Genomic DNA, 72,089 nt, shown 5'->3' with positions numbered 1-72,089 from the left:
ATTACGGTTGGGTGATTCCTCCTTTTGTGACTCGATAGTGGTCTAGCACGGACTTGAGCTCCCATGTACCGTCGCATATATAGGGGAGACCCCACTAGGTTATCATCCTTTATCCACAGGAAGTCGTGTCTTCCACCTTACAAGCCGTAACGCACCGAACACAGCATTCGGGAAGATTGACTGCCGTACGGGAAGTCCTTGGTTTTCATATGATTGCCAAGGTGTATATGTAGTTTTACGGATTTGTTTGGTAAACCTTTTTTCCTAGTTCTCCAGAGTAGTCACTTTTGATCCTTTTCGGACTCCTTAAAAGAAAAGGCTCACTTGAGCACTTGTCACTTCGGGCTCACAAAACATTCGAAGCCAACTAGAGTCACCTTTTTGTCCTTTTCTCGACTCTTAAAACATGAAAAGGTCAAGTTGTGTCCTTGTGTCTTAAAATTTATTCAGCCGCATTCACATTTACCCGGTTAGATCTTGTTTGCGTTAGCTTGAGTAGGCTTCTTTTCGTTCTCAATGGCAACTTTTCTAGGGTTCACCAACCCAGGGACCCCCTCTGACGGGAACCCTGGTCATTTCGCTCCTTTTGGAAATGTTGGTGCTCCTTATATGGCGACGTTGTCCCTCCCAGGGTTAACTGTTGGGTTGCCGGTCTGGTTGTTCTCAACCTCTTTGGTCCCTGCCGTCTCACCGTCTAGTCAATCTGTCCCTCCACCTGAACAACATCATGTTGATTCTAAGGTGGATCTCTCCCCTTCTACGCCCACTTCTACGTCCTCATCTTCTACTTCACCTGGTGAAAGTCTAGATTCGAGTAACCAGGTGGCTAAGAAGAAGAAGAAGAAGACGAAGAAGAAGAAGGCTCCTAAGGGAGAGGTTACAAGTGCAGCTACCCCCTCGAGTACACCTGAAGTCGGGCCCCCTTCCGCTCCTCCGCGGAAGGTCAAGTTTCCTTGTCGATTATGCAAGGAGGACCATCTTCTTCGCGATTGTCCTGGCATCCCTAGGGTCTTAGAAGTATGGTCTCGTGATCCGGCCCGCCCCTCATCGTCCTTTGAAGCTCACGGCGATGCTACCTTATCAGTTGGGAATGGTAAGGGAAAAGGGAAGATTCGAATCCCCTGTAGACTTTGTGAAGGAAATCATCCCCTTCACCTTTGTCCACTCATGGATAAAGCCTCCGTTGTCTTGGAAAGTTTTACAGCTCCTTCACCCCAACTTCCCGTTGGTTATCAACGTCTCTCTGTAGCCGCAGATCGTTCCCTTGCTGACAAAGAGATTGATTCATATTCTTCTCTTGTCCAACCTCCTCTTCCCGAACCTGGCTGTGCCCAGCCTGTTCCAGACCAACCATTGGTCGGAAAGAGTGTCGACTCGAGTTCACCACCCGTCGATCACTCTGTTTCGGAAGAGCATCACGCCCATGTTCTTCTCGTCTCTTCAGATTCTGCTGATTCCCGAAATGACTCTCCTAACCCAGCTGCTCCCGATGGTTCTCCTTCGGTTCCTTTAGCACATGGGGGCAATCATACGATTCCCCCACCAAGTAGTCTGGTCGCTTCCTTTGATTGGGATCACCTGATCGCCGATCACCTTCCATCCGATATGCCTTTCCAGATCACAGTACATGCCTATGCTAAGGCAGTGCCTGGCACTATTTTGGATGAAGGGGCGTCTGTCAGTCTTATGCCTTACACTACTTGGCAAGCTTTAGGTTCCCCGCAGCTTGGGCCAGTCACTCAGAATCTGTTGGCCTTCAATGGAGGAGCCTGTCCATCTCTAGGAGTTCTCCCGAAGTTCCCTATTACTTTGGGAGGCAAAACCGTCTATATAGACGTCTTGGTTACCCAAGGTGTTTTAGACTTTAGTCTTCTCCTTGGTCGCGACTATGTTTATGCCATGGGGGCCCTCGTTTCTTCGCTTTTCCGTGTGGTTTGCTTTCCGCACGATGGAAGAATTGTGACTATCGATCAAGTGTCATTCATTAGTCCCCCGATGCCTCCTGCGCCATTGTCATCCCCTCCTAGTTTTCATCCACCAGTTGCATCTACCCCACCACAGATCAACTACGTGGCCACCTATCCCATGCCTGGATCCAGTGATGCCGCCATCGTGCATAGTGTCCTGGGGGCATTGGGCCCTGACTTCCAAGATGTTTCCCTTCCACCGGGAGTGGCAATCTTGGAAGCCCCGACTTTCTATTCATTATGATGAAGTTCGGGTGGAGCATAGTTCCTTTCCGGTGTCAAGCTCCTTAAAAAATGAAACTAGGTTTGGTGGAGCATAGTTCCTTTCTGGTGTCAAGCTCCTTAAAAAATGAAACTAGGCTTGGTCGGAGCATAGTTCCTTTCCTATGTCAAGCTCCTTAAAAAATGAAACTAGGCTTGGTCGAGCATAGTTCCTGATCTTGTGTCAAGCTCGTTAAAAAAATGAAACAAGGGTTATGAGGATAGTTCTTTCACTGTGTCAACCTCATCAAAAAATGAAACAACTCCCTTTTCAAATCGAGTCTTTGCTTAAGATCTCATAAAATCCAAGTCGAGTCTTTCCAAGAACTAGAAAGTGAACCTTCATTCCATCCACCTCGTTGAATGCAATGAAGCTTGGGGGGCATGTACCTCGATTTGCATCATTATGCTGGGGGCATGTGAACTTATACCAAGCATAGTTTTTCGTTTCAAGCTTGTGTAAACATGAAACCGAATCCAAGCAGAGTTCTCCATGGTTCAAGCTTGTGTAAAAATGAACCCATACCCGATTTACATCTCGTGATTGCCTTTTATATGCTAAATTCTGTTAGATGAGCCTTGGTTGTTTCATTCCATCGGCACCATCTCTTTGGCCGATCATATGCTCTCACTTGGTTGTTTATCCTTTCCTGAGGAACCGCAACGATGAGCGGTTTTATTAGCCAGCCTCTTGACCATTACATGTTTTGAGCAATTCCACCATTATCGGAATCAGTTGCTACCCGTTATACCACTCGTTCCTCTAGGACGAGTCTCCTTTAAGCTCTTTTCTGACTCGTAAAATATGAAAAGATTGCCGAGTATGTTTCCCTTTTTGACTCGTTAAAGAAAATAAAAATGGAGGTCTACTTTCAGCTCTTTTCCGACCGTCTAAATATGAAAAGATTGCCGAGTTAGTCCTCTTGACTCGTTAAACGTAAATAAGAGGCGGTTGTCTTTAAACTCTTTTCCAACCGTGTAAAAATGAAAATATCGTCGGACCCTTGTCGTTTCAGGTTCGTTAACGGTTACGAAGCGACGTGGCTTCGATGGCTTTTTTACTTTTTCAGGTCGAAATCACTACTCATGAAAAGTACTCCTCGATCGTAATGGTCGGGCGGTTCTTTCGAGCATTGTTTTATACTTTTTTGAGCTCAGGAGACACAAGTTTACGAAAAAGGACCCCCCTGGAGTTTTCTTTTCTGTTGTATTTTCAGACTCTCTAAACAGGAAAAGACGCCGAGTTCTTCCTTTGTCAGACTCGTTAAAAATTAATGACATCGGATTCTGTCGTAATGACACCTTACAAGCATATGCTATCCCCGTCAAGCTTGTTAAAAATAACTGGGGTACTCGCCAGAAATGGTGGGGAAAATGGACCCATAATTATTTTCATGTCGACAGTACGTCACTCTTGAACATGGCACTAGTCTGCATTCGTGTCTGGGTGGGGACATCTCATCTTGTTTTACACTAGCCTCCGTGGGTTTGGGTTATCCTATTTGGCCTCTCATCTGCTCATTGCCTTGTCACCATGACCTCTGCTCATTTGATGTCAAATACTGCTGAGTCCACTGTCGTGCCACCGATATGTTCAAGAGAAGTTGACCTCTGCAAGATTACAACCTCCCTCTGATACCTCGCATAATTTTGATTCACCACGGCATCGTTCCTCTGTCTCGTGTCAATGACGTGGGAAACATTATGGCCCACCGTTGATCAAGGTCACTTCCTGTCGACTTCAGCTCATTATCTAGGAAGTTGATCTAGTGCCTTGGAGCCTGCATGCCTCAATGGCAGGTTCTTCGTGTTCGACGAGAGGTTTTCATCATTGGCCTCCGATCGAATGATTCTACGGGTGTTCGATGCCAGCTCAATTATTCGCACGCCGTAGATTGTACCTATAGTACCTTGAGGGCCATTGTCATTATTGGTGGTACCTCTCGCGTCTGTTAACAGTTTTCATCATTAACTAGTAATCAGACGATGTTCATGCATGTTCGACTTCAACTCCTATATTCGCATGCTTGGACTTGTACACTGTTCGGGTCGAGATGGAGCGCAAGACCCTAGATTTTGTTTGTTGGAATCCAGGCTGCGATTTGTGGCTTATTATGATCATTACATGACTCATTCACTGGATGGCTGTGACCATGCATGAGTCTATTTATCGATCCTCTCTGGATGGCTGCGTCCATGCCTTGGATCAAGATTATTATGTACTCTGTTATGGATGGCTGCGCCCATACCACATATATCATGTACTTGAGATATCAGTTGTACTTCTTTACGCAGGTTCTCCGGCGGCCGTGTTTTCAGTCACGCATGTTCTTGTAAAGCATTTCACCCCTCTCTCTCTCGGGCCTCATGCTTTAGGGGGCATTTGTTACACAGCAATTTGTCACAGTTTCTCACCGTCCCTGTTACCCCTCACCCGCACACTGGAGGACTCATTCCGGGACCTGTGAGAAGTGACATGACCTGAAACCACTTGCATCACATTCCTCTAAGTATGAGCTTCATATGCCCTGAAGACATCTCCTGCAAAATATCCATGAAAACAACGCTTTTTTCATTAGCGCAAGTCCCCAGTTCACTGCCCGCACCAATGAGGGAAATCCTCTAAAGAGGGTGCACCATTTGCGCTCTGTGTCAGAGTCACACTCGCGCCAACCGAATTGAGTAAAGTTTTTAACCAACAAGCTCCCGAAGGTTCTCTTCAACCCATTCACCAACTGAATCTATGTTGAGCTAGGATGGTTTGGCTTCGAATCTCCATAGAAGGGAAAGTGTTTTGCCACCTTTCATGGAAGTTTCCAAGTGATAAATCCAATCCCATGAATAATGTGGTTGATCCTATCTCTTTCTTCTCTATCTATAAAAGCTTGCCTCTATGCCTTGAGCAAGCTAGTTAGAGTTACAGTAGTTCTAGTATAGTGATAGAGAGTTTGAAGCTGCAAGAGCCTTCTTTGCACCCATAAGGCCAAATCTAAGTAAGGAGATTCTTGTCACCCAAAGAGAGAGAGGCTTGTTCCTATCCCAACAAGCTTTGAAAGACTTGTGTAGCTGACTACCCAGCCAAAGGAGGATTTGACGTCAGAACAATGGTTGTATTCTTCTTTGTTATTTATTAATAATAGATGACTATCATTATGGTTCCACTCTCATTGTCTTATGTTTGATGTTGAGTTATATCTTTTCTGACTGATATATAATTGCATCTACTAGATTTTATGCTTGTTTTCATGTTGTTCTTTGCATGTGCAGGTGTCCAATCACGGAGATCATGGGGATCGTGACCGGCCAAGGCAAAGGAATGAGGGTGACATCTCTTCGATGAACACTAGCGTTGGAATACAAGTAGGTTCTCACCATCTACTTTTTATTTGCAATTAGGAACTTGCGTGATAGCATTTTGTGATTGTTGCTAGACCCAGTCTAGGCTAGTAGGGATCGTCTCTGTCCGCAGAGAGGATTTACCTCCACAACAGGGAAGGTAGCAGAGGAGGTGAAGGCGGAGACGAACCAATGGACTCAGAGCCGGAACCATCAGATTCTGAAAGAGAGGAGGAGGACGAAGAAGAAGAAGAGATGGCTGACCCAAATATGGAATGGATGACTGACATACCATTGGCTCTCTCGGCTGTTCTGCACAAGATTCCAAGTTAGTGGAGAGAATAAACATCAAGTTTAACCCTGACAGCACGGTGAAGGAAGAAGACCACTTAGACAACTTCTACCTGTATCTGCAAACCCTTGAGGTACAGTATGACGATGTAGCATGTAGCTTGTTTCCATGTACCTTAGATGGCAATGTATCCGCATGGTATCACAGCCTTCCACCGAACTCTATATAGAACTAGAGTGCATTCAAACACATTTTCCTTGAAAAGTTTGTTGATGACAAGATCCCAGCAATGCTACTCAAAGATTGGGAAGCCTAAAGATGGAGGGAAAAGAAAAAGTAAAAGACTTCAATTAGAGGTTTACACGCATATTGAACAAGTTTGCAGCGGACACTAAACCTCATGACTCCGTCATTGTTGCTTACTACACGTCCTCACTGCTAACCAGCGTTGTGCAATTCATCAAGTGAGCTGTGAAACCAACACTCTTAGAAAACTGTGAAGAGGCTATTGTTGTTGAGAAATACCTGCATGTAATTGGAGTCATCATGGATGATGAATCAACAAAAGACTCCAAAGATGTGAGAAGGAAGTCCCAAGTGATGGCGAGCAAGGGTAGAGACAAGGAAGCAACTGATATTGAGACCCTTACTCGCCTGGTCAAGAACTTGACTATGGAAGTGCCTGAGCTCAAACAACAGAAAACAAACACATTTGCAAGAAGCCATCCGCCCAGGCAGAGACAAGCAAGCAGCTCATCAAGCAGCGACTGGTACTCTCCAAAAAATGCACAAAGCTCTATCTTCCAAGTTGAACAGTGTGCAGATCCTAAATTTTGTTCATTCCATGAAGAACATCACCCCAAGAACTCTTGTTCAGACTGGAAGCGAGTCGTGAACTCTGTATGCAGTCATACTTTCGATGTGGAAAATAATGTGTAGGAGTAGTCCGAAGACACTGATGATGACCAAGAGGTTTCACTTGATGAACCATAAAGTTCTTTGCATGTGGTGAATGCATATCAGTGCCCACAAGCAAGGTCGAAGATGAAGACCGAGAAGCAGCCCAAAAAGCAAAATGACCGATACAATCTCAAGAGTAAAGGGGATCCCTTTACACTTGGGGAAGCACAAGAAAAGATGAGATTGTTGTTGAGGAAGGCTGATCCACCAACCACCCTAAAATAGAAAACAAAGAAAAAGTCTGGGAAGATAGTGACTGGAAAAAGCACATCCATGAGCAGTAATCTGTAAAACACTCTATTGGACGACACAAACGTCCATTCTACCCCATACACCTTGGTGAGTCTACCAACTCTGGAATACAACATTGTACATGACATGAAGAAAAATTGAGCGAACGTCAGTTTGTTCGAGTTAGCTAAGATCCATAGTTAGAGATACATCTTGCTGCATGCATTGGGATAAACAATGATGGACAGTGCAACCTCTACTAGCAAGGGAGAAAGCACACCTCCTGGATCACTTTCCACCGTGCTCAACATACTCCAGATGGAAGAAGTGAACTCAAGTTTCCCTCCATTCCTGCTATGATTTGAAATCTTTAATTTCAATGTTCACAACTGATTGGTTGATTCCGGAGCGGGAGCCAGCATCATGTCGCTTTCCATTATGAAAACGATCAATGCACAATGGAGTGAGACATCCGCGTGAATCATATAGCTTGATCAAACATCGGTACCAACCCATGGTGAACTACGAGACATGATCATCCGACTATCTCATGATGGTCGATTCCACCAATGCATCAACATAATTATTGTGGACATACCGGAAGCATATGGTCTACTACTCAGCAGAGACTGGTCAAGCAAGCTAGATGAATATTTTGCTATAGACTAGTCTTACATGTGGCTCCCATACAAGGGAAAATGTAACCAAATCCGGGTGTTATCTGAGAGGTATATGAAACATAATGTCACTCCCCTTAATGGCAAGAATGAACTGTTGGCCTTTGCAGAACTCATGTTTGGCAAATGCCTCCTTGAAACAACATCGGGGTGTTATCCTACATGGTCAGCTCCAACCCCACCAAACATGTAGTCGGGACTTTTTCCTTGCCCAATTGATGGTAATGAAACTTGCACATTACATTGTACAAGTAGTAGTGGTAGTAGCAGCAATAGTAGTAGTAGTAGTACTAGCACATTAAGCGGTCTGTGTACAGACAAGTTATGGACCATGTACTTTGATGGATCAAAGGCACAGGACGGCTTAGGAGCCGGATTTGTCTTGATCGACCCTTACAACATGAAGCATCTAGTTTGAATTCGCTTGGAGTTCAAGTGCATGAACAACGTTGTTGAGTATGAGGCACTCGTGTTAGGCTTGCATAAAGTCATCAGCCTCGATGTGGTTGTGCTCAAAGTGGTATGTGATTCATAGATAGTGGTACGGCAGGTACATACCACCATTCATTGTTTGTCATCGCATCTCAAAAGTTACCAGCAAGAGGTATGGCGAATAATCTCAAACTTCCAACCATTTAACATCATTGTTGTACCATGTACACGTAATGCAGCTGCCAATTCTTTGGCAAATGCATCTTCGAGAATGTCACCTATTAGGGATAGATTTATTATTGAAATTTTGTATAGACCATCTATCTCGAATAACATTACTAATTTATGTGTGTTTAATGATGATCAACAGATATTGCATTTCATGACCAATGCTAACATTGATCCAGGTGGATTTTGGTGGCCACCCACCTATCTCATTTGGACCCCCACAACTATCTCTTTCATCTTTTCCGTTTTCGTAATTGTAGCACAATTTACTATTTTTAGCAATTTTTCGGGTCCTGAACTTCGAGAGCCGTTTTGAGGCCCTAAACAACGTTTTTTTGGGAAATATGGGAGAAACATGGGTCCATGGACCGATGTTTCTCTTCCCAAAGTTATATTTCTCGAATATATCTTTCTAACGAGCTATTGTACGCATCAAACAGAGATCGAGTGCCAAAGTTACAACCCCGGGAAATTGATGTACCAATTTACCCAAACGAGGCCCACAATTTGGCATTTCATCTTCCAGGGTTAGGTTTTGGGATGTTAAGGGTCTTCCATTGTTTCTCAACAATAAATAGGCCTTCAAGCCTCATTGTAATAGAGTTCAGAGGATGTACCCGCAACATCTCTTCTCAGAGATACGCTATCATCGCCCTAGCTGGTCTATTTCCATTTATGTTTGTAAGCATATTTCAGTATTTTACATTAATGAAATGAAGTATTATTTCCGATGCATATCTGTATTTATGGTTATCTCTGTAATTTGTTGCATTCTTGTTTAAATCTGGATCAGTGGTATCAGAGCGGTCTACTTTTTCTCTGTTTTTCTTTGCATGTCCCCAACGAGGTTGGGATATAAGGAGTTAGGGCTTGAACTGGTCGAACCTTTGCAAGACCAGCCTCGCAAATCCCAACGGCCTCCCATGGCAGATGAAAATAAAGACGAGGGGGCAGGAGATCTTATCAAAATCTTGCTCGAAGAAGCCCTAGAGTGGTAAAGGAACGCGATGATGGATAGCTTTTTACAGATCCTTCAGTGGCTACCCAGAGGTAACGCATCAGCTTCCAACAGCTACTCTGGAAATGCCACACCATTTAAGGTACAAGTTAATTTTGAAATCCCCATCTTCGAGGGTCAGATAGATGCAGATGCCGTAGATAAATGGTTAAATCTGCTAGATGGATATTTTTCTATTCATGAATTTTTGAGTCGAGAAAAGATTGTTTTCACTCTTCTCAAAGTAGCCCCCCACGTCAAGGACTGGTGGGAAACCTACTGCGAGCAGAAGAATGAAAGTACGGGCTCACTATTTTCAGCCACACCCACTTGGGATTCATTCTGGGATGTCGTCAAGGAGCAGTATTACCCTGTCAAAAGCTATTAGGACAAATACATCAAATGGACCACACTGCGGTAGGGAAGGGACCAAGATGTGCCAGAGTTCACAAACATTTATCATACCTTTCGCACACATTTGGGTATCAAGGACTCTGAGCTACATTTGGTACTCAAATACCAGACTACCTACACAGATACATCTAGGAAGAGATGGAGCTCCTAGACATCTCCTCTCTCAGCACGACATACCAATACGCTGTCAAAATCGAGCAAAAGTTCAAATAGAAGAAGCGAGACTTTGGATCTGCAAATCTGAAGACTAAAGGAAAAATCCGAGGCGGGGTCACCCAAGACAACCCCTCAAAGCCGCAAGAAAAGAACAACACCACGAAGTCAAAGAAGGACACAGGAAAGTGGTGTGAGTTCCACAAGAGTCCCACTCATAACACAAGTAAGTGTCAGACCAAGCAGTCGCTGGTGGTCGAGTTGAAGGCTTCAGCATCAGATGCATGTTCTGACCCTAAGTCAGAACCTAACAAGGGGAATGGAAAAGGGAAGCAGATTATTGATGCGGAGCCCAGCGTCACTGTTGCCACTGCCAAGATCTAGAAGAATGAGCCCGAAGATCCAGAGGAGGGGGAGCATCTTTTCCACTCACAGATGTGGGTGAAGGGTTCGCCGCGACAATTCATTGTTGATAGTGAGAGACAAAAGAACCTCATTTCAGCAAAGGTCATGAAGCAGTTGGGCCTACCAACTACACCACCTCCACACCTGTTGTCGTGGCGGAAAAAGTCGTTTGTGCGGACACAACTGACCTCCCTAGGAGTCTAAACTCTCTAGCGACAAACAAGACAAAATGGAGTGATATTTCTCTAAATATACCTTTTAAAACATGAAAACTACAAGTGTTTAGGCTTACCTTATTCCAAAACGCGGTTGTTGTAGTCCGTCCTTGCCGATCCGAATGAGCTCCTCCTTCAAGTCAATTCCTGCAACCACAAACAATCAAACCATTACCAAGCACTTGCATTTCATATAATAAAACATATATCCAACATGCAGACCAAGGAACACATGAAATAACTCATTAACACAAGCTATTGAGAAAAATAAACCAGTTTGTATTAATAACGAAACAAAGAAACTCTTACAACCTGGCCTTGGTGTTGTGCAAGTTCCTCCCAGGGTCCATCAAGGGTTTTCCTCTACTTTGACAAAGCTCACCCACTTCCAAGTAGAATCAAGCAAAGACAATCTCTCCTCACAAGGTTCTAAATGGGAGTCCTAATTCCTGCAGCATTTACCCAAAGAAAATGTATAGCTCCAACCTCTCCTCCCTCTGGCTCAATGTCTTTATTTATAGTGCTGTAAAGAGGTTATTCAGGTCCACCATCAATGGGATAATCCCCCTCTTTGGGTGGGATAGCTCCCTTATTGATGGGATAAGTTCCTCCTTAATAGAGATACATGAACCAACTGGAGGCGCATCCAATTCATCAAACCGACCTCTAGAAAGTTCTAGAAGTAACCACAAGTAACTTTTTTAAGATGAAACTCGCGCATTTTGCCTTTTACAGAAGGACGCACCTGTCCCTTAACATACAGAGCGTCCAAGGATGCACCTTTTGTGAACATTGTGAGCGTCCCCGCAGGTAAGGCTAGAGAGAACCTGCGACCCCAGAGATAAACATATTTTTGACAAGACTTTCTCTCTTCTTTGAGTTTGAGATGGATAGCAGAGGCATAAGACTTGCCTAAGAGGGTAGCATGGCTGTTGATTTGAGCCATACTAACTGTAAGTGGTCATGGTGACATTTTTTAGTGTAACAGATTGCCCCCTAAAGTGCGAAGCCTGGAATAGATTTAGGGTTTTGTAATTCTAGGAAGGGTGAAGCGCTTTATCATTTCAAGGATTGTCTTGTGGATGACCTGGTTGGAACCTGCAATTTTCAACACAAAATACATGGATAAGATTATATCATCACTGAGGTAGGCATTCCCATACTCAGATTCAAAACTTTAACTAACGGACTAACTATTCTGATACAGGAATGATCTTGCAGTACATCATTTTTTTAGACTTTTGTAGACACAGTATGGACGCAGCCATCTGTTTATGATTAGTCTACATAGATAATGAATACAAAACTCCTCGCAGCCTGGATGGTAGAAACTAGATCCAGGGTCTTTACTTCTACTTCCCGAATTGGTACGATTCTAGCCATGTGATTAAATGATTCGGTGTCGAACATGTTAGAAACCACTTGATTACCAGTCGATGATGCAAACTGTTAACAAGCGTGAGAGAAACCACCAGTAATGTCAATGGTTCTCAAAGTACCAAGCACAACCCGTGAAATGTGAATAGATGTTTTGATGTCGAACACTTCATGGAATCCTTTGATCGAAAGTCAATGATGTAAACTGACGTCAAAGGCGAGAAACCTGCTATTGATGCATGCAGACTTCAAGGTGTTGTCGATTCCTAAATCATCTTTCTAGATAATGTGTCGATGTCGATAGAAAGCGACCCGTTGCATGCAAGCCCGCAACACGAAATCATTGTTCAAGTTGAAGAAATGTTGCTGTAAGGACTGACTCAGGGATGGTCAAATGGATGACAAGTATTTTGCAGATGAAAGTTTTTGCTTGCAGACCTCTTGAACACATAACGACACGACAGATGGCTTGGTGACGAATAACTCAAAGTTAATCCCCGGAACCCGGTTAAAGACTTTCAAAGTGGTTTGGTCAACTGTGAGGTAAAAGATTTCCCAACCCAGGTGAATGAAAAGTGTCGTGTTCAAGAGTGGTAATAAAGTTTCTTTTGAGACAAAAGGTAACAAACAGGTTCATTCTTCTCTCTTTTCCCCCACCATTTCTGGCAAGTACCTCTTTATTTTTAACAAGCTTGAGGAGGATAACATATGCTTGATTATAAGCTCATCCTTCGGACGAGTCCAACCTAGTTTAAATTCGAACCCTAGGAAGGAGTGGTTTGTTCCTGTTTGTAATTGAACAGGTCCTTTACTGTAAAAGTTTAACGAGCCCAGTATAGGAGAAACTCGGCGTTTTTCATTTTTAGAGAGTCTGAAAAAACAAAAGGAGACTCCACGTTGAACTTTTTCGTATATTTGTGTCCCTCAAGCCCGAAAAAGTATAAAATAATACCTGGGGGAACCGCTTGATCTTGCGACCAAGGAGTACTTTCATAATAGTGTCGTCGACCTGAAAAGTAAAAAGCGATCAAGGACACGTCGTTTTATTTCCTTATCGAGTTCGAAACGACAAAAACCCGGCAATCTTTTCCTGATTTTACGGTCAGAAAAGAGCTAAAAGGGGACCGTCTTTTAATTCCGTTTTAACGAGTGTAAAAGAAACGCTCGGCGATCTTTTCATGTTTTAGGAGTCAGAAAAGGGCTTAAAAGATGACTCTGATATTTTTGTTTGTGAAAAATTACAATTTCCCTCGAAACCCCTTTGTCCTGCACAAAAGCAACACATTACTCATACCTGTTTAAAATAGGCAAAAATACATCGAAAAACATCTTTTCATGGTAAAAAATGAACTAATTCATCCAAAAAACCTATAAAAAAACTTTTTACCATGTCATTTTTACCGTTTCACTGTTGAGGTTGAAAAAGGAGCTTTTGACAAGAAACTTCCCGTGGTCGCTGCGGAAAATCCGACCGTCGGAATCGAACGCCGTCTTATCCAGGTATTTTACACATCCTACTCTGCATTTCTATCCGTTTAGAATCAATTTTTAGGTCTTAGTTTCATTTTTTGGGGGGGTTTGGTTTTGGAATGCGCCTCTCGGCGGACGCGGGTGCCCTTCGGGTGACCCGCGTCCCCCGACTTTTTCTCATACGGGAAAATGGTCGGAAGATGCGGCCCGCCTTTAGGCCAGCTGCGTCCGGGCACCCTGTGCTACAAAGCCGGGGTGCGTCTTCCGAGAAGTGCGCATTTCAAAACCCCAACTCCCTCAAAAAACCACCAAAAATTCCCAAATCAATTTCTAATTGCTATTTTTGATGTGCAGGGTATTAACCATGTTAGATTGGAGAGAAAGAGAGCATGTAGAGGATGATGAAGTTGCAATAAATCATCAACCTTCCCTGGATGCCCTAAGAGCATGCGGATTATACAAATATTGGACCATACCGGGCATGAGGGGCCAGGTAAGATTCTTGGAATGGCTGGTTGAGCGATGGAACGTTCAAGAACAATGCTTTTACATAGGAGGGCACTAGCTCGAGATAGAGCCCTTGGATGTATACTTTCTTACTGGCTTGCCGAACAGAGGTGAGCAACTCAGTCTTGCGGGGACTAGGCCGGGTGGCCAATCCCTTGATAGTCTCCGTGACGAGTGGTGCACACCTGGGGCTCACCATTCAAAAGGCATAGAGATAAAACACATCACTTTGCCGGAACTCAAAGTCATAGCGTTCACGGTTACCAGAATTTGCGGCGCGGCCGCTTTACACATTGCTTCCGGATCCCAAATGCGGATGGCAATTGACTGTTACCAAGGCACCATTTTCAACTGGTGTGAAGCTGTGTCGGCTCATATGAAGAGCCAACTGACCAAGGCAAAGAACGGACGACTAAAGACTTTTGGATATGGGCCTCTAGTCGTGAGCTTTGCCTTGGAGAGAGTTCCAATGCTGATCCCTCAGCAACTCACTGTTGATATCTTGGGTCCTCGGGAGCCAAAGCTGATACGATGGGTTGCGGTGATGGCCCGGCATCCTGACGAGGGTGCGACAGTGGTTCGATTCTCAGATAGTTATTTTCACTGGTTAGAGGACCAGGTTTTTTCGATACAGGACTTTCCGTATGCCGGAGTGGATTTTAGAGGTGATCCGAACATGGTTCTTCCACCGGGAGAACAATGGGATGACAGAGGTACTTTTATTTTCACAAGTTCTCTAATTATGTATTTTTTATTTTTCATATATATCGTCTCAAAACTAACAGTAAAATTTTCAAAATGCAGATGTTGGTCCACAGCGTCCAGCCAACCTCCGGACTTTTGATAGACTACATCCAGCTGCACCGGTACCGGCCCCACAGGACGCGGCTGCGGAAGTACTAGCTGAGTTGGAGCATGATCTAGAGCGTCTCACGGCAGATATACCTGAGACTACTATGGATGACATTCCTACCCGGCTTCAGCGCTTCGTAGTCGCGGTCCCTGGACCGTTTAGGAGATTTTTGCGTAAGGTAGCCCGCGCAGTGGTGTCATACAGAGAGCACCACCAGTGATTGACTAGTCACTTTTGTAGTCACATGTGACATTTTGACTTTTTGTACTATCATTTTGCCGATCATAAGGTGTTTTCAACCTATGATCGAAGACGATGTATATATTTTTCGACACACTTCTATCTATATATATCACTATTACCAGCTTATCTTGTTTAACATATGTGATGAAATGTTTTTAAATTTACTTGCATGATTATCGTAAATGTCTGTCCAACATTCGAGAAGCAATTGCATCTGCTAATGTATTTAAAGACCTTGGAATATGTTGATATTCAATGTAATCAAATTCACGTTCCAAGAGACGCACTCTCAAAAACAACCTTAATAACACAGGATTCCTAATGGCATAAACTCTATTAAGCTATAATACAACAAGTTCAGAATCTAACCTCACTGTCAAACGTCGAATTCCAAATGAAATAGATTCGGATAATAATTCAATCACTGCACTGTATTATGCAATGTTGTTCGTTGTTTGACCGAGGCTTACCCCATGCATAGAAACTAACTCGTCAGAGGGCGAATAGATAACCCAAGCTGCGGAAGAGATGTTCCGTGTACTACGACAAGCACCATCAGCAAATCCAATATATGTTTGGAGAGGCGTCGACATCTGCAATATCAAGAGTAAAACCAAGATAAGCCAGAATAACGACAAAAAACCACACTCTCTAAGCTAAGCACACTCACTAAACTAACACACTTGCTAGCTAGAAAGAAAATCTAACCTATCTAAAAATTTCTCCATTCCCATCATTTAAGCATAATACCTCTTTAGGTAAAGTCCATTTCTGGGTTTACCCAAAGAGTCCCCATCAAAGTCAACTAGCTCATAAGCCCCTTTTGCTAGCTTTCGCTTTACAATGTAGGGCCCATGCCACATGGGAACGAATTTTCCGGCACCTAGCTTATCGTTAGCTTGATCATATAATAGTACTAGGTCTCCTTCCGAAAAACTTCGAGGGGTTACATTTCTATCATACTGAGCTTTCATTCGTTTCGCGTGAGTCTCGATTGCCAATGTAGCGTCACGTCGAGTCTCATCTAATTTAGCCAAGTACAATAAACGTGTCTCCTCTTCGGAAGTAGCTGGAAGTAATTCGACAGCCATTTGAAGTGATGGGATTTCGCATTCAATGGGTAACACAGCTTCTAAGCCATAAACTAGCTGGAAAGGAGTGAACCCTGTTGAATTTTTCACTGAGGTTCGGTATGCCCATAGCGCTGAAAATAACATGTTGTGCCAATTCGACCGATGAACACCAATGGTTCGTCGGATCATGGTAACTAGAACTTTGTTGATAGACTCAACCAAACCGTTGGCTTGCGGATAATAAGGAGTAGAGCTATCGTGGCGCAAACCAAGCTGGCTTGTAAGCTCAGTCATCATGACATTTCGAAAATGGCTCCCATGGTCAGTAATGATTGCTTGTGGGACACCAAACCTAGTTATGATATGATTGAATACGAAAACTGCAGCTGTTTTGCCGCTTGCGTCGAATGTAGGCATCGCCTCTGCCCACTTAGTAAAATAATCAACCGCAAGGATGATATACGCATGCCCCCCGGCCGAGTGAGGGTTACAAGTAATAAAGTCGATACCCCATTTGGCGAATGGACCAACGGCAATTATAGGGTGGAGAGGAGCAGGTGGAGCGCGCATCTTGCGATCAAACACTTGACAGTTGTGGCACTTCTTGACTGCAATGATACAATCTTTAAACATAGACGGCCAGAAATAACCAGCGCGCAACACCTTCTGAGCTGTGGCATACCCAGACATATGACCGCCACATGCTCCAGAGTGACAGTCATTCAAAACCCTCTCAGCCTCTTCGTGAGTTAAACAACGTTGAAAAACTAAGTCTTCCCCCCGGCAATAAAGTGTATCTCCAATAATTTTGTATGGCTGGGATTGAAACCGAATTTTTCGACGTTCCGCTTTGGAAGCTTCAGGCCGAAAGGTTTGGGTTTAGAGATAAATGATTATATCCCCGTACCACGGATCTACAGTACTGATAAGAAACAAAGATTCGTCCGCAATGGACTCCTCTGCCACAGTCTCTGTGTCAGCACTCGGGAAATCACACATCAATTCCGCAAAAACTAAGGATTTCTTAGACTTGGACTTCTCGAACTCCAAGTCGAACTCTTGCAGGATAACAATCCATTTAGAGTACTTGCCCCCTAGCAGTTGTTTTGTCAAAATATAAATCATAGGGTTGCAATCCGAAATAACTGTAGTTTTGCGGAGAAGAATGTAGTGACGGAAACGCTGGACAGCTTGAACGGCTGTCAGGGCCAATTTCTCCACATGCGAATATTTTAGCTCAGTTGGATTCAAGGTCCTACTAAGATAATATATCACATGCTCCGCTCCGAATTCATCTTCTTGAACTAACACCATTCCAATGGTGGAATGCGAAGCTGCGAGGTATAAGAAGTAGTCTTGGTTGTAGTTGGGAGGATGCAATAACGGTGCATGGGTCAATGCGTGTTTAAGTGCATCAAAAGATTGTTGGGCAATCTCGTCCCAAAAGAATTGTGCATTCTGTTTCAACAACCGTGTAAAACCTTTAGTGACCTCGGCGTAGTTTGGGATGAATCGGCGTAAAAAGTTCGCTTTCCCTTGCAAACTTTGGAGTTGGCGCAAACTCGAAGGAGGAGGCAATTTGATGATAGCCTCGACTTTCGAGGGATCGACGCGAATGCCGGCTTTTGAAACAACAAATCCCAGCAATCGACCTGTTTCTATACAAAAAACACACTTGTGGGGATTCAACCGAATTCGATAATGCCTACACCTCATAAAGATTGCTCGTAGGTGGACAAGGTGATCAGCTCGATGTAAAGAATGAGCAGGCAAATCATCGAGATAGGGTTGCACAATGTGCTTGATATCATGAAATGCATAAGACATCACCCGTTGAAAAGTGGCCCCGGCATTCTTAAGCCCAAAAGGTAACTTGCAATAAGCAAATGTCCCCCATGGACAAATGAATGCCGTTTTTGGTTGGTCGGCAGGTAGAATATTGATTTGATTATAGCCCGAAAAACCATCCATGAAGGAAAACATTTCACTTCCGGCACAATCATCAATAATTTGATCGATATAAGGCGTAGGATAGTTGTCTTTTGGACAAGCTCGATTTATATCCCTATAGTCGATACAGATTCTTATTGTTCCTTGTTTCTTGTTGACCGGAACAATATTCGATACCCAATCCGTTAACGGGATCGGATAAATGAAACCTGCTTTCAATAGCTTTTCGACTTCTGCTTTAATCGCAGCCGCTTTTCGAGGGTGAATTTGACGCAACCGTTTCCGGACGGGTTTAGCATCCGGGTAGGTCTTTATTTCATGAATAACAATGGCATGATCAATTCCCGGCATTTCCTCGTAAGACCAGGCAAACACGTCGCGGAATTCTTGGAATAGGGCCTTGTAAGTTTGGATTTCTTCTTCAGTACATGCGGCACCTATATGAATGTTTTCCTCGATTCCGGGCTTCACTGAAATATCAATGGGAATAGTACGAGAAATATTCCCTAAATTCAACTCTGAATCAGAATGTTTCGTTGGATCCCCAGCGGAGTCCCCAATTTGTCGTGGCGGAAAAAGTCGTTTGTGCGGACACAACTGACCTCCCTAGGAGTCTAAACTCTCTAGCGACAAACAAGACAAAATGGAGTGATCTTTCTCTAAATATACCTTTTAAAACATGAAAACTACAAGTGTTTAGGCTTACCTTATTCCAAAACGCGGTTGTTGTAGTCCGTCCTTGCCAATCCGGATGAGCTCCTCCTTCAAGTCAATTCCTGCAACCACAAACAATCAAACAATTACCAAGCACTTGCATTTCATATAATAAAACATATATCCAACATGCAGACCAAGGAACACATGAAATAACTCATCAACACAAGCTATTGAGAAAAATAAACCAGTTTGTATTAATAACGAAACAAAGAAACTCTTACAACCTGGCCTTGGTGTTGTGCAAGTTCCTCCCAGGGTCCATCAAGGGTTTTCCTCTACTTTGACAAAGCTCACCCACTTCCAAGTAGAATCAAGCAAAGACAATCTCTCCTCACAAGGTTCTAAATGGGAGTCCTAATTCCTGCAGCATTTACCAAAAGAAAATGTATAGCTCCAACCTCTCCTCCCTCTGGCTCAATGTCTTTATTTATAGTGTTGTAAAGAGGTTATTCAGGTCCACCATCAATGGGATAATCCCCCTCTTTGGGTGGGATAGCTCCCTTATTGATGGGATAAGTTCCTCCTTAATAGAGATACATGAACCAACTGGAGGCGCATCCAATTCATCAAACCGACCTCTAGAAAGTTCTAGAAGTAACCACAAGTAACTTTTTTAAGATGAAACTCGCGCATTTTGCCTTTTACAGAAGGACGCACCTGTCCCTTAACATACAGAGCATCCAAGGACGCACCTTTTGTGAAAATTGTGAGCGTCCCCGCAGGTAAGGCTAGAGAGAACCTGCGACCCCAGAGATAAACATATTTTTGACAAGACTTTCTCTCTTCTTTGAGTTTGAGATGGATAGCAGAGGCATAAGACTTGCCTAAGAGGGTAGCATGACTGTTGATTTGAGCCATACTAACTGTAAGTGGTCATGGTGACATTTTTTAGTGTAACACCTGTATAGTATTGGGTGGCTTCATGAAGGATGAGATCTCAAAGTTTTCCAGTAGTGCCACCTTCCCTACAGCATCAAGCCCTTCATAGACGAGGTAGTGTGTGATGTTACACCTCTGGAGGTTTGTGATGTATTATTAGGCCAGCTATACTTGTGGAGGTGACATGTTGTGTATGAGTCAAGGCCTCGCGTTGTCATTATTTCTTTGGATAATTCATTATACAGGATACCGGAGGTAGCCCCACCTACCGCCACCTCTTTGATCTCTACTAAGAAAGGCAGCAAGCTCATCTCTCATACTAGGAAATTCATTTCTGTCTGATTCACTCCCAAATTAAGGGGAATATCGTCACCACGTCCATGACCGCCACGAAGGGTTCCTCCACACAGAAGTAGCAAAAAAGGAATACGGTCATGACAGAACATAGGAACAACTTCTCCTCACCCACAGGGGTACCACATAAGCTTCAAGTGGGCAACAAAGTCTAGTTGCATCTGCAGAAAGAACGCCTTACAAGAGCCCATCAGAAGCTCTAACCACGCCGACATGGTCCTTACACCATTACTAAGGCTGTGGGAAATAATTCTTTGGAGCACATCATTCCTCCATTCCTTCGCCTACACCAAGTGTTCAATGTGCACCGCCCTCGTCCATGCTTCCCACCATTACTGGACACATCCGAGATTGTAGAACAGCTCACTAGGGACCAAGTTCATCAGATGGAGGACCTCAACACAATGGGGGCCATTGCTTCCTAAGGGGGGAGGAATGATCTAGGTGGATGTTGGTGGCCACCCACCTATCCCATTTGAACCCCACAACTATCTCTTTCAGCTTTTCAGTTTCCGTAATTGTAGCACAATTTACAATTTTTAGCAGTTTTTCGGGTCCTAAACTTTCAGAGCCATTTTGAGGCCCCAAATGACATTTTTTGGGAAATATGGGAGCAACATGGGTCCATGGATTGATGTTTCTCTTCCCAAAGTTATAGTTCTCAAATATATCTTTTTAACAAGCTATTGTACGCGTCAAACAGAGATCGGGTGCCAAAGTTACGACCCCGAGAAATTAATGTACCAATTTACCCAAACGGGGCCCACAATTTGGCGTTTTATCTTCTAGGGTTAGGTTTTGGGATGTTAAGGGTCTTCCATTGTTTCTCAACAATAAATAGGCCTTTGAGCCTCATTGTAACAGAGTTCAAAGGATGTAGCCGCCACATCTCTTCTCAGAGATACGCTACCATCGCCCTAGCTGGTCTATTTCCATTTCTGTTTGTAAGCATATTTCAATATTTTACATTAATGAAATGAAGTATTATTTCCGCTGCATATCTGTATTTATGGTTATCTCTATAATTTGCTACATTCTTGTTTAAATCTGGATCAAACATATTCAAAGATGCAGCGATCGATGATGACGAGCATGAGCGCTCTTTACAAGCAGAAACTGGTAACAGGAAAGGCCACCTTATCACAAAAGGCGTGGCAAAATTAGAAAATCTTTATGACTTACAAGAACGTTTTCAGGGGCCAAGGAACAAGAAGACCCACAGCTCCACCATGAGGCATGAACTGATAAACTTTGGAACAGAACAAGATCTGAAGTTTGTCAATCTTGGTACATGTTTTACACAGCAAGAGTGGAAAGCCTTTGTCTACTTGTTCAAACAGTACCGAGATGTGTTCGCGTGGACGTATGATGATCTGAAAACTGCTGACATGCGAATCATCCAACACATTATCCCTATCAAATAAGGGGTCAATCCATATAACCAAAAGCTGAGGAAACTACATCCATCGCTTGAACCCCTCATACAGAAAGATATCACTAAGTTTTTGGATGCACAGATCATATAAAAATTTCTTCATTCCACATGGGTTTCAAATCTTGTTCCTGTACATAAGAAGTTTGGGGAAATCCTCTTATGTTTCGATTTCTGGAACGTAAACCATGCCTCGTACAAAGACAACTACCCCGTTTCGTCTATGAACCACATTTTGCAAATAGTATCTGGGGCACATATGTTTTCTATTCTTAACGGTTTCTCATGATACAATCAGGTTCTGGTAGCAGAATCTGACACACTTAAAACTAATTTCCGTACTAAGTGGGGTATGTTTGCTTATAGACGAATACCGTTTGGGCTTGTAAACGCAGGTGCAACCTTTCAGTGCGGCATGGACATCACTTTTCATGAACTCATCGGACAGAGCGCAATGGTATACCTCGACGATGTCACTCTATACTCAAAAATATGAGAAGACCACATACTCCATCTAAAGAAAAAGTTTTAGCGATGTCAGAGATACAAGATTTCCTTGAATCGCAAAAAGAGCATAGTCGCAGTGTCTGAGGGGAACCTTCTCGGACACATTGTTTCCAAAAGCAGAATCAAGGTGGATCTGGACCAAGTCTAGACTATTACACAAATACCTCACCCAGCCAACAAGAAAGCCATTCAATCCTTCTTGGGCAAGATAAACTTCCTCTGGAAGTTCATCTCGGATTACAGGAAGATAGTTAGGCCCATGAAGGACATGATCAAGAAAGATGCAGTCTATATCTGGGGAAATAGGGAAAAGTATGCATTCTCCTAGATCGAGCAAGCCATTGCAAAAGCGCCTACACTCTATAGCCTGGACTTCAAGAAGGATTTCCTGCTATTTTGGTGAAGTAAAATTATAAGTGCGGACACGAACAAATTCCTCTAGCCCGATAATGGGTCTAGCCACAACAGATACATTCTATGGAATATTTCCTTAGGTTAGAATCAATCAAGAGGGCCTACCTCTTGGTCACTTATCCTACTTGATGATGTCCTCGCTTGCTCGCTCCAACAATCTCTCGCTTCCTTCTTCAAGCTCTTGAAACAAGTAAACGACAACAACATACAAACATAATAATAGACAAATTTCAATTCAACCTACTTAACAAGTCAAGAAGAATTAAGACACGAATATGTAATATTACAAAACATGTAGGAAATCAATCAATAGTTGCATATATTAATATTCAAAGAGAGATTACAACCATTCGTCTTGACGACGCAATCTTCCTCTGACAAGACTAGGTTCTCACACACTTCTGCTAGCACTTCATGATGGCTTCAAACAATAATAGTTTAAAGACTCTTCCCTTTAGGCTTCACTCCAAACCAAACACACTTCTCCCTCACACAACTAGATGGCTACAACTAGTAATAGCTTGCTTGTCTAAAATAGTATATTCACACTCAGCCAAAACTCTAACTCTAATTTTCACACTAGTTTGTGCTTGGGAAGAAGGGAGGTTTATATAGGAAAGATGGATGGGAGATGTATACTATTCTCATGGGAGAAACACTTATACCTTGGGGTAGTTCCATCATTATAGGGGAAAGGAGCCCAAACTCTCATCCTCGACCCCATCCGACCAAACCATTTACCAGACTTCCGTTACGGAGCTTCTAGAGATGGAAGCTTTAGCTCTAATTTAAAAAACTTTCCATAATAGGACCAGTGTGACTGGAACACATCTCAGTCACATCGATTGGCGCGATGAATAATGTTAATCTCTACACATCAGCACGGGGGAGACAAAGGTCATTAGCGTCGGCCTTGTAAGTTAGGAAAAACAGAAGTTTCAGGGGAAATGGTGCAAAAGGGAAATGATCTGCACATGAAGAGGACATAATGGGAGTTTCTCCATGAAGGCAAAGCATGTGGGGTTCACTCTAGAGGTCCTCCAGGATCAAGGAACGGGGAGCACAAGGACAATGAAAAAATGTTGTGTAACAGATTCCTCCTAAAGTGTGAAGGCCGAGCTGGAGTGAGGGATGAAATGCTTTATAAATCAGTGCGGGGAACCGGTTTGCCGTCGGAAAACCTTTAAGAAAGTACAGATACATATACATAAATTGAGATCTCTGTTAAATGATACATGAATTGTGGCATGGAAGTAGGCATCCAGAGAATGATCATGTAAATGGATCTAGGCATGGGCACAGTGATCCGTCAAAGAGGATCATAATGAAACCAAGGTACAGTTGCAACCATCTGATAATGAGAAGGATCACATATGACAACTCATGAACTAGTCACAGCAAGCCATCTGAAAGAGACATGCATATCATTATAACCATTTCACACCACTTCGCAACCTAGACTTTTTATAATCTGAGTCCAGGGTCTTTCTCTCCAACACGACCTAATCAAAGTACAAATTCTAGCATGCGAATAGATGTGTTGACATCGAACATGCTAGAAAGTCGTTTAATTACCAGTCAATGATGTAAACTGTTAAAAAGTGTGAGAGAAACCACCAATAATGACAAGGGTACTCAAGGTACTATTAGCACAATTCAAGGAATGTGAATACAGGAACTGAAGTTGAACACCCGTGAAATCACTCGATTGAAAGCCAATGATGTGAACTTGTCGTCGAGTGCAAAGAACTTGCCATTGAGGCATGCAAGCTCTAAGGTACTGGAAGGGAGTCTCTCGGTCAACTTCCCGGATAATGAGTTGAATTTGATGGAAAGCGACTATGTTGAAGGAGGGCCATAATGAAGCCCACATCATCGATGTGAGAAAAGAAAGTGTAAAATGATTTTGGATGATACAAAGAAACAAAGGTAAATGTAACTACAGAAGGACAACTCTTGATCATATTGGTGACACAATTGGAATTTTGGCAGCTTTTGGATCCATACGATCGGTGGTCATGGTGACATCGTAGATATCAAATGAAAGGAAGACTGAATGGCCCAAACCCAGGAAGATCAACAATACAAAGGGAGGATATCCCAACCCGACATGAAGCAAAGAGTGTCATGTTCAAGAGTGAGCTGCTGACAGGACTCGATAGATTTCAAAATTTTCCCCCACCATTTCTGCCGAGTATCCTAATTATTTTTTAATCGCAAGCTTGAAGGGGATAGCATATGCCTGCACTATAATTTCATCCTTCAAACGAATCCAACCTAGTAAGTTTAACGAGCCCTAGGAAGGAGAAGCTCATGTTTGTCATGGTGACGAATCCGATGTCATTTAATATTTTAACAAGTCCGACAAAGGTGTAACTCAATATCTTTTTCATGTTTAGAGAGTTTGAAAAAGACACATAAAAGAAAACTCCATAAGGTCCCTTTTCATAAGTTTGTCTCTCGAGCCCCAAAATGTAGAAAACAATAATTGAGATAACTGCTTGACCATTTCACTCAAGGAGTAACATTCTCGTAAATAGTGCCTCCCAGCCCGAAAAAGGGGTAAACTTATACTGGGCGCACGATGTTTCACATCCATTAACAAGTTCGAAATGACAAGGGCTCGGCCATCTTTTTGTTTTCAAAGGGTTGGAAAAGACCTAAAAGCGGACCCGCCAATTTTATTCTCTTTAATGAGTCAAAAAGGGAAAAAATACTTGGCAATCTTTTCATATGAGTTTAACGAGTCAAGAAAAGAGCTAAAATACGACTCATCGACATCGTTGAACATCCATCATCTGTTGCTGCACAAGTAAGGAAAAGTGTGTTATTGATTCCTTGAGGAAAAATAGGTAAAAAATATTTACAAAATCTGATATTTTCATGAAAAAATGAATAAAAAGGGGAAAAGTAAATATATTTTTACCATTTACCATTTTACCTTTGCAGTGAAGACTTTTTACCCACTTTTGCCCTAGTTTTTTCGGAGCAGATTGCGAGAGATCCGTGAGGTCAATTGATGAGTCATCAGTTCCAGGTAACAGCCGAAACCCTAAGTTCCATTTTCATGATATTCATTTCTGTTTTTAGCCATTTTTTGGATTTTTAGGGAGGTTTTTGAGAAACAATTTCTCCCTCGGTCGGCGCGATTCCCGGGCACAGGACCATGCCAACCAGTGGGACTGTTTCTAAAATAGGCATGCCGGCGTCGTGAAAGGGGAAAAATCAATTTTCCTCAAGAACTAACCGTTGAAATTTGGATTTTAGGTGCCAAAATCGATCACTAACTTAAATAAATGGCTTTTGCAGGAGATAAGTTGTCGAAAATGGTGGATTAGAAGGAAAGAGAACATGAAGACGTGGACACCTAGGCAATGAATGATCCAAATTGCCTAGAAGCTTTGAGGGCATGCGGGCTCCTCAAATTTTTCCTTACACAAGGGATGCAGGCAAAGCCTGAATTTCTTTGGTATTTGATAAGCCTTTGGGACATTAATAGTGAGATTTTTGTCATTCGGAACCAAGAGCAACGGTTGACAACTTCATACATCTACTTCATCACTAGGCTATCTCTCAGACGTGAGCTAGTGAATTTTTATGGGTCACGTCCGATCGGGGCAAGCATATCTTCCCTACTTGTCGAGCATTGTCCCGAGGCCCTGAAATCCAAAAGTGGGAAGATCAAGATTTCCAGTGTGCAAGATTTGACACTGAGGATGCTTTTGTTGATCATCAATAGAGTGGCAAGGTCCTAGGGGAAACATGAGACTAACAAGTCAAAGTTCCTTTACGTTATTGGCCGCAAATCTCTTATGATTTTCAACTCGGCAGAGGCCATGAAGATGAACATCAAGCACCATTTGTCCAAGGCCATGGCAGGAAATATGAAGCAATTTGGCTTCAAATTAGTACTTGTGACCTTTTTCCTGGAACGAGTGCCATTGTTCCAGTATCAGTTGACTGAGGTTGATCCTCCTGCGCCACATGATCCGCGGATGGCCCGCTGGAGTCATTTGATGCCCAGGATCACTGGGGGTCAGCAGATGTCCTACTGACCAACATTCTTTTCATGGCTATGATGATAGAAAATCATCATGGAGGATTGGTCGTATAACGACACTGATTTCCGTGGAGACTCGGATATGCCCTTGCTAGATGGGGAGGACTTTGATGACAAAGGTAAAAACCAAATCAAATTTTTGATTTTGATGTTTTTTAAATTGTTTTTGGTATATGCATGCTTATAACATTTCTCTTGTGTATGCAGATGTTGGACCAGAGCGGCCAGTCGGGATGTCCCCGATAGCCAGGCGCTATCCCTGTCCTATTGATGTTGTTGCCCCTTATCAGGAAGGGAGTGATAACGAGGAGGAGATTGTGAGGAACCTCGAGGGGTTGACTCATGGTATCTCTAAGTATGCTCGGATAGGAGACATGCCTCGGTGGTACCAGAGGCACACAGTGGGAGTCTCAGATCAAATTCGTCGATTGCTGAGTCGTGTCATACGAGCTGTCTCGTGCTATCATGAACACCATGCTGAGTAGTTCCTAGGTCTAGTACTTACATATTTTTTGAGGCCTGCGTGCCAAAAAAGTACAAGGTCTACGAGTCGCTGATGTTATTATGGACATACATATTATTTTTTGGCGTTTTGATGTATCAAACATTCTCACACACACACACACACACACACACACACAGATATATATATATATATATATATATATATATATATATATATATATATGTTGTGTTTTCCTGTTTATTATGGTACAAATGGTTTGTCTTATATTTTACATGTTTCGAAAATGTCTATCCAACATGTAATTAGCTAATGCATATGTTAATGTATTCATGCGTCTAGTAATATGACGATATGTAATATAATCAAAATATCTTTCCAATAGATGGATACAGAGATACATTTCTAAGATTTGAGGGTTCCTGATGGAATATTGCACGTTGAGTTGAAGGATGACAAGCTGTGAATCTAGGTTGACAATCAATTCTCTGATGCCTAGAGCAATGGCTTCTGACAACAGTTCGATGACCACACTGTATTTAGCGTTGTTGTTGGTTGTACGACCCAGGAAGATACCTTGAAATTCAATCAACTCACCGTTAGGGTTGTAGATAGCCCATGCTACAGATGATAGGTTCTGGGTACTTCGGCAAGCACCATCAGCAAAACCAACGTGAGGAGCTATAGACATATGCAAAGCAAGAAAAGCATAGTAAATAGGAAGGTTGTTTGAAAACTTTCACACAAAACCATGCTATACAGAAATGAATCACACACTAATGTACGTAAGTAACCATGCAAGATGACCTAAGCATAGTACTTTTTGAGGTAAATCCCATTGCGGGGCTTATCAGAGGATTTCCTTCATAATAAATAATTTCATAGGCTCCTTTCTACAAAATACATTTTACAATATAGGGTCTGTGCCACATAGGTTCGAATTTTCCTGCCCCCAACTTATCATTAGCTTGATCATATAGCAGAACCAAATCACCCTTAGAGAAAGCGCGAGGGGAGACCGACTAGTCGAAATGGGATTTGACCCATTTCTTTTGTGCTTCGATGACTAAGACAGTGAGACGGTGAGTCTCGTCCAGTCGTTCTAAATATAAGAGGCGTTCCTCTTGAGGTGATTTTTTGGGGAGGAGTTCAACGACTAACTTAAGTGAAGGAATCTCACATTCGATGGGCAATGTTGCTTCCAGACCATAGACCAGCTGGAATGGTGTGAAACCAGTGGCGTCTTTGGTTGAAGTTCGGTGTTACACAGTAATTTGTCACTGCCTTCCTGTCAGTCACCCTGTTGTGCCCAGAATTCACAATCACTAAGTTCCTGCTTCCTGAACTGGTTAAAAACCCATTTTTCCAAAGTTTTATTCATCAGCGCGTCTGTTCCTAAAATAACCGCGATGACAGGCGCCCTGTAGTGTATTCTGTGCGCTGCCAGCGCGGAAGAACATCACTTTTCCGCGATGGCCCACAGCGCGCCTTTCCCGTGTGCTTCCGCGCTGACATGACTGTCCCAGTTATTGAGATGCGACGACAGCGCGACAGTTTCCTAATAATCCGCGCTGATCCAGTTTGGGCGAATTTGTTCAAACAGCCAGCCTTCCAGATAATTCCAGGCTTGGTTGTTAGCTTTGTGAATATCGACTCCCTTCTATGGCATGTCTGTTCGACCCTTTGCAACAACTCCCCTTGAAGATAAGCTCATCCTTCCACCCTTTTAGGAGACTCCTTCTCCTATATAAACTCTCACCATTACCATGAGCAGCTAGTTAGACATAGCTTGGAATAGCTTGGATTGTACAGAGCTTATAGTGTTTAGATTGCTGCTGTAGGTTTGGTGTGCTAGGTGTGGAAGTGATTGATTGCTTAGGGAAGGTTGTTTTGTGCTACTTGTGTGAGAGAGAGAGTTGTTTGTCTTGGGAGAATCATCCTCAAAGGTGAATTCTTGAGATACATGCTGACTGGCCCCTCCTGAGAAGGTTACCGACGTCAGAACATTTGGTTGTACTCTTCTCTATTCTGATTAATAATGGATGACTGCTATTATTGTTCCATTCTCATTTGTCTATGCGATGGTTAAATGTGAATTACATCTTTTCTGACTGATGTATGGTTGCTTTTACTAGATTTCACGCTTGTGTTTGTTTTCTCTTCGTGTGTGCAGGTATCTATTCGCGGAGATCACGGAGGATTGTGACCAGCCGAAACGAAGGAGCGAGGGCAACGTCTCTTCGTCAAACGACAGCGCAAGAATCCAAGTAGGTGCTCTTTACCTCTTGTTTAATTGTAATTAGGAACATGCGTAGCAGCATTGTGTGATTGTTGCTAGACCCCTGCTGGGCTAGTAGGGATCGCCTCTATCCGTAGAGGGGATTTACCTCTCCAACAATTTGGCGACTCCACTGGGGATCAGCCTTTTTGTCTCTCGAGTCCATTTTTGTGTTGGACTTTGATTGATCTCTTTTCGAGTTTTTGGGATTGTCTCTTTGCTTATGAACTTTCTGGGTATTTCTGGGAAGCATTTTTATTGTTAAAAGGCTCTTGCCTTTGGTTTGGGGAGTTTTTATTTTGGCCTTGCTTGTTTTTTTCTCTCAGCGCGTTTTAATTCAGAACAGTCGCGCTGACATCGTGACCCTGTTCTTTGGTTTTCTTTCCATCGCACCTGTACGTCTAACAGTCGCGCTGACCTCGTTTTCAGAGACATCGCGCTTTATTCGTGTCCTTCCGCGCTGGCATCGCGCCCCCGCTTCTTTGTGTTTTTTGTCATCGCGTCTGTGTGTTTTCTTTCCGCGCTGACCTCGTTTTTCTGAGACAGCGCGCTTTATCCCTGTCCTTCCGCGCTGACGTCACAAAGTTGCTACAGGCCTCCTCCTGTCAGCGCCGAGTTGCTGAAGGCTACCCGCGCTGATCCTGTAAAATTCATTTTTGACCAAATTGGCCTCCTGAACCTCTTGCTGTGACTTTCCCTTCTTCTCTCCACCTGTCTGATGACTTGTTTTTCACTGTCTGAACTCTGAACTGCTTGATTGCGGAGCTTGGTTCCATAGGGTTTCGTTTTTGCTCAGTTCTTAAGTTTGCAAATACCTTCCCTTTTTGCTTTCGCTGCTTGGTTCGTGTTTCCATCATTACTTTTGCAATTGCTGGATTGTGTTGGGTCTCTAATTGACTGGTTGTGACTCTCGTCCTTCGGGTGTTCGCTTTTCTCTATTGATTTCGCACTCTAGCCCTAGGACATCTAGAGGCCGTGTGTGTGTCAAGCCTACCGTAGGAATCTTGTTTGCTTGTTTGACCAGCCGATTTCAGATTTGTTTATGCACTTGTTCAGTGATTGTTGGAGTGTTTTGGATTGTGTTTCCGAGTGGTTTTTTCGCTTCCTCCTTGCTTGCAATCCTTGCTTGTCTTGCAGAGCTTAGATCACATAGCTCGTGCAGAATTTTGTTTTCCTTTGATTTGGAAGCTTTGGTTGAGTGTTTCGGGAACTTTGTGTGCTTTCATTAAGTAGTTTACTTGGTGTTCCGGTTCCTCCAAATTCATTTAGATGCTTTGTGTCATTGAAAGGAAATCAAACTGGTAGCTTTGCTTTAAAAAATTGAAAAGGAAAAGAACATTTCGTTGATTTGCATCTTCAAAAGAAAAAGTTTCCTTTCCTCGCTTTAGTTGCATTAAGTTGCTTGTTTGCTTGTATTTGTTTTGTTTGATTAAAAATTCCTTGCCCTCTCGTAGCTAGAATTCATCGAACAAAACGAAATTCTTTGGCATATAGATTGCATCTAGGTAATTGTGAGCGAACATACGATAGAGCTTGAAATCGAAACTTAATCTCAAGATCAACTGTAAAATGAACCAAATGAATCTAAAAACGCATTGGAACTAAACACAAATATCTAGAGGTCTAGGTTAGAGACGTGTTCCGGCGTCTTTAAACATAGTCACTGTTGTTTCACATTAGGTTGGGTGATTCCTCCTTCTGTGACTCGATAGTGGTCTAACACGGACTGCGCTCCCACGTACCGTCGCGTATATAGGGAGACCCCACTAGGATTTTATCCTTTATCCATAGGAAGCCGAGTCGGCCGCCCTACGATTCGCAATGCAGTGAACACAGCATTCACGAAGATCGACCACCCGTACCCTAAAAAGTATTCTGTGGTTTTGCGAAAAGTTTGGCACACCCTCTACCTAGAATTCCAGAGCAGTCACTTTTGATCCTTTTCGGACTCCCTAAACGAAAAGGTGCCTGTGAGCGTCTTGTCACTTCATGCTCATTAAACATTCGAAGGAGACTGGAGTCATCTTTTCGTCCTTTTCTCGACTCCTGAAACATGAAAAGGTCAAGTTTGGTTCTTGTGTCTTAAAATTAATTTGGCCACGATAACATCACCTATTTTAGATCTTGTGTGCGATAGTTTTGAGTAGGGTTTTATCGTTAGTTTCCTTTAGGTTTTCTAAGGGGTCTGGTCATCCTGGCTGACCCATCAACTCCCGGTCTAAGTGATCAAGGTTCTCCATCCTCTGTTGCTCCAGAGGTACCAGTTGTAAGCGGTACTCTTCCCATTGTTCCGAGTATCCAGCCTATCAACGTACGTGCCCCAGGCGACGAAGATTACATAGAGGATTGGAATCCCATCTGGGAGCCCGATTATACCCCCCGTACCCCTCGTACCCCTCTCGGTATGTCGTCTCCAATGTCTTCTTCCCACATGGATGAGACAGCTTCCAGCACCGGTGAGACACCCGTGGTCACAGACATCGAGACCCCGATCCCGGCTTCCTCTCCCCTCCCTCCACAATATCAATCAGTGAGGGATAGGTATGCCACTAGAACAACTTCTACAACTATATGGGATCCTAGTCTTGTTGCCTCCACCGGGCCTTTTGTTTCGCAGCCCCTTAGTACACCCCTTACGGTAGGGCTTAACACGCCCATTACCTCAGTTCCCACTCAACCTACTGTCTGTGTAGCACGTTCGACTCCGGTAGCCAGTGCTGTACCGGTTTCCTCGTCTGAAAACCCTCAAGCTAGACCCTTTATTGGTGGCATTCCAGGATCGGGACCATATGATGCTTTTGGGGAACCCATAACGGACCCAGATTACGAAGGTCCCTTCTTTTACTATGATGAAAACGGTGAGTACCTCGAGAGCATCTCAGGTCTTCCTCATCGTCCTTTCGAAGAAAACGAGGAACCCTTGAATGTCACGTACGATCCCGCTACTCATATTCTCAAAGGGAACCGGGATCCTCCCAGACAGCCCATAGGACCACCCAATCAAGGCCAGCCACTCTACGTGCAAACCCCCCAGGGGCAACCACTTTATGGCCCGCCTGACCCAGGACAATCTGGGGGCCCACAGGGTCAACCTTACCAGGGACAACCCATGGGCATTGGAGGTCCGCCATATCCACATCAAAATCAACCTACTGGACAACCAGAGCAACCTTCTTTCCAGCAAGGCCAACTCGGTTTCCAGCAAGGGTACCCATCTGGACAAACTGGGTCAGTTTACAATCCTCCAAATCAACCAGTGGTCCAACAAGGGTATCCTCTTGGGCAGGGTGGACAACCCTATGTACAACAGGGCCAACCTACCGCCCAGTCTGGTCAATTCCCTGGGCAGGGTGGACAACCCTACATTCAACAGGGCCAACCTACCCCTCAATTCACAAATCCTTCTGGGCAAGGGGGGCAACCTGCTATACAGCAAGGCCAACCCTCTGCTCAGCCCATACACCAAGGAGGGCAGCCTGCCATGCAGCAAGCCCAGCCCTCTTCTCAATCTGTTCACGCTGGGGGGCAAACGGGCCAACCGTCTATACAGCCAAATCAACCCGTTGTCCGCCCTTATCGTCAACCTGGACAAGCTGGCCAACCTCGGCGTCAACCAGCTATCCAGCCAATTCGACCATCCGTTCCGCAAGGACGACCCTTGGTGGCGCATGGACAACCTGGTGCCCAACAAGGCTACCCTGCTGGCCAACTAGGTCCATCTCAAATCCGACCAAGTCAACCTTCGGGACACATGAATCAACCCCAGCCGGTTCAAGGACATTACTCTGGGCCTCAAACTCAAACAGGTTATCAACCCTCGTACCAAACGCAGCCTGCCTATCAGGCTCCGTATGGGACCCAGCAGTCATCTGGCTACCAGCAACCCCAGGGGCAAAATCAGTATGCTCCTTATCAAAATTATCAGCAACCACAGGTCACTCCTTATCAAAATTATCAATATGGTCAACCTGTCGGGCAAGCTGCTAATACATGGGGAGCCGGGGGGCAGACACAGGGACAGCCGTCCGCATATGGCCAAAATCCATACGGACAAAACTCCTATGGACAAACTCCCTATGCGCCAGGTCCTTTTGGACCAGGTCCATCGGGACAAAATTCTTACGCGCCAGGTCCTTTTGGGCCGGGCCCGTCCGGACAGAGTTCGTGGGGGCAACCACCATCTGGGTGGAACCCTAATGTCGCCTCGAACCCGCAGCCACAGATGTCCTTCAACCCGCAGTTACCATTTCTAGCAACGTTGGAACTACCTGATGTGTCCAAGTTAACAAATGACCCTATTTTGCATAATCCATATTGGCCACCGGTTCCAACCAAAATACCAGGTGACTGTCCAAAGTTCGACGGCAAAGCCGGAGAGGATCCTCAGGCCCATGTAATGACTTATCACCTTTGGTGCTCATCTAACTCATGGCTTGATGACTCTATCCGACTTCGCCTCTTCCAGAGGACTCTCACTGGTTCAGCTGCTAAATGGTACATCGAACTCAATCGCGGCATGTTTTCAGATTTTAACTCGTTGGCTATGGCCTTTTTAACTCATTTTCAGTTACCCATTCGGTACGAGACTGGGACCCATCTACTCACGTCTCTAAAGCAGGATACGGCGACGCACATCTCCGATCATATACATGAATGGAGAAGGCGCCGTCGCTTGATTAAATTTTGGATTCCTGATCAACTCCTGACCGACTGGTTTACGACGTCCTTTGTTCCTAAAATTGCCAAAGATATCGCAATGGGGGCATGTGTAACTGAAGAGCAAGCAATCGTGCGAGCTCAATACCTCGACTTAGTCTACTCTCAGTCAGGTACTTTGTATGAGTATTTGCCAGATGCCCCGAGGCCCGAACAACCCAAAGCTCCACCAAAACCTTCTGTTGATGGAGTCATTGGTTCCGTAAATTCATCATCTAAGAAATCGGCCGCGAACCTTGGGAAGCAGAAACAAAACGCCTCTAACGAGAATGCTTCTCAGAGCCAACCTATTTCTGGGAATACCTCCGAGGTAAATTCCGTTCAGTCCACCGTGGCAGACAAATCATCGAAAGGCAAAACGAAAGGAAAGGCCAAAGATAAATCTGGACAGCCTAAGCAGAACCCTCCTAAACCTCCCTCCGAGGAAGGAGCCAAACAGAAGCCTAAGTATCCTTGTCTCATTTGCGAGGAGGACCACTACACCAAGGATTGCCCCAGGCGGTCTGAGGTTAGCCGGCTTTTGAAAGGTGCTCCAGGGTCCCCTTCCGTGCTTAAAGAGCCTTTCCCGTCCCAGCAGACGCATCAGGTGGCAGATCCTTCCCAATCTTCTTCCTCGTTCGGTTCTCAGGTGTTCATGGCTGGAACCATCCCCATCCATGTTACAACTCGAGTGAAAGATTATCCATCTTCAGCCGGGAAAGAGCCGGAGGTTCCCTCCAGTGCTCCTCCGTCCAGTTCTGGTCCCCTTCACATCGAACGGCCTAGCACCGAGACGATCCCCCGACCCCCTCCCAAAGGTGTACTCAGGAAGTCATCTTATAACCCCAATGCTCATGCTGCCCAGCATTATGGCATTGTCGAGGACTTAGCTCAGGCTCCGTCTGCTATGTTCGCATTAGAAGTCCTCCAGAGCTGCCCCTCCCAGAGGAAGTCCCTGCTATCAGCAATTGGTGGCATAGACCCGGCAGATTCGGATTTAATCTCTTTTGATCTCGAGGGTTTCACGCAGAGATTGCCTCACCAGGTGGCCTTCCTTATACAAGTTCTCATCAATGGCAAAATGATCCATCGTACTGTCATTGATGAAGGCGCCTCAACCTGCATCATGTCGGTTGCTTGTTGGAAGGCTATTGGTTCTCCTGCTCTGAGCCAGTCTCCTACCACCCTAGAGGCTTTCGATGGAAGAGAATCTCGTCCATATGGTATCCTCCCGCGATTACCTATCTCTTTAGAAGGGAAAACGGTAGAAGTCGAGGTTGAAGCCATTGACGCTAATCTCACTTACAACCTCCTCCTTGGACGAAGCTGGACATATGCCATGCAAGCCGTGGCGTCCTCTTTGTTCCGTGTCGTTCACTTCCCCCATCAAGGGAAAATCGTCACGGTGGACCAACTGTCCTTTTATTCCTCTTCTGAAGGGAATGTGCCATTCGTAGAGCATACCTCCAAATCGCTAGTGAGTGTGGGTGCTGGATTATTTAAAGATCCCTCCTTGATGGGAGTCTTTCCCCTCCCACCTCCGAATCTCGCCTCCGTTAACATGATTACAGTACATTCTGATCCATGGGTTCTCCCTCCCTTGAATCAGGAAGACTCTTGGGGCGAGATGATGCCGTTGAGTCCTGCCGAGCTCAACTACATCGAGATAGTCGCTGCATCGGCTCCACCTCCTGAACCTGCTTTTCCAAGCAGTGTCCCCGATTCATATGACCGCGTCCCTTGGTTGGGAGAAGAGGCCACTTCGGATCCCCTGAAGGAATCATTTCCCTCCGACGAGGCTATCATTGAGACTATGTCTCCTGAGGAGCTCCCTTGGTTAGATTACCACCATCGCTCTTCATTTCTCCCTCCTCATTCGGAAATGGCCACATGTCTCGAGCGGTTTGCTTCATGTGTCCCATCTATCCCTCTCCAAACGCCTGTTCAGTTATATCAAGTGTCTTCGGAAGGAAACATGGGTAACATTACGCAAACTCTGGTTATCGACATCTCTGTCAAAACGGGGGTTGTCGAGAACATTTACATTGGAGTCACATGCACTCCTGAGGAAATTCAACTCTATACCGATTTATTTTGTGAATTCCGTGATGTTTTCGCATGGTCTTACGAGGAAATGCCCGGCATTGACCCCAGTATCGTGGAGCACGAAATCCCTACTTATCCCGGCGCTAAGCCTGTTCGTCAGCGTTTACGCCCAGTGCACCCTCGAAAGGCTGCAGCCATCAAGGCCGAAGTTGAAAAACTCCTTCGAGCTGGTTTCATCTATACCATTCCTCTCACGGATTGGGTATCTAATATAGTCCCTGTGAATAAAAAGCAGGGTACTATTCGGGTTTGTGTTGACTATCACAACATCAATCGCGCCTGTCCAAAAGATAACTTTCCTACGCCTTTTATTGATCAGCTTATCGATGACTGCGCAGGAAGCGAAATTTATTCATTTATGGACGGCTTCTCTGGTTACAACCAGATCAACATAGCCCCCGCAGACCAGCACAAGACTGCTTTCATTTGTCCTTGGGGCACCTTCGCTTACAAGAAGCTACCTTTCGGTCTTAAAAATGCTGGCACCACTTTCCAGCGTGCGATGTCGTATGCTTTTCATGATATCCGACACATCGTACAGCCTTACCTGGATGACCTACTAGCTCATTCAGCCAAACGTCAAGACCATCCATCTCATCTACGCGAAATCTTTCTCCGCTGTCGACACTACCGTATTCGACTCAATCCGCATAAGTGTGTCTTTTGCGTAGAATCTGGCCGACTGCTCGGGTTTATCATCTCTCGGGAAGGTATCCGTCTAGATCCCCTTAAGGTCGAGGCCATTTTGAATCTTCCTCCCCCTGCCTCTCTACAGCAGTTACAGAGCTTGCAGGGGAAAGCTAATTTTCTCAGACGATTCATCCCAAATTATGCCGAGGTGGCTAAGGGTTTCACACGATTATTAAAGCGAGACATGCCCTTTCGCTGGGACGCTATCGCTCAACAATCTTTTGAGCATCTTAAAGACCTTCTGGTCTCAGCTCCGCTCCTAATACCTCCAAATTACCACCGTGACTACACCCTTTATTTGGCCGCCGCCGATACCACCATCAGCATGGTTTTAGTGCAAGACGACGATGATGGCACCGAGCATGTTGTATACTATCTTAGCCGCAACCTTCTGGACACGGAAACTCGCTACGCATATTTCGAGAAGTTGGCATTGGCAGCTGTCTGTGCCGTCCAACGTTTCCGTCATTATATCTTGTTGCGCACGACGACCGTGATCTCTGATTGCAACCCCATGACCTACATTTTGTCACGTCAGTTGCTAGGGGGAAAATACTCGAAGTGGATCGTAATCCTCCAAGAGTTCGACTTGGAATTCACTGCGGCCAAGTCTAAGAAATCGCTGGTCTTTGCTGAACTGCTCTGTTCCTTACCATCTCAGTCTGCACCATCTCGTTCAGAGGAGCATATTCCAGATGAAACGTTATTTCTCATCAGCACTCTCGACCCGTGGTACGGGGACATTATCGTATATTTACAAACGTCTTCTTTTCGTCCCAACACATCGAAAGATGCTCGACGACGAATTCATCACCAAGCTCAACCATACCGCATTTTGGGCGATACCCTGTACCGCCTCAGCGTCGATTCTGTTCTTCGCCGATGCTTAACCCTTGAGGAGGCTGAGCGAGTCTTGAATGACTGCCACTCCGGCGCTTGTGGCGGCCATATGTCCGGATACGCTACCGCTCAGAAGATCCTCCGGGCTGGTTATTTCTGGCCTTCTATCTTCAAGGATTGCATCCTTGTTGTACGTGCATGTCACGAGTGCCAGGTTTACCACCGGAAGATGCGTGCACCTGTTGCACCACTGCACCCTGTCGTAACCGTAGGTCCATTTGCAAAATGGGGCATCGATTATACGTCCTGTAACCCTCGTTCGGCCGGGGGGCATGGGTACATTATCGTTGCTGTGGATTATTTCACCAAGTGGGCCGAAGCGATGCCTACATTAAACGAAGACGGTCACACAGCGGCGCAGTTTTTATTCAATCATATTATCACTCGTTTCGGAGTCCCTCAGGCTATTGTTACAGATCACGGAAAGCATTTCCGAAATCATATGATGACGGAATTAACGACCCAGCTAGGCTTGCGCCAAGATAGTTCGTCACCGTACTATCCTCAATCTAACGGTCAAGTCGAAGCCGTGAACAAAGTTTTGATCACCATGCTTCAACGCACCATCAATACACACAAGTCGAACTGGCATCTTATGCTTTTCCCGGCCTTGTGGGCCTACTGGACTTCTGTGAAGGATGCCACCGGTTTCACCCCGTTTCAACTGGTCTATGGACTGGAGGCTACCCTTCCCGTCGAATGCGAGATTCCTTCATTAAAATTAGCTGTCGAGTTGCTTCCCAACACCACTCCGGTGGAGGAACGGCTTCTTTACCTAGAACGGTTAGACGAGACTCGTCGTTTGGCTTCTCTGGCTATCGAAGCACAGAAGAAGAGAGTCAAGGCTCACTTCGACCAGAATATTCATCCTCGTTCCTTTGTTGAGGGAGACTTAGTACTGCTCTACGATCAAGCTAAGGATAAGCTGGGGGCAGGAAAACTCGAATCCATGTGGTTAGGTCCCTACATCGTGAAAAGAGTCTTACAAAAGGGCGCATATGAGTTGATTGACTATGAAGGAAATCCTCTTGACAAGCCCCGCAACGGGCTGTATCTGAAGAAATACTATGCATAGCTTCGCACATTCACTTTGTATATACGTGTGTTTTGTGTTTTTCATGCATGAGTTTCGTTTTTGCTTTGGTATAAAGGCGTGTTTGCCTCTTATTATGCTTTCTTTTTCCTGTGCAGATGTCTAGTGCACCTTATGTTGGTTTCGCTGATGGTGCCTGCCGTAGCACTTGTAATTTGTCTTCGGCGGCGTGGGTGATCTACGATCCTCACGGAGAGTTGCTAGACCTTCAGGGTGTCTGCCTAGGTCGTACCACTAACAACGTTGCCGAGTACAACGCTGTAATTGAATTACTTGCCGAAGCGGTTGATCTCGGCATCCGAGAACTAGTGGTGAACCTGGACTCCCAGCTGGTTGTCCATCAACTCAACGGGCGATATTCCGTCAGAGACCAGCGCATATTAAGGTTGTACCTACGCGTAAGATTGTTGGAATGGAATTTTGATTACATTACTTATCAACACATTCCGAGACGATTAAATACGTTGACTGATGCATTGGCAAATCATGTGTTAGATAGACATTTGCGTAACAGATAAACATCATACAGGAAAACATAGGTAGCATAGTAAGACCATGAGCATATGTAAATAAATCATTTCAAGCATAGTTTGCATGTGTGTGCTTTTAAGCTTGCATTAAAAAATATAAAATCCATGGGTCATGTGTCATGCAAATTCATACATAAGATCACAATTGTATTGAATAAATGCATAACATAAACAACACATCATCACATGTAACAATGACCCATCCAAAAAGCCGGTATGTATATATATATCGTGTGGCGCACTAAGGCGCTCAAAAATAGATGTGCATGTCCAAAATCTCAGTACATCTGAGTCATGTGTCTCAAAATGACAGTGGAAATAAAACCTAGACAACTAAGGAGCCGGATGATGCTCTCTGTAATACACAGCTGCTCGTGCCACCCGCCTTAGAAGGCGGTGCACCCAGGGTTGCACCCCCACTGTATGGATCTGATGCTCTATGGGGACCTCCTCGACCCCCTAGTAGTCGGGCACTCCCTCCAGCAACCCCTCAAGGTTGCGAGCCACAGTCTCTGACGTGTCAACCCCTGGAGGGACTAAGGCCAAGACCCCAGCTCCCTGTCCTTCTCTCCGTGCCGTGGCAGCCAGGCCAATCGGTCTAGTAGGCCCCACATCTGCATACCATGACATTTGTTAAGACATGTACATAAAAAATTCAAAAACATTAAAAAATTCAAAAGTCAAAGTGTTATACCTGCATCATCCCACTGTTCACCTGGGGGCAGTACCAGATCAGGGTCATTGCGGAAATCCATGCCCGCATATGGCCAGTCCTCCACGAAGATCTCCTGCTGATCCAGCCAGTCTCGGAAAAATGCTCCCCAGCTATGTGGCCGGCCGCCACCTCCGCGTGGCATGATACGAGCCCATCGTGAGGCCCTCGTCTCCCGAGGATCCCTAGGAGCATCCACGGCCATCACCTGTAACCGCATAGCTGGCACTCGCTCTAGAATGAGCGGGATCAGGATAGACCCGTAGCCAAACTGCTTCGTCTCCCCGCGACGACAGTTGCTCAGCTGCCTCTTCATGTTATTGGTCACTGCTGTGCACCAATCAAACACTGTAGGCTCAAGGCAATCGAGAGCTAGCATGAGATGGGTCTTTGAAGCCTCGTGGTTGGCCATACTACCTGCTGCCCGGGTCACCATGAACAGAATGGTGCGGAGCACTATGTTTCCCACCGTGGGGATCGAAACTTTCCCACTTCGCGTCTTCTCAGCCTCCGGACATACCCGAGTCATGAGAGCATCCAGAGTACCGCCGCCAGGTCGCTGTCCCTCTATGATGGGCCTCGCACCTCGGCGTGACAGTCCAGTCAAAAAGAAGATATCCATGTGGTCAAATTCGATATCATGACCCCGGATGGTGAATTTCCCATCCACCGGGTTCCATGCCCTGATCACTAGCTCAAGGAGATCATGCTGAGCTCTTAGGCGCGGCGTGAGGAAGAATTTCATGAAACCGCAAGCCCGCATGGCATTGCAGCAATTCACATCCCCCCAAGCAGCTATATCTTCCACATCGTGCACTCTTTCCTGCCATTGGAAAGCCATTGTGTCCTGCACAAGCCATAAAAACCAATTAGAAGTGCTGACATTGGAGATTTTACGTTCATTTTAAAACAAAATAATTTTTCCGCGCCAGCGCGGCTGTTTTAAAAACAGTCGCGCTGGCCATGGCAGCCCTTCGTTAATTTTCGAGGTCAGCGCGGAAGAACACGGGTTTTCCGCGCTGACCCGAAGTTGGCCACGTTTTGTTCTAATTCGGTCAGCGCGGACCCGCGTGGGATATCCGCGCTGACCGAGGGCGCATCCATGCACCAAAAATTCACCCAATTGGGCAATTTTAACCGTTAAAATCCTACCAAATACAATCAAAATGCAGGGCAAGGGAACGAGAACCTACCTGGAAGAAGCGGTTCGAGAAATAGTGTCCGTACGGGCTGGAAATCACTCCGTCAACTTTCTGGCTTCTCCACGTCCTTCACGTCCCAAAATAGTAAAATGGTAAAAATGATTTCTTACTCCCCCTATTTATAGTAAAAACTCATAAATTGCCATATTTTTGGGTTTTTGCCATTTTTAGCCATGACTTTAGCCCTGAATTTGTTAAATGCATGTTTTAATATGTTTTTTACACATATCGAATGGATTTATGCGGGTAGTGCTCTTGTGCAGGTTCAGATAAAGCAACTTGGTCATGACGGTCCTCCGTGCATATGGTCCCCAAATATGTCGTCTCTAAGCTCTTTTCCGACATTAAACAAGAGAAGATAGCCGAGCCTCCTTTCAGCTCGTTAAAAGGAACGAAAGGCGGTCGTTTTAAGCTCTTTTTTCGATCGTTGAACTAAAAAGATTGCCGGGTGTTTGTCGTTTCGCGCTCGATATCGGCTCTAAAACGACGTGTTTTCGACCGCTTTTTTACTTTTTCGGGTCGAAGGCACTATTCACGAAAAGTACTCCTCGGTCGTAATGGCCGGGCGGTTCTTTCGAGCATAGTTTTATACTTTTTCGGGCTCGAGAGACACAACTGTACGAAAAAGGACCCCCCTGGAGTCTCCTTTTCCGCATTCTTTTCAGACTCTCGAAACAAGAAAAGAGGCCGAGTTTTTCCTTTGTCAGGCTCGTTAAACACTCAATGACATCGGGTATTGTCGAAATGACGCACATCAAGCATATGCTATCCCCGTCAAGCTTGTCATCCAAAAATAATCGGGGTACCTGCCAGAAATGGTGGGGAAAATGGAACTATGATTACAGTCGTGTCGGCAGTACGTCGCTCTTGAACATGGCACTCCGCTGCTTCGTGTCTGGGTGGGGTCATCTCATCTTGTTTTCACTAGCCTCCGTGGGTTTGGGTTATCCTATTTGGCCTCTCATCTGCTCATTGCCATCATCACCATATCCTCTGCTCATTTGATGTCAAGTACTGCCAAACCCGTTATAGTGCCGCCATATGTTCAAGAGAAGTTGTCCTCTGCCACAATACAACCTCGTTCGCTATCTCACACAAACTATTTTACCTCTGTCTCACGTCGATGATGTGGGAAACATCATGGCCCACCTTCGATCAAGGTCCTTTCCCGTCGACTCCAACTCATTATCCGGGAAAGTGACTTAGAGACTCCCTTCAGGTGCCTTGGAGCCTGCATGCCTCAATGGCAGGTTCTTCGTATTCGACGCAGGGCTTACATCATTGGCCTTCGATCGAATGATTCTGTGGGTGTTCGACGCCAACTCATTGATTCACACGCTACGGATTGTACCTATAGTACCTTGAGGACCATTGTCATTATTGGTGGTACCTCTCGCGTCTGTTAACAGTTTCCATTATTGACTGGTAATCAGACGATGTTCACGCATGTTCGACTTCAACTCCTGTATTCACATGCCTGGACTTGTACTTTGTTCGGGTCGAGATGGAGCGCAAGACCCTGGATCCTTGTCTGTTATGGTCCAGGCTGCGATTTTGTGGATGATCATTACATGACTCATTGATGGATGGCTGCGACCATACCTTATCAGTCTTTTGGTCTCTTTAGCTGGGTGGCTGCGTCCATTCCACAGACCAGTTTTCACATGTCTTTTGGATGGTTGCGCCCATGCCTAGACTGCATGTACTTGATTGTCAGAGATCTTCGGTCCTTCCTGGTGGTGTTCCAGTTCGGCGTGTGTTATAAAGCATTTCACCCCTCCCACTCTCTCGATCTTCATGCTTTAGGGGGCATCTGTTACACAGTAATTTGTCACTGCCTTCCTGTCAGTCACCCTGCTGTGCCCAGAATTCACAATCACTAAGTTCCTGCTTCCTGGACTGGTTAAAAACCCATTTTTCCAAAGTTTTATTCATCAGCGCTTCTGTTCCTAAAATAACCGCGATGACAGGCGCCCTGTAGTGTATTATGTGCGCTGCCAGCGCAGAAGAACATCACTTTTCCGCGATGGCCCACAGCGCGCCTTTCCCGTGTGCTTCCGCGCTAACTTGACTGTCCCAGTTATTGAGACGCAGCGACAGCGCGACAGTTTCCTAATAATCCGCGCTGATCCAGTTTGGGCGAATTTGTTCAAACAGCCAACCTTCCAGATAATTCCAGGCTTGGTTGTTAGCTTTGTGAATATCGACTCCCTTCTATGGCATGTCTGTTCAACCCTTTGCAACAACTCCCCTTGAAGATAAGCTCATCCTTCCACCCTTTTAGGAGACTCCTTCTCCTATATAAACTCTCACCATTACCATGAGCAGCTAGTTAGACATAGCTTGGAATAGCTTGGATTGTACAGAGCTTATAGTGTTCATATTGCTGCTGTAGGTTTGGTGTGCTAGGTGTGGAAGTGATTGATTGCTTAGGGAAGGTTGTTTTGTGCTACTTGTGTGAGAGAGAGAGTTGTTTGTCTTGGGAGAATCATCCTCAAAGGTGAATGCTTGAGATACATGCTGACTGGCCCCTCCTGAGAAGGTTACCGACGTCAGAACATTTGGTTGTACTCTTCTCTATTCTGATTAATAATGGATGACTGCTATTATTGTTCCATTCTCATTTGTCTATGCGATGGTTAAATGTGAATTACATCTTTTCTGACTGATGTATGGTTGCTTTTACTAGATTTCACGCTTGCGTTTGTTTTCTCTTCGTGTGTGCAGGTATCTATTCGCGGAGATCACGGAGGATTGTGACCAGCCGAAACAAAGGAGCGAGGGCAACGTCTCTTCGTCAAACGACAGCGCAGGAATCCAAGTAGGTGCTCTTTACCTCTTGTTTAATTGTAATTAGGAACATGCGTAGCAGCATTGTGTGATTGTTGCTAGACCCCTGCTGGGCTAGTAGGGATCGCCTCTATCCGTAGAGGGGATTTACCTCTCCAACATTCGGTAGGCCCACAGAGTTGAAAAAAGAATGAGATGCCAATTTGACTTGTGCATTCCAATAGTACGCTGAAGCATGGTGACCAAAAAAAATTTCACAGCTTCAACTTGGCCGTTGGCCTGAGGGTAATATGGGGTTGATCCATCGTGGCGCAAGCCCAATGCAAATGTTAGTTCTACCATCATGTAATCTCTGAAATGGGAGCCATGATCTGTGACAATGGCTTGGGGTACACCGAACCTAGAAATAACATGGTTCAAAAGGAATTGAGTTGTCGTCTTACCATCTGTAGATTATGTAGGCATCCCTTTGGCCCATTTGGTGAAGTAATCCACAACAACGATAATGTAGCCATGCCCCCTGGCTGAACAAGGGTTACATGTCATATAATTGATGCCCCATTTAGAAAAGGGACCAACGGTAATGACAAGGTGAGTTGAGTGGGTGGGGCGTGCATCTTGCGTTGGTAGATTTGGCATTCGTGACACTTGCAGACAGCAAGAATGCAGTCTTTGAAGATGGATGGCGAGAAATAACCAGCGCGAAGGATTTTCTGAGTTGTAGCATAACTAGATATATGACCACCACATGCCCTGGAGTGGCAATCATTGATAGCTCTTTCAGCTTCATCAATCATGAGGCATCGGTGAAGAACATAATCTACATCGACATGGTATAAAATATCACCAATAATGTGGTAGTGTTGAGAATGATTTCGAATCCTTCGACAATAATCTTTGGTCAACATGGACCGAAACATGGAGGTTTGAAGTGTTAGTGTCAGTATCTACATACTTCCATCGGGGATCAAATTTTCTCTTTGCATTTCCATTTTAGGGGTCCCATACTGAAATTTTTACATCATTTCATTAGGTCATGTCAAACTGATCCACTAATGGTTGTCTTCTCTTCAGAAAATCTAATTTCTCCCTCATAGAGTATACTTGCTGACCCTTCTTTAGGTTGTCTTCAGTTATGGTTTCATGGTCAATTTGCAATCACGCTTTCATTAGGTCATAAGGCATGTTTCATTAGGTCTTAGGGTTTTATTTCCAAGGTTAAGAGCATGATTTAAAAGTGTAAATAAACGGTAGCAAGGGTATGAGGATGATAAATAAGTCAAGCATGATGGCTAATAAGTTATAGTTCAAGAGCATGACTTAAAAGTGTAAATAAATGGCAGCAAGGGTATCAGGATGATAAATAAGTCAAGCATGATGGCTAATAAGTCATAGTCATTATATAATTATCTTTTAAACTAATGTAATTTTCACCTCAAAAAACATGTTTTTGAGGTGAAAACAGAGTATTTTGAGTTAATTTGTATTTCATATGTAACTTTAGATCACTTTATGTAACAAATGATCCCGGCTGCACCAATGCATCTCTCCTTGCTGCAAGACAAAGAAACACTGCAAAAATCAGTACAAGTTGAGCATTATCCACCTGAAAAGAAACAAATAAGGAAAGGCATTAAAAACAGAGTTTTGAAAAAGGTCAAGAAACATTAGAAAGTGGGTTTTTTCTAGTGAAAAATCAAAATATACTCCTATATAAGGTGCCACATTTCATTTTCAAGTTCATCATTCTCATTTGGAAAATAAGGAGTCAAAAAGTGAGGAAAAGAGGAAAGGTTGAGTGAGTTTTGCGCAGAGGAGAAGTGGCTCTGCACTTCCGGAGGTTGGCATTGTGTGTTTGGAGCAATGGTGAAGTGGCACTGCGTGTTTGGAGCAGTAGCGAAGTGGCACTACGCTTCTACAGTCTGGCGCTGTGCATTTCAGGCAAGAGAGTTGGTTCTGTGCATTGAGAGATGGCGTTGCGCGTCTGAGTTGGGCGCTGCACATAGGAAAGTTTTAGTAGTGCAAAATTACACAGCACTGCGCGTTGAGAGGTGGCCCTTTGCGTCTGTAGTTGGCGCTGCGCGTTGAGAAGAAAGAACAGAAAGCCTCCAAACTTCATAAAAACTTCCAAACAACCCTCTCATCTCTCAAACAAGTAAATGCACTCCCTCTACCTCATCATTGAAGTTGCAATTGCAGTGTTTGAAGGAATTTACCATGACAATTGTGAAACCCTAGTTTCTTCCTCCATGACATTCTAGAAACCCTAATCTCCTCTATTTTTCCCACCACCTATCTCTAAACCATAAACCCCTTCCCTACATCACTCCATAACATCTATACCCCCTCATCCTTCATCCCACAAGTTATATTTCAAAAAGGGCCCAAACCCCTCTCCCTCACTTTCATAATTCATATCCTTCCCTTCATTTTCTAGCCTACCAAAATACCTCACAAGGTCATCTCCCATTCCCTCACTCCTAAATCACTCTTACTCATTCCCTTTATCCCTTTTCTTGGAGTGTACAGCCTCAAACCTTACAAACATGGACAGAGAAGACCGAGACTATGAGGAGGAGGAAAACACAGGCAGTGACAGTTCGACAAATAGACCTTGACATCAGAGAAAACCACACAAGGGAGGTAGAATTATTAGGGAAGAGCCATCAAACCTTAGAGAATTGCAGGCCTCTTAGTTAGTTGTCACTTTTTTCAGACATCTAGGGTGCTATGAGTTTTGTGAGCAGGTAGAGAGAGTTCAACACCATCCTAAGCTCACTAGGCTCTTTATAGCCAATCTTCGGGACAACAGGGTGACTCTTGCTGGGGTGACATTCACAGTCTCACCCTCCATTATTGCAGATGCAACCAGGATTCTAGATGTAGGGGAGAAATGGTACAAGGCACAGGACCTGGATGAACATTATTATGAGCCTTATATCAAACCCAGGTATAGAAATGAGGTGAAAAGACTTTTTCCTTTCAGATTCCTTGAGGACAAGTATGCCCCAATAATGAAAATCATCATGAAATATTTTACTTGTGAGGGCAGATTTTCCAGGCTGTACACCTATCACATCAGGCTTCTCATGAATTTTACAAGGGTGAGGATGTTAAACCTCCATTATTTCTTGTTTATGAATATTGAGAAGATGGCTCATTTTGTGCAGAAAAAGCCATACCCTTAGCAGATGAGCAATCTCTATCATTATTCCCTGATCAAGATGATTGTGCTTCATCATCTTAGCCTCCTCAACATCTTTTGGGAGACCTTTATTGCTCATGACATCTTCAGGGCTCCTCAAATTCCTCCACCAATGTACTAGAGCTAATGAGGTGTCCAAGACCTACATGACATATCAGAGGGGCACAAGGATATTGTTTGCAGCTAATAGGCAAGTGTTTGCTCCACAGGATGTGGAAGGGACCTTGCCTTCTTCATCAACTCATAGGAAAATGCTAGCTCCACAGGATGTGGAAGGGGCTTTTCCTTCTTCATCAACACAATAGGTATAGGTGCAACAACTGCACAAAGGGAAAGAAAAGATGCTAGAGGAAAGTTTTTATGATGAGGAGGAAGAGAGAGACTTTGATTTGATAGAGCACAATGAGCCGGAGTAGCATTATACTCAAACAATTGACTTAGAGGCTCAGGATAAAGAAACAATAAAGGACATCATCATACGGGAAAAGGAGGCTCAAGTCCAAGCATTGATGGACAATTTGGAGAGAGCCAAGTATGTCATCACATATTTGGAACAAGAGAACAAGCAGTTGAGTGACAAGCAGGTCTTCATGGAGCTGGAACTTCTCAAGGTAAAACGACAAAATGACAAGGAGGCACCGGTCACTTTGTCTCCTATTGAGAAGGAAATTGAGGATGATAGAGAGACTTGGCTTGAGAGAGTCAATTTGCACCTAGAGAAGCTATTGTAGAAGGCCAATAGGGACAACCAGGTCATCAGGCACATGGCCTACCACTACAGGACCAGGAACAAAATTTGCAACATGAGGATCAAAAAGATGAAAGCTAGGCTAAGGCGGGCTCTAAAAGGCAAAAAAGAGGAGGATAGGCTTAGGTTTCTTGCTGAAGCTTCCTTGGCTCATCAAGATGCTTGATGATGGTGTTGCTCACCAATTTTGGTCAAGTTTGGAGGAGTTTTTGTTTTTTGTGAATTTTGGAAATTGCACACATAGAAAATTTGGCTCAACACGCAGCGCCAGTGGCATTGCGCTTTTCCTAGGAGAATCCAATGGACAAATGGCTTGCATTTTTGGATTCAAATGAATGAGTACATGCATCACATGGATTTTCTAAGATTTTGGGGCAGAACTGGTCCACCAAAAGGTCAAAAATCACCCTAAAAGTGACCTTCCTACCACTTTTTGGACACATAGAAGTAGTCTTGGGAGAATCAACTTTCCAGGGGTTAAATGAGCTTCAAATGAAGAAATTCTAGCTGTTTTGGAAATTAGACTTGAATACCTTTCCAATGCGCTATCATGAGCTTAATTTGGATGTCGGTAAGGCTTCCAAAAAGGACCTGAAAGTGGTGTTGTGCGTTGGGCTAGTGGCGCTGCGCATAGGGCAAATTTTGCACAAGATGACTATTTTTCTACTTTTTGACTGTGTTCATGGATTTTCTCTCATGGAGGATGTTTTACTGATGTAAATGATGAATTGGCTTGTAAATATGATAGATAATTAGTAGTAGAGGGTACATTCATTACATTAAAAGTCAATTTCAGCTCAAATGAATCAGTTTTTCACTTTTAGTTGCAAGTTGTTAAGATGCCTATATTCTTGTTTCTTGTTCAGTGTTGGTTATATTAGCTCCTCATCTTAGGGATTCAATCCCTAAGGATGGGAGGAGGTTGAAACAATGCCTATATCTTCTTCTTCTTTCTCAATGTAGAGGGTTGGACTCAATTAGATGCTTATGCTTTCATTATACATCATTTTGTAGCAGTTTAGCAAGAGATTAATGAAAATTGCAGCTATTTTTCTGGGATCCATGTGGTATGGAGTTTTAATATAGTTTATTCTCTTGTGATCATATGTTAATATGTTTTGTGTATTTCATTAATCATTTCATTGCTTCTAAGTGAATGTTTTCAAGTTGATAGGCATAATTCATTACATCACTGCTCTACCTTGGGGAAATATTCACCATTATATGTTTTCTACAGTTTGGGAAGGATCCATGGTAATCACATGCTCTTCCTAGCCTCTCACTAGTCTTAAAAGATCTCACCCATCAAGCCCTAGAGTGCTAAACCTTATGCCTACCTTGCCCCATTGAACACCCTGCAAATTTGACCTAATTCCCTAGCCCTAAACTGTCTAGCGCCTCCTGATCTAGAAAAACCCCTTCAAAATCAAATCAAACCTTGTGCTACTATACCTAGCCTAATATCCTTTTCCTAATCTCGTCATCTGGGCTGAGATCCTTACGGAGAGAGCCCTCTCCTGGCCTAGTAGGGCTAGCTACTTGGCTAAGTGTGGTTTGTGGTTACCCTGGAATTGCCTTCCTTCAGTCTAAGATTCAATCCAGGTGATAACATAGTGGAAACCATACTGGGGATGAAAGACTAATCACCCCGGTAGTATCTTTCATTTGAATCCTTAAACTTATGGATGATGAGTTTTAGAATTTACTAGGCTGAATTGGAAAGTTGTAAAGCAATATATAAAATTTCAAAATTTGAGCATACTGGCTTCGAGAAAGTACACCATATCCAATCCAGATCTGAAACCTCCAGTCATTGTCAGTGATCCTCACAAAATTGGGCGGAAATCTAAGAAACTTGTAGAGAAATTCAGTGTAGCAGAAGAACAATCAACTAAACAATCAAGTGAAGTTTTCATTCCTTGTGTCCATTCACTCCCGGAAAGGTTAGACACTCTGCAAGATATTGAGTTTGATATTCATTTTGAGAAAAGTCTATTTCGCAGTAAGTCTTTGAGTTGGATTGATCAAATAGTTTTTGATTCTTCTATATCTCTTGATAACCCTGTTGAAGACTTGTTTACCCAAAGTAAATCAGGGTCACAACTTATTCATGCTCTTGACCAGTTACAAAATCTTACTTCAAACGTAAACACTTGGGTGAAAAATAGGCCATCTTTTGATTTTTGAAATATCTCTTTTACATCTACTACAACTCAAACAATCCCTTATCCACTGCTTTCATCTTTACAGATTGTTCATACCACTCCACCTGTTGTTAATTCCCCTTTGAATATACTGAGTACCACAATCCTTACTTTAAATCCACCTCCCCCACCTCGAGTTATGGCTGCCCGATATGCACCCCTTGTTTTACCTCAGAATCTTGGTGTCATGCCTACTGATTATCAAACCAAGATACCTTTCTTTGATGCCACTCAAACCATTATAGCTCAGCAACATGTAGATAAAATGAATGATTTCTTCGACCTCCATGAAGTAGAAATTGAAGATGTGACGATGAGGTTGTTTGTACAAAGCTTTGGAGGTGAAGTTCAGAAATGGTTTAGAGCCTTACCAACAGCTTCTATCACCACTTTACCAATCCTCCATAGGCAGTTCTTAGATCGATGGGAGGTGAAGAAGAATCCACTTCAGATTTTATCCGAGTATGATAACATCAAAAGGAATGTCGGTGAGAGTGTGCAAGACTATTGTGTGAGGTTTAATGCAGTATACAATGCTATTCCTGCAAACATTAAACCGCCGGAGGGATTGGCTTTGCTCAAGTATCTGAATGGTTTCGATGTTGATATGGCATATCAGTTGTGGAAACGTGATCCTACAACACTAGAAGACATGCAAAAGAATGCTCGAGTGTAGAAGCAAACTTGTTGGCCAAAAGAGCAAGAATGAGATCTGAGAAAAGAGTGACCATAAAAGAAGAAAGCATTTACTTCAGATGAAAAGATGGATACATTGATTTGAATAGTGGAGAGGATGGTTGACCAGTTATCCATCGCAGATAGACCTCAAACTCAAATCCAGAATCCAAATTTTAGAGGACAGTAGCAACCCCAATTCCGAATCAAACAGAGAAAAGAAAAAGCACCAGAGCAGCCAGCACAACAACAGCAGATCAGAACTCCCTTACAACAGAATTATGTTCAGGGAATGGAAGAAGAAGATGAGGATGATCCGGTAATTGAAGCAAATCACTTTTTCACTACTAATGGTATGCCCATATTTCTGACCTAATATGAAGAATACGCAAAAGTTCCAGAGATTCAGAGGGATGAGGATTAGATCTTAGCAAATGATGTAGTTTTGGAGGCTGAATTTGATGATTATCAGTGTGGTTATATGAATGCTTTGACTACACAACAGAGGCAGTACTCTTTAAGGAGCAGAGATGTACCAGTCAATCCCATTCAAAAAAGAAAGGATGTGCAATCAAAGAATGATTCCTCAAATACTCAGAAGAAAGGAAAAGAGTTCACTGATCCAAATCCCAGCAAGGTACCATCAACAAGTGTCGTTTCAAATGAGAACAACAATTAGCAAAAAGATAGTTCAATGAAAGAGAAAATAGATAAGAAGGACATTGGTGTCAAAGAGGTAGAAAAAGTTTCATCCTTTAATTTAGAAAGTGAAATTGCTAAATTAAAAGTGTCCATTCCTTTGACTAAGCTTGTTAAGAATAGCAACTGTAAACACCATGCATCTAGAATTTTGCAAACAGATCCTTTTTCTGACATGGTGAATGTCGAGGATGATCATCCTGAACTCATTTTTGGTCCATCCATAGAAGGTCAGCTTGAAGATATCGAAGTCCCTCCCTTTTATCTGAGTCTTAGACTGCATGAGTATGTTCTCGATAATGCCATGTTAGATTCTGGAGCTTTCCACAATTTGATGCCAAAAGCCATTATGGAAAATTTGGGCCTGGATATTTTGAAGATGTTTCCAGAATACACCTTGATAGTAGTACCCCAGACTCAAAACATCATTGCAGATTCACTCGCCACTGCGGCCAGCAATTTGAAGATTCCAATCAATTCTAGCAACAAATTTGAAATTTCCTGTTGTTCCTGATAATTTGAGGTATTGGCAAGTTTTTTGGGATGAAAATGAAATTAATGCCTTTTTGTAGAATGAAGGAAAGTTTAAGAATGTTTTCATTGATGATGTTTGTGATTCCGATGAACAAGATATTGAGGTAAATCAGATGGAGGTTTTACAGCTAAAGGATAATATTATTCCTAGAGGTCTCATACCTTTAGAGGATCTCTTTGATCAGGATTATGTGGTGAGAAAATTGACCTTGGATCCTACGGACAAAGGAGTTGAAGATGTAAAACTTGGAACTGCTGACCAACCCAACCTTGTAAAGTTATCAAAAACATTGTCTCCCAAAACAAAGGCTAAGTATGTTAAGTTACTCTCTGAATTTTCTAATGTTTTTGCATGGGATTATTCAGATTTGAAAGTGTATGAGAAGAATATCATTGAACAGACTATTCCTATCAAGCCAGATCAAAAACCTTTTAGACAAAAGTTGAGAAGAATCAATCTGAAGCTGTTGCCATCCATCGAAAAAGAGGTAAATAGATTTTTTAAAGCTAGCATTATTGTTCCAATTAGATTTTCTGATTGGATTTCAAATTTGGTCCCGATACGAAAGAATACTGGAGAAATAAGGTTGTGCATAGATTTCCAAAACCTCAACAAAGTGTCCTTAAAGGATAATTACCCTCTTCCTAAGATGGATCATATTCTGCAAAGAGTAGTTGGAGCATCACAGATGTCACTACTAGATGGCTAATTAGGCTATAATAAGATCTTGGTGCATGAAAAAGACCAAGATAAAACAACCTTCACAACACCATGGGGAACTTTTCAGTATGCCAAAATGCCATCTGGGTTGAAGATGCTGGAGCCACTTTTCAGCGGGTGATGGACATAGATTTTTCTAATGAGAAGTATGTTTTCTTGGTAGTCTACTTAGATGATGTGACAGTATTTTCTAGTTCTGATGATGAACATTTGCACCACTTAAGGATTGTTTTTCAAAAATGTAGGAAGTTTGGGATTTCTCTAAACCCGAAAAAGAGTCTTTTTGCCATGGACAAGGGTAAACTCCTTGGTCATATAATTTCTCAAGATGGTATTCACATTGATCCTTCAAGGGTGGAGGCAATCCAACAAATATATTTTCCGCGCCACAAAAAGGAGATTCAGGCTTTCAATGGTAATATGAATTTCTGATGCAGATTTATACCAAATTTGGCTGAGCATTTATGTGAATTAACTAATATGTTGAAAAAGGACAACACTATGAAATGGACCAAGGATGCCATGAAATCATTCAATTTGGTAAAATTTTCTTTAACCATAGCCCAAATCTTGATTAGTCCTAATTATACTCATGATTTTATTATATTTTCATTTGCGTCTGAGCACACCATGGCTGCAGTGTTGATGCAAAAGAGGGATCAGGTGGAGCAACCCATTGCTTTTTTTAGTAGGACTATTCAAGATGTTGCCTTGCATTACAATATCATTGAAAAACAATCTCTGGCTCTTATTAAAGCATTGAACGATTTTAGAGTATACATTCTACATTCACATACCATAGCATATGTTCCTAATGCAGCTGTCAAGGATGTTCTCATGCAAATTGATCCGGAGGGAAGAAGAGGTAAGTGGATAGCAGTAATGTTGGAATATGATATTGAGATTAAGCCTACCAAACTGATCAAAGGACAAGGCTTGGAAAAACTGATGGCTGAATCAAATTTGCATGCTCTAGACATAAATCTCATTGCAGCAATGTCAGATGATGAAGATGGTGGCTCACTCATTCAAGTATCAAAAATGTTTCTCAAATCACCTTGGTATTCTGATATAGTTTATGTTCTTCAGCATCTTTCACCACCTCCTGGAATGTCAAGAAGTAAAGGTAGATCACTAAAACTAAAGTCTGCAAAATTCTGCATTTTAAATAGTGCTCTCTATTGGAAAGATCCGGGAGGAGTTCTTCTTAATTGTTTGGTTGAAGATGAAGCTCAGCAGGTAATGAATGATTTTCATAGAGGTGATTGTGGTGGTCATTTGTTTTGGAAAACAATAGCTAACAAAGTGTTGAGAGCAGGATATTATTGGCCAACTTTGTTTTCAGATTTATATAAGATAGTTATGGGCTGCCATGAATGCCAAGTTTTTCAAGGAAAAAGGAAGTTGCTTCCTCTTCCTCTGAAGCCAGTTGAAGTAAATGCACCTTTCCAGCAGTGGGGACTTGACTTCATAGGAGAAATCCATCCTACATCATCACCACAACACAGATTGATATTGACAGCTACTGATTACTTCACCAAGTGGATTGAGGCAATTCCGACAAGGCAAGCCATAGACACGGTAATTCTCCAGTTTTTAGAATCTAATATCTTGTCTCATTTTGGTTGCCTTCACAAGATTATAATAGATAATGCAGCAACATTTAAGTCAAAGAGGATGGTCAAGTTTTGCAACAAGTACAATATTACATTGGGTCACTCTATGACATACTACCTGTAGGGCAATGGATTGACTAAGTCATCAAATAAATCCTTGGAGAACATTATCAAGAAAATGTTGGAGGCAAACAAGAAGAATTGGAATCGAAAGCTTGTTAATGCTTTGTGGGCCAACAGAGTGAGCAACAAGAAATCAATAGGTATGTCACCTTTTGAGTTGGTTTATGGTACTAATACAGTATTTCCCACATCACTTGCAATCCCAGTCATGATATTATTACAGGAAGCTGACAGCAAATAGGATGATATTTAGTGTAGAATTAATCAAGTGATTCACCTTCAGCGAACAAGGGAATAGGTTTCCCAAAACACTTTCTAGTTGCACGAAAAGATAAAGAAAATTTATGATCGCAAAACCAAAGCAGAAAAGTTTCAGCTGGAAGATGTAGTGCTGCGATGGGATACTTGGAATGAGGAAAAAGGAAACCATGGTAAGTTTGACAATCTATGGAAAGGACCATATATCATATCAGCTTATCGAGGACATAATGCATTTTTGTTCAGGAGGACCAGTGTATGGTAGGCTCCTGAAACACTACTACTTTGATGTTGTTCCTTGAAGTTACTTCACCTTCATTGTATATACCAGTTTGCTTTTCCTTACAAGGTTTCAAGTACACTATCATCTGAGCTTGCGGCCCAAAGTGAAGGCTATAAAGCTTGAATGATTTGTGTCAAGTTTGGTTAATTTGGTTTATAGTCAAGTTAGAGTCGGTTGTGAGTCAGTCTTCAGTTTGTATTGAGTCATTTTTCTTATTTTAGTCTTTTGTTTGTTCGACTGTATTGTCAATGGATAAGGCACTTGCTCTATGGTGTTCTTGACATCTCCAAGGAGCTGACATCCCCAATAAGGCCAATGTTAGTGTCAGTATCTGCATACTTCCATCAGGGATCAAATATGCTCTTTGCATTTCCATTTTAGGGGTCCCACACTGAAATGTTTACATCATTTCATTAGGTCATGTCAAATTGATCCACTGATGGTTGTCTTCTCTTCAGAAAATCTAATTTCTCCCTCATAGAGTATACTTTCTGACCCTTCTTCAGGTTGTCTTCAGTTATGGTTTCATGGTCAATTTGCAATCATGCTTTCATTAGGTCATAGGGCATGTTTCATTAGGTCTTAGGGTTTCATTTCCAAGGTCAAGAGCATGATTTAAAAGTGTAAATAAAGGGCAGCAAGGGTATGAGGATGATAAATAAGTCAAGCATGATGGCTAATAAGTCATAGTTCAAGAGCATGATTTAAAAGTGTAAATAAAGGGAAGCAAGGGTATGATGATGATAAATAAGTCAAGCATGATGGCTAATAAGTCATAGTCCTTATATAATTATCTTTTAAACTAATGTAATTTTCACCTCAAAAAACACGTTTTTGAGGTGAAAACAGAGTATTTTGAGTTAATTTGTATTTCTTATGTAATTTTAATTCACTTTATGTAATAAATGATCCCGAATACACCAATGCATCTCTCCTTGCTGCAAGACAAAGAAACACTGCAAAAATCAGCTCAAGTTGAGCATTATCCACCTGAAAAGAAACAAAGAAGGAAAGGCATTAAAAACAGAGTTTTGAAAAAGGTCAAGAAACATTAGAAAGTGGGTTTTTCTAGTGAAAAATCAAAATATACTCCTATATAAGGTGCCACATTTCATTTTCAAGTTCATCATTCTCATTTGGAAAAGAAGGAGTCAAAAAGTGAGGAAAAGAGGAAAGGTTGAGTGAGTTTTGGGCAAAGGAGAAGTGGCGCTGCGCTTCTGGAGGTTGGCGTTGCACTTTTGGAGGAGTGGTGAAGTGGCATTGTGCTTCTATAGTTTGGCAATGCGCGTTTCAGGCAAGAGAGTTGGTGCTGTGTGTTGAGAGATGGTGCTACGCGTTTGAGCTAGGTGCTGCGTGTTGAGAGATGGCGCTACGCGTCTGAGCTGGGTGCTGCGTGTTGGGAGGTTTCAGCAGTGCAAAATTACACTCGCTGCGCATTGAGAGGTGTTGATGCGCGTCTGTAGTTGGCGCTGCACATTGAGAAGAAAGACCATAAAGCCTCCAAAATTTATAAAAACTTCCAAAAAACCCTCTCATCTCTCAAACATGTAAGTGCACTCCCTCTACCTCATCATTGAAGTTTCAATTGCAGTGTTTGAAGGAATTTACCATGACAATTGTGAAACCTTGGTTTCTCTCTCCATGACATTCTAGAAACCCTAATCCCCTCTATTTTTCCCACCACCTATAATTAAACCCTAAACCCCTTCCCTACATCACTCCATAACATCTATACCCCCTCATCCTTCATCCCACAAGTTATATTTCAAAAAGGACCCAAACCCCTCTCCCTCACTTTCGTAATTCATATTCTTCCCTTCATTTTCTAGCCTACCAAAATACCTCACAAGGTCATCTCCCATTCCCTCACTCCTAAATCACTCTTACTCATTCACTTTATCCCTTTTCTTGGAGTGTACAACGTCAAACCTTGCAAACATGGATAGAGAAGACTGAGACTATGAGGAAGAGGAAAACATAGGCAGTGTCAGTTCGACAGATACACCCCGGCATCAGAGAAAACCACACAAGGGAGGCAGAATTATTAGGGAAGAGCCATCAAACCTCAGAGAATTGCAGGCCTCTCAGTTAGTTGTCACTTGTTTCAGACATCTAGGGTGCTATGAGTTCTGTGAGCAGGTAGAGAGAGTTCAACACCATCCTGAGCTCACCAGGCTCTTTGTAGCCAATCTTCAGGACAATAGGGTGACTCTTGTTGGGGTGACATTCATAGTCTCACCCTCCATTATTGCAGATGCAACTAGGATTCCGGATGTAGGGGAGAAATGGTACAAGGCATAGGACCTGGATGAACATTATTATGAGCCTTATATCAAACCCAAGTACAAAAATGAGGCGAAAAGACTTTTTCCTTTCAAATTCCTTGAGGACAAGTATGCCCCCATGATGAAAATCATCATGAAATATTTTACTTGTGAGGGCAGATTTTCCGGGCTATATACCTATCACATCAGGCTTCTCATGCATTTTCCCAGGGTGGGGATGTTAAACCTCCCTTATTTCTTGTTCAGAAATATTGAGAAGATGGCCCATTTTGTGTAGAAAAAGCCATACCCTCAGCAGATGAGCAGTCTCTATCATTATTCCCTAATCAAGATGATTGTGCTTCATCATCTTAGCCTCCTCAACATCTCTTGGGAGACCTTTATTGCTCATGACATCTTTAGGGCTCCTCAAATTCCTCCATCAGTGTCTCAAGAATCAAGGGGACCTTCTAGCAGTGCTCAGGTGAAAACAAATGAGAAGGCCAAAGAGACTAGAGCTACTGAGGTGTCTGAGACCTATGTGAGATATCAAAGGGGCACAAGGAGATTGTTTGCGGCTGATAGCCAAGTGTTAGCTCCATATTATGTGGAAGGGACCTTGCCTTCTTCATCAACTCATAGGAAAATGCTAGCTCCATAGGATGTGGAAGGGGCTTTGCCTTATTCATCAACACAGCAGGTACACATGCAGCAGCTGCACAAAGGGAAAGAAAAGATGTCAGAGGAGAGTTTTGATGATGAGGAGGAAGAGAGAGACTTTGATTTGACAGAGCACGATTAACCGAAGCAGCATTATACTTAAACAATTTACTTAGAGGCTCAAGATAAAGAAACAATAAAGGACATCATCATACAGGAAAAGGAGGTTCAAGTCCAAGCATTGATGGACAATTTGGAGAGAGCCAAGTATGTCATCACATATTTGGAACAAGGGAACAAGCAATTGAGTGACAAGCAGGTCTTCATGGAGCTAGAACTTCTCAAGGTAAAATGACAAAAATGACAAGGACGCATTGATCACTTTGTCTCCTATTGAGAAGGAGATTGAGGATGATAGAGAGACTTGGCTTGAGAGAGTCAATTTGCACCTAGAGAAGCTATTGCAGAAGGCCAATAGGGACAACTAGGTTATCAGGCACATGGCCTACCACTACAAGACTAGGAACAAAATTTGCAACATGAGGATCAAAAAGATGAAAGCTAGGCTAAGGCGGGCTCTAAAAGGCCAAAAAGAGGAGGACAGGCTTAGGTTTCTTGCTGAAGATTCCTTGGCTCATCAAGATGCATGATGATGGTGTTGCTTAGCAATTTTGGTCAGGATTGGAGGGGTTTTTGTTTTTTGCAAATTTTGGAAATTGCACACACAAAAAATTTAGCTCAACGCGCCACAACACTGGCGTTGTGATTTTCCTAGGGGCATCAAATGGAAAAATTGCTTGCATTTGTGGATTCCTAGCGATGAGTACATGCATCTTATGTATTTTCTAAGTTTTTGGGGCAGAATTGGTCCACCAAAATGTCAAAAAACACCCTAAAAATGACCTTTCTACCACTTTTTGGACACACAGAAGCAGTATTGGTAGAATCAACTTTGGAGGTGTCAAATAAGCTTCAAATGAAGAAATTCTAGGTGTTTTGGAAAGTATACTTGAAGACCTTTCCAATGAGCTATCATGAGCTCAATTTGGATGTTGGGAAGGCTTCCAAAAAGGACCTGAAAGTGGCGCTGCGCGTTGGGCCAGTGGCACTGTGCGTAGGGCAAATTTTGCACAAGATGGCTATTTTTCTATGTTTTGACTGTGTTCGTGGATTTTCTCTCATGGAGGATGTTTTACTGATGTAAATGATGACTTGGCTTGTAAATATGATAGATAATTAGTAGTAGAGGGTAGATTCATTACATTAAAAGTCAATTTGAGCTCAAATGAATTAGTTTTTCACTTTTAGAGGCAAGTTGTTAAGATGCCTATATTCCTGTTTCTTGTTTAGTGTTGGTTAGATTAGCTCCTCATAATAGGGGTTTGACCCCTAAGGATGGGAGGAGGTTGAAACAATGCCTATATCTTCTTCTTCTTTCTCAATGTATAGGGTTGGACTCAGTTGGATGCTTGTGCCTTGATTGTACATTATTTTGTAGCAGTTTAGCAAGAGATTAATAAAAATTACAGCTATTTTTCTGGGATCTGTTGTACCTTAAGGAACCAATTTCGTGGTTGTAGAGAAATTATGCTTAAGACATTAATAATTATTGTTTGTTGTCACTTATTTTTCACTTTATTGTTTGTTGTATTCTCAAATGAAGGACCTGGAAAACTTGGTCTTTAACCCTTAATACATATGTGACCAGAAAATCTCAGAGTGCCATTTGTTGCTAGATATAAATGATAAATGAAGAAAGCTTGAAGGGGAAGCTAAAGAGAATATGTTGCTTAATGTAGAAACTACTATCCGCCACTTAGAAGAATTATGAAAATGAGAACTGAATCATAGACAATATGCTGCTTAACATAGAAACTACTATTTGTGACCCTTGGAGAAGTTAAAGGTGATATGATGTCTTACACAGAAACTATTATCTATAACTTAGAAAGGAAGGTGAAAACTTCAAGTATAGGAGAGATCTTTTAAGGAATTTTAACTTTATCTACATAAGCAAATAAAGACCGCAACTTCATTACTATACTTGAAAGAAGAAAACATAAGATGACACATGACAGAGAAGTTACAAAATTATACCTAACAGTTTATGGAAACTTCTGATTCTTTCATTGATCAACAGTTACATTAGGAATACAGTGGCCTAGTCTCCAAGTTCTCCAAAATTCCAACAACAACCATTACAATTCCCTTTTCAGGCTTCTATCTATTCTATCAAATCAGTTTTGGAAATTGATTTCTTGAAACAGCTAATAAACTACTTTATAACAGTTACAAAACTATTTTCTATTTGAGATTATTCAACTTTATTACATATAAAATATTGAAACTCTAAAACTGCGCCAAAATCTTTGAAAGGGGACCGCATATATGTCGGGAGTATTCTGATTGGTGAAAATACAAATAAACCCGACCAATCACCTTTTCTTTATATTCGTTTCAAACATTGATTCTTCCCTTTACACAACGAAATTGACGTAAAGCAGAACTCAAAAGAATTAACTATGTTTCATAACCCATCGGATCCACCCATCCAATGTTCCATTGACTTCTCATCGCAAATCGCAATCGGCTCTTTCAAATGTTATATCGACCCAATCCTTTACAACTTGTGATATGACGGACGCGTCAAAGTTATAGAACATAATATAAAAACTATCAGGTTCGACATCTTTATCGCAGATCGCAATTGGCGAATGAACCAATACATATGCATTTGGAACTTTATGGACCTGCTGGGATTATAAAACACGATATATATTCTTTCGGGTCCGGCCATCACAATCGCAATCGGTGGAACCAACATCTATAGCCCTGCGGTGTGGCGGACTTGCCAAGACTTTAAAATGGGTCTGTCTATCACAATCGCAATCGGTGGAAGCTGAGGTGCTATGGGATACGTCGGACCCGTCGGGCTTTTAAATATATATATATATATTTCAGGTCCGGATCTTTAACACTTTAACACTTGTTTCTTTTGCGATTCCGATATATTACTTTGTTTCTTTCTTGTTAAGTGCCGCTGTGATTCATATAACTGTCGCCGCGATTTGTGATTGTGATTTGATCGCATCGCAACCAAAGCACCGCCCTTATTACTTGTTTCTCTTTATTATTTCCAATACACAATGTGCTTTGCGATATATATATACGTATACATTCAAATGTGTTTCCATATACTTTCTTTTAGTGATTTCAATATGTAATTATCACAAGCACAATACTTCTTTACTTTTAGGCTTTGCGGGGGAAGAGAATATAAAGGAGCTTCATTGAGGTTGAACCCCTGCGGTGATTTTTTAGACCACACATTGTGATAAAAGTGATAAATAAGCTTAAACACAATATAAGCTACAACATCTGGCTCCAACTGGGGATAGTGCTTTTGCCACAGAAGCACTAAGAACCGCAGATTAGTGCCTTCACTTTGGGCATGGAGTCATATATTGCTTCGCCAAACTTAACTGTGTGAAAATTTTGTATAGTGAACCCACGCCGATATCTGCAGTGATAGGATGCTTGTACTTTGATAGCAAAATATTGAGAATCATAGATCAGTAGCCTTAGTTGGGCATGGAGTCCAGAACTGTGAAAACCTTGAAATTTGACAAACTGAAACCTGACACTCTTGAAGTCTGAAACCTTTGCAAACCGGTTTCCAACTGGGAAAGTCACCCTTATTCATCAACTAATATTAAACTGAAGAATTGCAACTGGAAACCAAATGCTCAACACCTGAGCTTATTTATGTACAAGTTCCTACATATGTACATGATTGATCTCCATCAGGTGAAGTCAATCTTCCAATGGTACCAGGTTAGCATTTGAGTGCTTAATCTAGAACCATTCTGCCAATGAATCTTTAAAAAACAATTCATCTTGAATGGAAAATAAACTATGCATAAAAGTAGCTCAAAACAAAAATTAGGAGTATATCCACAAAATCATATGTGTAAACTGCTAATAAATTCTTCCATGTAATCTGCCACATAGTCTTCAAAAGTATAAGAAAAAATTTGTTCTTGATCAACTCCAAAAAATAAATTCTCTATGTATGAAGGTTCCTGCTCAATTAAACCTTCTGTTGGGATAATATGTTCAGTAGAACAATCAACAATATCTTTAAGAAAATGATCTATGTCACTTTCATGTCTCCACTTTTCATCTCTTGATTGAAAATAATTTGTAATTCTAACCTCAGGAAGAAAAAGAAATTTTTTCACATTACTATATGACATATGATCAACTTCAAATAGATTGTTTACCTTTGATCCATGGGCATCATTATGTTCTTCAATGCACTGATATACAATCTCTTTATCAGCTTTCTTTTTACATAAGATAGCCTCTTTTGCTATGATAGAAGGCTCAATATATTGTTGTCCAACATATCTCACTTGCTGGTTTCTTCCTGTAGGTTCAACACCCAACTGATGAACTTGAAGAGCTTCATCTTACTCCCCATTTAAACCATTTTCTTTATAGATAGGAGGACCATCAAATTTATCAAGATAAGATCTCTGGGGATTTATTTGCAACTTAATTATTTCTTCCTCTTCTTGACTGCTGAGCAAAAATTCTTGATGCATGTTTGAACTTTCCTCTATCTGAATACTCTCTTGATTTTCGTGGAATAGAGTCAAACAATTCTCTGCTTGGGAGATTATTGAAGAAAAATGTTTTATAACCCTCTCCGCATCATTTTGAGAAAATGATAGTTTCTCGCTTTTAAAGACTTGCTCATAACTTTGAATGCTTGATATATTATCAACAAAATCATTAGTTTCATCAACAATATTATCTTAAGCCTTTAAAGTTTCTTTAGCATCATAATATTCACAACAACCTTCAAAAAGAAACTTGTGTGGATAATAAGTTTTACAAGAAGAATTGAACACTCAATGGAAATATTTCAAAGATGAAATGCTTGAAAGAGGCAGAGACCTGGACCAAACCCTAGCTTCTAGGTCCAAAGAAAACAAAAACAACTTCATCTTCACATCTTCATGAATGATGCCCTGCTGCTCCATGCATTCATGAAACTCTTAGAGGTGACGATATGGATCTTCATCTTCCTTTATACTGAATTTTGGAAGATATTCATTCCTTGCATAAAATGCAGGCATATCATGAAGATAGCCAGTGATCCCAGTAAAATCAAATGGATCAAATTTATGGACTAAGAATGCAGGGAGAGCCATTAAAACCCAGAAAAGAAAACTTCAAAGTACAGTGGAGTCACCAATCAATGTGGTAAGTGAAAATCACAGGTGTGAATGTACAACCAACTGCTGAAACTTGTCACTCTCAAGAATCAGCTTCAAACTTAATGAACCCAAGAAAAAGTGTTCTTATTCTATTGCTTTGCAGGCTGTGGTATTTGTTATTATGGAGTTGCCTTTTATTGCTTTTATTCAAAATAGCCAAGTATTTCCTCCTCACTGAACAACCAGAGGAAAAGTGTTCTTGTCTTCTCTCCCCGGAAACGATGCCAATTAATGTTGTACCTTAAGGAACCAATTTCCTGGCTGTAGAGAAATTGTCCTTAAGACATTAATAATTCTTGTTTGTTGTCACTTATTTGTCACTTTAATGTTTGTTGTATTCTCAAATGAAGGACCTGCAAAACTTGGTATTTAACCCTTAATACATATGTGACCGAAAAATCTCATAATGCCATTTGTTGCTAGATATAAATGATAAATGAAGAAAGCTCGAAGGGGAAGCTAAAGATAATATGTTGCTTAACGCGGAAACTACTATCCGTCACTTAGAAGAATTATGAAAATGAGAACTGAATCATAGACAATATGTTGCTTAACACAGAAACTACTATCTGTGACCCTTGGAGAAGTTAAAGGTAATATGTTGTCTTACACAGAAAGTATTATCTATAACTTAGAAAGGAAGTGTTATAGACATTTTTGTGCCTTACAGCTCTAAGCATGAAATGTCCATAATCCAAGGGATCCAAAGTCCCTAAACATGTTGTTCCTACCCCTAGAGGAACAAGGACAGCAAACCACAACAATTCACAGAAGTTCTCCACCAGAAACTGCTCAAAAACAAGTCAAATCAGGATCATTTCAGTGGCTACACTGGCCACCTGCATTGCAAAGCACCCCAGTACACTAGCTAGGTGCATTGCAACGCACCCAAATGCACTACCAGGGTGCGTTGAGAGGGAAATGACAAATGGCAGGGTCCTTTGTGCGAGGTGTAAAGACTGTGGAAGCTTCCAGAATCTTCCTCCATGACACTTTCCTTGCTGAGTTCGACTATGTGATGAGTAAGAGGCTCTTAGTCTCCAAGTGGAAGCAAGAACTGACAGAGAGAGAGGACACTAGTCAGATCTCAAGCTGACTCATCCTCTCTCCAAACATCTATATATGGATCTCTCCTCCATGAGATCCAGAGGCTGGAATTTGGATATTGCAAAGAATTGTTGTTGGTTTGAGATTGAAATCATTGGGTGCTTTATGCTTTGAAGGGAGGTGAAGAAAGGATTTCATTCGCTGGGAGGTAGATGTTGGATTGGAACTCTCTTGGTTGTATCTCTTCTTGAACCTTGTTATTTCATCAATAAAGCTATTTTAGTTTCTCCTACATGCTGATGTGTCTTTGATGTATGATTGCATTAGTATGTTTAGTTTATTTCTAATCCTGAACTAGTTATGAATATGAATCTATGTCTTTGTGTAGTGTTCCCTCCTTGTGATCTTGCAGGAACTTGGTGAAGCTGGGCGAGCGAGAAGGCAAGTAGCTGGGAGCTCTCAAAGAGAAGAGAAACCAGATCGAGGGACAAACGGAAGACACTGGTTAGTCCATCCATCTCTCTTCATTCTTAATTCATAAAGGAAGAATACTAGAATAGTTGTTTCTGTTTGTTGCTAAGGCACTGTCACACCTTAGGTGGATAGGATCGTCCTGCATAGGCATTTTTCCCCACAAAAAATTGGCGACTCCGCTGGGGACATATGTCTAATCATTTTATTTGTGTTTCTATCATTGTTTGTTTCATAGACTCAAGAGCAGCAATCGAACTGCATCTACTATTTTCAGATGCAAAGTAGACAGCTGCTACTTTGATCCAATCACTGGATTTGTCTATGATCTGAACGATGGACTCACAAATGATTTTATGATCCTTTGTGATAGATCTTAGCCCTCCTTCAAATCATCCATTTGATTGTACCTTGCTTGTTGCTTTTATTTGGCCTGAAAATGTAGATTAAATTGCAAACCGTGACCCAAAACCCGGAGAGAACTCTCGTTTCTGCTCCAGTGCAGGCTCTGTGAAGAGACTCTGCATTTCAACGCAGGTCCTGAGAGGGCTACCTGCGCTGCAATTCAGTTTCTTTGTTATACAGGTGCGCTGATCCAGCTTATGCCTTGTGCAGCTGGGGTTCTTTGCTCTGTTTTGCCTTGTTTTGATCTCTGATTTTTGCAGCCTGTAACCAACATAGGTACCTGTCTGATAACCCCTTTTCTCTGCCTTAATTCTGCCTCCTTTGTACAAAAAGACTGTGAGTGTTTTTATGTGTTTGTGGCATCATTTACAGTTTTCCATTGCAAGAGTGAAATAGTCATACTGTAGCCCTTGATTCAGATCTGTTGATTGTGGTCTTAGGAGAGAGTTCATTGGCTGTTTTACAGTTGGTTATACATTTACTTTTGCTTTTGGTTTGAGTTTGTCTCTTTTAAGTGTTGAAACAAGTGTTTACTTCGAAAATCGTAAAGTGTTGTAATCTCTTCTACCCTTTTTGATTTCAAAAAAGTAAACTTGTTTGTAGTTGTCATTTAAAAGCAAATTCAAAGTTGTGCAAAAACTTTCTTTTTAGGCATCAATATTAAGAAAGCGAAAAACAAACACTTGCATTGTGCATTTGCATGTTGATAGTTTGTATGGTTTGATTTAGGAAAAGTGCATTTAGAGTGTGCTGATTGCTCTTTGAGAAAAGATGGTGTCTTTCTTTTCCCTTTGTAGCTAGGATTTTCATTGTTGAAAAAGAGATAAAGATTTGCTTATCATCTTTTAGATTGCATTTAGGAGTTGTATCTACATCTCGTGGTGAACCTAAAAAGGCAAACTTCTAAGAAAGATCAACATAAAATAAACTGAATGAACTTAATAACGCTTTGTAACATAACGCACAACATAGAGGTCTAGGTTAGAGACGTGTTCCGGCGTCGTAAAACCTGGTATCTGTTGGCCTTGCTGATGGTTGGGTGATTCCTCCTGAGGGACCAAAAGTGCCAGTACGGATTGTGCTCTCACGTACCGTCGCGTATATATTGGGAGACCCCTATAGGCTCAAAACCTTTATCCTTAGGAAGCCGTGTCGACCGCCCTACTGATCACAATGCACCGAACACAGCATTCGGGAAGATTGACTGCCGTACCGTAGAACGTATTCTGCAGTTTTGTGATTGGTTTGGCACTCCCTCTACCTAGATCTCCAGAGCAGTTCCTTTTGGCCTTTTTCAGACTCTATAACGGAAAAAGTCCATCCGAGCATTTGCCACTTCGGGCTCGTTAAAACATCGAAGGCGACTAGAGTCATCTTTTTTTTTTCTCGACTCTTTAGAATTGAAAAAACAAGTTGTGTCTAAAGCATCGTTAAAATTTATTTTAAATAGAATATTAATCACCCTTATTCCCGCGTTGATCTTTCAGTTGAGAAAATGGAGTCCTCCAACCAAGGAATTCCCCTTGGTGGAAATCCTAGTCCCTTCTCCTCTTGGGGAGATGTTGGAGCGCCCCATATGGCCACATTGTCGCTTCCAGGACTGACAATCAGCTTGCCTGTCTGGCTCTTCTCAACTAATGTTGTTCAAAACACCACTATTCCTGAACAATCGAATCAGCAGTTAGACCAGTCCAGAGTTTCCCACCAACCTTCCACTTCCTCTAATTCTTCCTCTCCTCCTTCCTCTTCGCTTGATGGAGCTGGCAAAGCCAAAAGCCAAGCTCCTAAGGAGAAGAAGGAAAAGAAGAAGAAAGAGAAGAAGAAGAAGGAGCCAAAGATGACTGGGGGCAAACAAATGGCGTCTAACGAAAATCCACACACTACGCTGACCAGGCCTAAATCACCATGTGTCATATGCAAGGGAGACCACTTTCATAGAGATTGTCCTTGCATCCCTCGGATACTAAGGGACCGGTCTCCCCGCTTGCACAATTCGGTGGCGTCAACCTCTGATAGCCATGTTGACAGCACACCGTCAACTAGTGAAAGTGAAGCCACAGGACAGAGAGGGAAAGCTAGATTTCCCTGCAAACTGTGTGAAGGCGACCATGCCATCCACCGTTGTCCCTTCTTAGAGAGGCTAAAAGAGTTTTGGAAGATCGCCCTGTTTTACTGCGACTTCCTCCTGGATATCAAAAACTCTTGCCAAGTCCTTCACCAGTTGAAAACCCGGCTGGCCCGCTCAGGTGGTCAGCCGAAGCACCTATCATTGAGGATAAATCGTCTGAATCCATACCTGACGAAAGTCAAAAGGTCGAGGCGGCAGTTGACCCGGTCTTGCCTTCAGAGGTTCTATCTTTGAATGATACCATCACAGAAGAGAATAAAGACGACACCGCCCAAATTCTCTTCATCAACACAGACTCCGACGAAAAAGGGGGCAGTTTGCCCATTCCTTTATCGTAGGAAGGAACTTCATCAAAGTCATACCCGGCCGTATATTCGGTCCCACCTCCAAGCAACCTAGTTGTCTCCTTCGACTGGAATCAACTAGGCAGACCTCGCTTACCAGCAAGCATACCATTCAGAATTATCGTCCAAATATACAGAATGATTATGGTTCGTACCATCATTGATGAGGGGGCTTCTGTGAGTATCCTTTCCTCTACTGCATGGAAAGCGCTTGGTTCACCATCGCTTTTTCCTGAAATGAGAAATCTGACAGGCTTTGATAAAGGAACCAGTCGACCTTTAGGGATTCTTCCCAATGTGCCCATAACATTGAAAAGGAAGACCGTTCAAATGAACGTGATGGTCGTTCAATGACCCTTGGATTATAACCTACTCCTTGGACGAGACTATATTTATCGCATGGAAGCCATCGTCTCCTCACTCTTTAGAGTAATGTGTTTTCCGCATGAAGGAAGAATGGTCAAGCTCGTGGACCAAATTTCATTTCTCATATCACACATCGCAAATAGTCATATACCATCCCTAAATGGCCTCTCCACTCAAGAAATGTCTCAACCCACGGTCCGTCCTCCCGATGAGCGCGAGTAATCCAGAAGGATATGACTGGAACCCAGGGGGCATGCGTCCTGGTCTGCTTCGGCAGGAAAACGTCGGGTATAGGGTAGGTTTCTACGGGAGAATATGACTAGTCTGTACCCCGTCCGTCTTGGAAGAGGGGTTATTCTAGAATAAGATTCTCTTGTCAAAGTTATGTGTTTGGCGCTCGTTGTCACTCACCTTTGTCTATCTCGGTAGACATCGCCGAGGAAGTGTTTTATTTGTGCCGCAAATAGAACAATCTTTGGTAACCTGAAAGAGGTAGGCCTTTCCCGATAAAACAAATGTTTTGTCTGCAAATTGAGGGGTAACCTTGAAATCATATTTTATACCTGGGGGCATGCAAACCTTTTGGAGTACAAGCAAGGGCGGCTATTTATTTTTTAAATTTTTAGGACCTCTAACCCTTTAAACTCGTAGGATTAGTCGTTTCCGAACTTGCATAAAGAAAGGATCTGGAGCAAAGCTTTATAAGGCGCAAGCTCCATAAAAAATGGAATCTTAATGAGACATTCTTATCATATGACTGGATTAATCGAGCAGTTTTAGCACACAGTTCATGCTCGTTAAAAAGTAAACGGAAGATCCGAGCAGTTTTAGCACATAGTTCATGCTCGTTAAAAAATAAACATAAGATCGAGCAAATGTTTCCACCCGCGTTTAAGCTCGTTAAAAAATGAACTATTCTGGTAAATAACCACCGTGGATGTAGCGTTATCAGATATTAAAGCCTTGGTCGTGTTTGCCCATCACCTCCACTTTTCCATTGGCCAATCATTCACCTCCATATGATTGTTTACCCATTTTGAGGAACAGCTGCAAAGAGTGATTTCATTAGCCATCCTTGTGACACTGCCGTGATTGGAAAATTCCAAGTCTTACCTGGAATCAGCTGCTACCTATTTTATCACTCGTTCCTCAAAAGACGAGTCTTCTTTAAGCTCTTTTCATCTGACTCGTAAAATATGAAAAAATTGCTGAGTTTTGGCCTTCCATCTCGTTAAAGTGACCGGAAGAGCTATCCCTCCTCTAGATTTTAATCTTTTTGGACCTGAGGGATTATTGCACAAAAAGATTGAGCGCTTGTTTTATTCGGCTCGTTAAAACTATCGAAAATCCATCCCTTCTATATTATTTTATACTTTTTCGGACTTAAGGGATTAGATGACGAAAAAGGACTTTTTGGAGTTAACTTTACGTACCTTTTCAGACTCTCTAAAAATGAAAAGGACCGAGTTATCCTTGTCGTTAGACTCGTTAAATGCATTAAATAGTGACAAAATTGTCTTTAGACGAGAACGAGTTTCACTATTGCTAGGCTCGTTAAAACATAGCGATGGGTTTGCCCGAAGGGAAAATTATAGAACAAGCATATGTTATCCTCCTCAAGCTTGACAAAAATAAAGAGGTATTGGTCAGCAATGACTGGGGAAAAATTGGGAGAAACTCAAAGAAACTTTGATGGTAGAAAGTCGCTCTTGAACATGACACTTTTCCTCCGTACCACAATCGGGTTGGGTTGTTTCATTCATCGGTCACATCACCATGGTCTCGCTATACCATCCATATTTGGGGTAAATGCTACCAATCCATCGCATAAGTTTCGCCACATGTTCAAGAGAAGTCATTCAGAGAAGTCACATATGTCCCATCCACTACCATACATTATACTCTTTCATGACCGCCACCCTGAATCATATATCATCAGATCGTTTTCACCTCCATCAAAATCATTAGCTTCGTTCCGTATTATTGATGTGGGATTCATCATGGCCCTCCTTTGATGGATCACTTCTTGTCGACATCAGCTCATTATCCAAGAAGTTGATCTAGGAACACCCCCTTTAGTACTTTGAATCTTGCATGCCTCAATGGCAAGTTTCTCACTTCCGGCGACAGGTATACATCAATGACCTTCGACCGAAAGATTTTGCGTGGTGTTCGACGCCAAGTCCTCTATTCACACCACGTGAATTGTACTGCAGTACCTTGAGGGTCATCATCATTATCGGTGATTCCTTTCGCGCTTGTTAACAATTTACATCATTGACTGGTAATCAAGCGATGTCTTTCCATGTTCGACTTCAGAGCAAATCTCACATGGATCGACTTGTACTTAGAGTGAAGATCGGGGGAGATTGAAGACCCCGGATCTAGTTTCATCCATCCGGGCTGTGATATATATTCGGAAAATAAAGACATGGAAATGTACAGCTTTGCAGCACAGATAATCATCCTACCAAAAGGATGATGGCTCTTTCAGAATCATCAGTCTATCATCAGACAATTGTCTGTTATATGTACATGAAAATGAATTTATAAAGCTGAGCATGGGAATGCCCGCCTCAGCTAGATCATGAAAATAGTATGAAAATAATGTATTGTATTGTATTGTATTACAGGTCTCCTCCCAGCATTGAAATAACTTCGGATCCACCTAATAAAGCATTTTACCCGATAAACGGCCTCATACTTTAGGGGGCAACTGTTATAGACATTTTTTTTCCTTACAGCTCTAAGCATGAAATGTCCATAATCCAAGGGATCCAAAGTCCCTAAACATGTTGTTCCTACCCCTAGAGGAACAAGGCCAGCAAACCACAGCAATTCACAGAAGTTCTCCACCAGAAACGGCTCAAAAACAAGTCAAATCAAGATCATTTCAATGGCTACACTAGCCACCTGCGTTGCAAAGCACCCCAGTACACTAGCTAGGTGCGTTGCAACGCACCCAAATGCACTACCAGGGTGCGTTGAGCGGGAAATGACAAATGGCAGGGTCCTTTGTGCGAGGTGTAAAGACTGTGGAAGCTTCCAGAATCTTCCTCCATGACACTTGCCTTGCTGAGTTCGACTAAGTGATGAGTAAGAGGCTCTTAGTCTCCAAGTGGAAGCAAGAACTGACAGAGAGAGAGGACACTAGTCAGATCTCAATCTGACTCGTCCTCTCTCCAAACATCTATATATGGATCTCTCCTCCATGAGATCCAGAGGCTGGAATTTGGATATTGCAAAGAATTGTTGTTGGTTTGAGATTGAAATCATTGGGTGCTTTATGCTTTGAAGGGAGGTGAAGAAAGGATTTCATTCACTGGGAGGTAGATGCTGGATTGGAACTCTCTTGGTTGTATCTCTTCCTGAACCTTGTTATTTCATCAATAAAGCTATTTGAGTTTCTCCTACATGCTGATGTGTCTTTGATGTATGATTGCATTAGTATGTTTAGTTTATTTCTAATCCTGAACTAGTTATGAATATGAATCTATGTCTTTGTGTAGTGTTCCCTCCTTGTGATTTTGCAGGAACTTGGTGAAGCTGGGCGAGCGAGAAGGCAAGTAGCTGGGAGCTCTCAAAGAGAAGAGAAACCAGATCGAGGGACAAACGGAAGACACTGGTTAGTCCATCCATCTCTCTTCATTCTTAATTCATAAAGGAAGAATACTAGAATAGTTGTTTCTGTTTGTTGCTAAGGCACTGTCACACCTTAGGTGGATAGGATCATCCTGCATAGGCATTTTTCCCCACAACAAATTGGCGACTCCGCTGGGGACATATGTCTAATCATTTTATTTGTGTTTCTATCATTGTTTGTTTCATAGACTCAAGAGCAGCAATCGAACTGCATCTACTATTTTCAGATGCAAAGTAGACAGCTGCTGCTTTGATCCAATCACTGGATTTGTCTATGATATGAACGATGGACTCACAAATGATTTTATGATCCTTTGTGATAGATCTTAGCCCTCCTTCAAATCATCCATTTGATTGTACCTTGCTTGTTGCTTTTATTTGGCCTGAAACTGTAGATTAAATTGCAAACCGTGACCCAAAACCCGGAGAGAACTCTCATTTCTGCTCCAGCGCAGGCTCTGTGAAGAGACTTTGCATTTCAACACAGGTCCTGAGAGGGCTACCTGCGCTGCAATTCAGTTTCTTTGTTATACAGGTGCGCTGATCCA

Source organism: Pinus tabuliformis, chromosome 4_2 (assembly GCF_031772625.1).
Source record: "Pinus tabuliformis cultivar Carrire ecotype Pingquan chromosome 4_2, CPIR1, whole genome shotgun sequence".
Taxonomy (NCBI): domain Eukaryota; kingdom Viridiplantae; phylum Streptophyta; class Pinopsida; order Pinales; family Pinaceae; genus Pinus; species Pinus tabuliformis.
The sequence above is the reverse complement of the archived record's forward strand: the minus strand, read 5'-3'. Positions refer to the sequence as shown.